This window comes from Elaeis guineensis, chromosome 6 (assembly GCF_000442705.2).
Source record: "Elaeis guineensis isolate ETL-2024a chromosome 6, EG11, whole genome shotgun sequence".
Taxonomy (NCBI): domain Eukaryota; kingdom Viridiplantae; phylum Streptophyta; class Magnoliopsida; order Arecales; family Arecaceae; genus Elaeis; species Elaeis guineensis.
This window is the reverse complement of record NC_025998.2, coordinates 67,837,003-67,909,091: the sequence shown is the minus strand read 5'-3', so window position 1 is coordinate 67,909,091 and position 72,089 is coordinate 67,837,003.

Below are 72,089 nucleotides of genomic sequence, written 5' to 3'. Positions count from 1 at the left end.
ACTCTTCCAGCAGATTGCTCCACCATTCAGAGTAAAGATATAACCCGATATGCTTCTGCTGTCATCATGGTTAGATTGAAAGCTAGAGTTTGTGAACCCTACAAGTTTCAGATCTGATTCGCCATAAACCAACCATTGGTCCTTAGTATTTTTAAATACTTAAGGATGGCTTTAACCACTTTCTAGTGATTTTCTCCGGGATCAGATTGGTATCTACTCACTACTCCTAGTGAGTATGCCACATCTAGCCTTATACATGTCATGGCGTATATGATAAATCCCACAGTCGAAGCATATGGGACTCACTCATATGCTCTCTCTCTTCAAGAGTTATCGAATAGTCCTTTTTAGAGAGAGAAATTCAATGGCCTATCAGTAGATAGCCCTTCTTGAAATTCTCCATGCTGAACCTCTTCAGCACAATATCTATGTACGTGGACTAGGATAACCCAAGCATCCTTTTAGATCTATCTCTATAGATCTTCATCCCTAGGATGTAGGATGCTTCACCCAAGTCCTTCATGGAGAACTACGATGACAACAAAACTTTTATTCTCTATAGTGCGGGGATGTCATTCCTGATTAAGAGAATGTCATCCACGTATAAGACAAGGAATACCACAACTATCATTTGCCCATTTATAGATGCAGGGCTCTTCTCCATTCTTAACGAAGCCATACATTTTGATTACCTTATCAAAACACATGTTCCAACTCTGAGAAGCTTGTTTCAATTTATAAATGAACCTCTGAAGCTTGCATATCTTGGACTCATCTGTGGATGTAAACCCCTCAGGATATATCATATACACCTTTTCGGTCAGCTCTCCATTCAGAAAAGCTATCTTTACATCCATCTACCAGATCTCATAATCCAGATGGGCAGCTATTGCAAGCATTATCCGAATAGATTTGAGCATTGCCACAGGGGAGAACGTCTCGTTATAGTCAATACCATAATGTTGACGATACTCCTTGGCAACCAGACAGGCTTTATAGGTCTCAACTTTTTCGTCTGTGCCCCTCTTCCTTTTGAAGACCCATTTACACCCAATGGGTTTAACTCCTTCAGGTGGGTCAACCAATGTCCATACATCATTGACCTTCATGGACTCCATTTCGAATTTCATGGCTTCAAGCCATTTCTCGAAATCAGATTTTTTCATTGCATCCATATAGGTGATCAGATCCTCATTGTTCTCATCGAATTCGATGGGATCACCATCCCGGACCAAGAAATCATAGTATCTGTCCGGCTGACGTGGTGCTCTATCAGATCGTCTTAATGGTGTAGGTACATTGGGCTCCAGATTTGATCTAATCAAATCCGACTCAAGTTTAGCTATTGATGTCGGTTCTTCTACCTGTTGAACTTCATCAAGTTCAATCTTAGAGGCAACGGTTCCTTTACCAAGGAACTTCTTTTCTAAAAAAGTTATCTTAAGACTGACGAACACCTTTTGTTCATCAGCAGGGTAGAAAAAATATCCTTTGATCTCTTTGGGGTACCCTATGAATGTGCATTTGTTAGACCTAGGTCCAAGTTTATCTGTAACTAACCGTTTGACATAGACCGGGTACCCCCGACCCTAAGGTGTGAAAGTGCTGGCTTACGTCCTATCCATATCTCATATGGAGTCTTAATTACAGACTTACTTGAAATCCTATTTAACAAATAACAGGCCGATTCGAGTGCATATCTCCAAAAGGATATCGATAAGCTGGCAAAAATCCATCATGGATCGGACAATGTCTAACAGAGTCTGATTTCTCCTTTTAGACACATCATTATGCTGTGGTGTTCTTGGAGGAGTCCATTGGGAGAGAATCTCATTCTCTCCTACATATGTGAGAAACTCACCAGAAAGGTATTCTCCTCCTTGTTCAGACTGAGGAGTTTTAATACTCTTCCCAGTTTATTTTTCTACTTCACTTTAGAATCATTTGAACATTTTAAATGAATCCGACTTATGTTTCATCAAATAGACATATCCATATCTGGATAGATCATTCATGAAAGTGATGAAGTAAAAATATCTACCTCTAGCACTTGTGCTCATGGGCCCACATACATCAGTATATACTAGGCCCAAGAGCTCAGTAGCTCTCTCACCTTTTCCAGTAAAAGGTGACTTGGTCATTTTACCAAGAAGACAAGACTCGCAGGTTGGAAGTAATTCACAATCACTGACTTCAAGGATTCCCTCTTGAGTCAATATGTTTATCATGTTCTTATTTATATAACCTAGCCTACAGTGCCATAAATAGATATCTGATACACTATCTAATCTAGGGTGCTTACCAGTAGAATAAACTACGTTAACAAGTTATGATAACATATACACGCCATTATTCAAATATCCATAAAAAATAGTAACACCATTCATAATGATATTACAAACTTGTTTCTTTATTAAAATTTCATAATCATTTTTGACCAGAAGGCCTACAGAAATAACATTTAAAAAAAAACTGGGACAGAAATGACAATCATTAAGAATAACGATATGGGACTCAAATATAAGTTTTAAGATTCCTAATGCTAGAACTGGAACTGATCTTCCATCTCCAACGTTCAAAAACCTCTCGCCTTGCTAGAATCTCCTACTAACCCGCAACTCCTGCAACAAATTGCAAATATGGTAGGGCTATCGGTATCCAATACCCAGTCAGTAATATCACAAATAGAGAAATTGCAAGGAGTTATCATATAAATACCTTGTCCAGCAACAGCTAGCTTCTTTCTCTGCCTGTTCGGGTCCAGGAAGGCAATGTACTGAGGACAGTTCCTCTTCCAGTGCCCCCGCTTCTTGCAAAAGAAGCATTCAGCTTGACTCTTATCAGGCTTGATCTTTCTGATCTGGCCCTGCCTTGATGTCTCAATCTGAACTTGCACCTTCTTTACTTTCTTTTTCTTGTTCTTCTTCCCTTTCTTAAAGGATCGAGAACCAGAAGACGAGCCTCCCACTAAGTTCACCGACTCCTTGTGGAGTTGGTGATCTTTCTCAAAGTTCTGAAGCAACCCCAAAAATCCATGGTAGTTTACTTCAGGCTTTGTCATTCTATAATAAGTGAGGAATGGAAGATAAGACTTGGGCAGCGAGTTCAGTATTACATCTTTCCCAAGCTGCTCATGCAAGGAAAAGCCGAGCTTGCTCAAATGCTCCATCAGCTCGATCATGTACAATACATGATCAGTGATAGAGGCACCATCCCGCATTTGGGCATTGAAGATGGTACAACTAGTCTTGTGCCTCTCCACGTCATCAGGTGTGCCAAAGACATTCTCCAACACTTGAAGCACGTCCTTTGGCTGAGCCGTCTCAAATCTACGATTGAACTCGTTACTCATGGCAACCAGCATAATGCAGCGCACCGTGATTTGGTCACTGAGCTACTTTTGGTAAGTTCACGTGCATTAACAGCTGACTCCTCAGGTGCAGGATCTGTTATCACATATAGGATCCGTTCATGCTCCAGAACTATCTTCAACTTTCGATATCAGCTACCAAAGTTGGGTCCTACCAACTTATCATTGTCCAACAATGATCGGAACGATAGAGAAGTGGCCATTTTTGTACAAAGAAAAATCATAACCTAATTAGTAAGTGATTCATTAAACCTAAATATTTGAACTTTAATCAAAAGATTTCTCCTACTATTTTATTCGAATTAATAGCCTCCACCTCCAATTCGAGAAATTATCCTAATTCCTTAGTGGGTATTAGAATCCACTGAGACTGCACACAAGCCCAACTTTGGTTGGCCAACCCATGTACATCTAAGGGTAGGTTCATAACCAATTGTTTCTCTAAATAATTTCTAGTAATTTTAATTTTGCCCCAGTCCCTAATTAGTAGGGTTTGACCTCCACTGAAAAGGTCTGGTTAGGTCCAACCATTAACATGACCATACTTGGCCCATCTAGCCAATGAATGATTACGCCGATCTTTGGTTGGCTAACCTAACCACCATTTAGAAAGATGCAGTCAAGAAATCATATTATGAATGATAATTCCATCAGTCGATAAGCACCAGGCCTTTGGGCCCCCAATGATTATCCAACTGATGGACCTATTATCATCTACTTAATGGGAGGCTATAATCTAGTTATCATCATAACTATTTAATTTGAAGGATCTAATAATTTTAAAAAATTTAATTGATTTAGAGGAGGTCAGATGAACCAGCTTATTATGATCCTCCCACTGGCTTTACCAAGTCAGCTTAAGGAAGACCATTAAAAGGTCTGGTCTAGGAGTACCTAAATCAGTCACATTGATTTACCTAGCTAACATGGGTCAACTCGAATAGTCAAGTGATCCAATCAAAACATAATTTCACCAAGAGGTCAGGTAAGTTCGATCGGTGGGAGGGTCTGTCAAAGCTTGCCTTAGACACCATCAGAAATGGCCAAGTAAGTGGGTTGCCAATTAAAAACCACCGATCTAGTTTACCTTAGACACCAACTGGTTTAATTAGTTTCGATTAGATCAACCTAACAGTTCGTGCTAGACCGCTTAGCCAAGAATCAAGTCCATTTGATTCTCGTTAAAGATATGGACTTGACCAACTACAACTATTGTAATTGATCTAGAGAATCCTTGATCTAATCTAAGACAACAATTGATTAGATTTAGTCAATTCTCTAATTAAGTCCATCTTTAATCTATCCTTAGGTCTAACCCAATTAATGGACCTAATTTCTACTAACCCATTAATTCAATGTGTTATGGTTTGTGTCTTAGGTTCTTCAATTCACAATCCTAAAACCTAATCAAACAACTTCTTAATTCTCAATTAAGTTTTGGGCTGAGGGTTGGGGTTCGACTTTTCGATAATAATTTTCATATTTGTAAAATATTTTTACAACATGATTCTACCAACCAAGTTGTATGTTTGATTTATAATCAAAATGTAAGTGAAATAAGCATGAAACTACTTTAGATCTAATCTAAATAGGTTCATGTAATTGAAACAATTTCAACTTTAAACTACGCAAATTTCTCAGATAAAAATATGATGATTTTTTACATGAGAATTATTAACAAAGAGATTCCATTTTAGATTTAAATACCTTTTAAATCTAATAAATCATAAATTTAATCTAGATCATATCTAATAAATTTATGATTATGGATAGATCTACATGAACTAGGACAACCTTTGCAATGTAAGGGGTAAACCTTACAACTGGACAACCTACAGTTCGTGATTGATCTAAAAATTTTAATTTCATATTTAACAATCAGATTATAAATTAGATCTAATCTAAAAACTAATCTAAGTATGTATAAATAATCATGTAATAAATAATCTAGGCTCTGATATCAATTGAAGGAACCAGATCTAGGATTTCAGGGTTAGATCTTGAAACTTTTTCATGATCAGGCAGTGGAAGACTAAAATAAATCAAAATTTACCTTATAAAACTAGAGAATCCCTAGATCTAAGATCTTATTATATGATTATTATATGGTATTAAATTAAAAATTAAAATATAAAGAGCAAGAACAACATGTTGATCATATCAACATGTTTTTATACTACATCTAATGTATGTAAAATATAATAGATAAGATCTATTACCTTGCAAGTTAGATGTTCTAACTTTGTTGATCCAGGTTTGAGGATGATGTTGCGAGCCGCACACACGTCCGGCCTTTAAGAGTCGTCCACACGAGCCCACGAATCACGATCAGAAGTTTTGGTCCAGGAAATCAGCACAGTATGCTAGTACTATGCTGATACTTCTTCGATGGTCGATCAGATGACTCCTTCTTAATTTGAACTCTTTCAAAGATGAGATGTAGGAGGAGTTTTAGATGTGAGACACTCTCAGAAAATTCATAGATGGAGGAAGGGAAGAGGTGAACTCAGCAATCTTAGAAGAAGACCTTCTTCTTCTCTTTTCTCTCACCTAGACACCTAATATTGTGTCCATTATATCTCCATGTGCTAACACTCTTTTTCTTTAATTTTTATACACCCCAAAGGTCTCTCAATGCTCTATAATCTATAAAAATCTCAAGAAAAAATTCATCTTAAATAATGAGATATGAAGAATCTTTGTCTAGGTAAAATACCTAGTCAAGGAAAATCGAAATAGGACAAGACAAGTGATGCCCAACTCTTGGGCGCCCCCTCCTTTTTTTAGATATAGCACACAATATCTGCTATAAAAGTCTCAAAAATCTCAGAAAAAATTTGGGTAAAATCAGTGCCATAAGGAAAGAGTTTTGGTTTCCTAAAATTCTATCTCATAGAATTTGAAATCCAAACTAATTCCTATTTTGACTTGGTCCTCAACCACATTCCATGTAAGAGAGAAAGAGTGGAAAGCTTTGGGCATGCGTGAAGGCCTGGGAGAGAAGGATTTGTCATACAAAATAAGAGAGAGTGGGCATCAAGACCTAAGGTGGTGCAAGGTGGAATCTTAGTCTTACTAGGATTCAATCTATGACTTGTTCAAATTTGGTTTCTCAAATCAAATCAAATCAAAACCAAATCAACCTAATTAAAATAGGTCTTAACTCAATTAAGAACCTAATTTAATCAGATTAAATTAGATTTAAATCTGATTTAGTTTTCTAATTGAATTAGAAATTAGGTTGACCTAAGTCCTAATTGAACTAGGACTAGTTTTTTCTTGCACTTGGCTTATCCAATAAACCAATTATACTTGATCCAATCAAGTTCAAATTAAATCTAATTAAATTATACTCAATTAGACTTAATCTCAGTCCATTGGTTTAATCAAATTAAGCTAATTAGCAATCAAATTGCTAATCGATCCTCCTGCAACACTTGCACTAAGTTAAATGTCAATCGTATTGATCGTTTAATCCTAGAACGATTTTTAATCATTAATCAACCATCCGATTGGATAATGAACTCCAATGTGTGTGACCTCATAGGTCCAAACCTAAGTCGGTAGTATAAGAATAAATTTCTGTACCAATTGAAGTGACCATCTAGCAATGGTACCCGACGGTCGAATAGATCGAATGTGTAGAATATCATCCTTAGAACCCATGCGGATATAGTTTTCATATAATTCATCCTTTTGATCAAAATACTCATAGGAAACCTCAAAGTTCAACTGTCAACTCTGATCAGGTTGTCCACATTATATATCAAAATATCAAATTCATCTGATGGATTACCCTGACCAAAATTTTGCTAAATTGAAATACAGTGACTCATTCTTCTCCAATTCTTGGAGTGGTCAATCCCATCTTGATCACACTCTGACTTTGCAAGTACTTAACTGTGCCTAGAAGCCTTCCATCATTGAATTAGAAATTTAGTTAGTCCAGTACCAAAGCACAGTGAGTTGCTTGCAAGTCACTAAGACGATCTCAGATCTAAAGGACACTTATGCCTATATCCCATCAAAGACATTCTCGACAGCATAATGCTCTGGAGTTGATTACGTTCAATGACAATGTACCCTTACATCTTACTTGTATACCATACCAGTGTCTTTACACTTCTTGGTTAAGAGGACAATCAATCCATATGGCCGACAGCGACCTATGCTCGATAGAAGCTGTCATCCTTATCAACAGCATATCATTTGGTCGTGAACAGTTTTAAGGACTAATCGATAAATCCTCTTTTTATCGAACCTAAATAGTCCTAAGAATTTCATCACAATAATGGGGTTCATTAGAAAATAAAAACTTATGATTAAAATACCAAAAATATATTTTATTTATTAACAAATCAATTACAATATAAGGTGCTCAACCATCAACAGGTTGATGATTGGCTTTTGGAACATATTTTCCAACAATCCACATGGGTTCTAGAGTGTTGCAGGGCATACATTCGGCCTATTTGGATGTCGGGTCCCATTGCTAGATAGTTACATCGATTAGTATAGGAATTATTCTTATGCTACCGGCTTAGGTTTGAACCTATGGGATTACACACATAGAAGCACCTGTCTGATCAAATGGCTGATCGATGATTATGAATCGTTGAAGGGTTTAATTATCAATTTGATTGATGATTAATCTTATGCAAAGATTGTAATAAATAATTTACTAATGGTTGGTAAATTAAAGAAATAATTAATTAACAATGTGATTGTTAATTGGCTCAATTTAATTGAGCAATAGGGATTGAATTAGATCTAATTGAATTGGATTCAATTAGATTGACTTTGGATTGATTGGATGCATTCCTATTTGATAACAAGGCTTGTTCTAGTTGATCTCAGGGATGCAAATCAAATTTTAAATTAAATATTATTTAATTAATTTTACATAGGCTTGAATTAGATCTAACTCTATTGGATAATATGCTTGATTGGATCAAGTCCTATTATCAAATGACTTTCCTAATATTCATCAAGAAACAATCCCTGGATCAATGAAGTTTTGATTTAACTAATTTCCAATTAGATTGTTTCCTAATTGGTTTCATAATTGAGCTAAGATCCAATTAATTAGTTTGTTATAACTAATTCCAAAATTGGTTAGGATTGGGTCCAAGGGTTAGTTAGAGTTGGAACAAGATCTTGAAACTTATTTGAAATAGGACTTAACCAACTTGGAACATCCCATGTGATATAAATCCTCCATGCCACACCTTTACTGTGACAAACCTCCATGCCCCAAAGGATGTGCATGCTCCCCTCTCTTCCGTGAAGAAAAAAGAATCCCTCCTCTTTGTCTTGTTGCCCAAAAATAAGGGTGGGCATCCAGGAGTTGGACGCCCCAACATCCACATGCCATACTCCTTCTCCATGTCTCTTTGGAAGAGATTTTTTAGAGGCTTTGTTGCTGATTCTTAGGCATCAAAGAAAGACTTCTCTGCTGATTTTACATTAGAAAATTGGAGAAGAAAAGTTTTTCTCAATAAGAGAGAGAAGGAAGAAGATAGGTCTTTTTCTTGTGTACAGCCTTAAAGAAGGAGTTTTTCTTCCAGATTTTTTTTTTATTTTTCTTCAAAATAAAAATTAGATTGGATCTGATTTTTAATATGAAAATTTAGAGAAAAAAAACTTTAAAAAATCTGATTAGATGTTTGGGGCTTCCTAGAGTTCTAGATCAAGGAAGAAAAAGGGTCTTCTTTCTTATGCACAGCCTTGAAGAAGAAGGAGTTATTCATCTAGATTTTTTTTTTCAAGATGAAAATCAGATTGGATCTAATTTTTAACATAATAATTTAAAGAAAAAATATCAAAAAAATTTAATTGGGTGTTTGAGACTTCCTAGAGTTCTAGATCAAGGAGAAAAAGGGAAAAGAAGAGAGAATAATGGTTCTTCTATTGGATTGCTTTTAGATTCTTCTAGAGCTCAAGATCCCATATGATTTTCATCATGAGAAATTAGATTAGATCTGATTTTTATCATAAAAAATCAGAGAAGAAAAGTTTTTCTCAAAGGTGTGAAAGGAAGAGAGAAAGGTTCTCTCTTGTGCATGAGAAAATTGAGAAAAAATGATTCTTTTCTTAATCTCTATCGTAGAGATCTGATGCATGGATCCAGAAAGAAAAGGAAAGGTCTTCCTATTCTTCATTTTTGTGATTCCTCTTAGATCAGTCAAAGCATGATGTCTTCGCGAGCTAACACTCTCGGAGAGATCGATCAGTACAAGGGCTTTGTGTGGATATCCGTAGAGGCCGAACACATATGCAGCTGCCAAGCATCATGAAGAATCAAGTACCATGAATTTTGGATGCGGTGATCTACTATCCATGCTCTATAAGGTTTTGATCTAAATTAATATTTAAATGTAATCTAAATATAAATTAGATATGATCTAATTACACATAGATATGATCTATACTTGTTGAATTTTAGATTTTAGTTTTAAATACATATATATTAGTTCATTAATAGATCCTGTATAGTGATTTTAGATTTGATCTATGCATGTATTGTAGATTAAATTATTTAATCTATATATATTTCACTGTAAATTTTTAAAAATACATGCATAAAACCCACCATGCTTTCCTATAAAATCCTCTCTTTATCATATACTAATATAGTTTTAAGGACTTCATCATAGTATAAGAGTTCAAGTAAGATATAAGTTTATGATAAAAAATAATAGAATAATTTTTATTTATTAATCAATAATTTATATATAAAGATAAATTCAATCATCACACGATTGATTTTAGGACATAATTCTCCACATCACAATCATTGACTTTGAGGATTATCTTTTAAATCAACCTGTTCATCCTATTCTTGTTTATACGATCGAGCTTTCAATACCAAAGGTAGGTATCTATGACATTATCCTATTCTTGTATCTAATACTAGAAAGCTTTCAATACGATCGTATTGAAGTTCTATGATAACAATACCTACCTTAGTGATACTAGAACTTCAATACTAGAAAGCTTTCAATATGATCATATTGAAAGCTTTCAATACCAAAGGTAGGTATCTATGATAACACTTAGTGATTTCTGTCTGTAGTAATACTATCTGGGTATTAGATATTAACACTTAGTGACATTATCCTATTCTTGTTTATTGTGTACTGTATACTAATAGGTTGTGACTATTCATAAATGCCATTTCTTAGTTATCCACTATGCTTTTAACACCATTCATAATGATATCACAAAATCATTCTATATTGATAATGAAAATCCATCTTTGCCCAAAAGGCCTACGATAGTTACATTCGTCAAAAGATGGATAATAGTGACAATCATTAAAAATAACATTATTAAAATCGAAAACTTGCTTGAGAATTCCTAAAGTCAGAACTGAAATATGACTTTCAGCTCCAATGTTCAGAAACTCATTGCCATTTTCAAACTCTCTACTAACTTGTAGTCTTTGCAATAATTTGTAAATATGAATCGAAGTTCTAGTATCTAATACCCAGATAGTATTACCACAGACAGAAATCACTAAGTGTTATCACATAAGCATCATGTCCAGAAACTATTTGCTGATTTTTTTTCTTTAGCCTATTGGGTTATGGGAAACTAGATACAGAGAATAATTTCTCTTCCAGTGTTTCTGCTTCTTCTAAATGAAGCACTTTTTCAGACTCGAGTTAACCTAAGACTTATTTGTCAGTTCGAGCTCCATAGCCCAAGCACGACATGCTTGCACCTACCCTTTCTATCTTTTCTCAAAGGATTGACGCCTTATAGAAGACACATCCTCAGAGGTGCCAAAGAACTCCAACATTTGAAGGATTTCTTTCGACTATCATTCTCAAATTTACAACTAAATTCATCATTCATAGCTGCCCTCACAATATACTGCTCCATGATTTGATCATTTAGCTACTTTTGATAAGTGTCTCTGATTTCATCACGTGCGTTGGGTGTAGGAATATAAGGTGCAGGATCTGTAATTGTATATAGGATCCATTCATACTCTACAACTATTTGCACCTTCCAATACCAACTATCGAAGTTGGATCCTATAAGTTAGTCACTGTCAAACAGTGAACGGAGTGACAGACATCTAGCCATAACTAAAAGAAAAATACAAGACCTCTATGTTTATAAATTGATTAAGCCTAAAGACTTAGACTTTAATCTAAAGGTTCTCACATTATTTTAGTCAAATTGGTAGCCTCTACTTCTAATTTGAGAAATTATCCTATTTCCTTAGCGGGTACTAGAATCCACATAGTTACACATGAGCTCGACTTTGGCCGGCTCACCCATGTGCATGTATAGATAGGTTCTTATCCAATTATTTTACTAAATAATTTTTAATAATTAATTTTGCCCCAAGATCCTAACCGTAGGCTTTGACCTCCATTGAAAGGTCTAGTTAGGTCCAACCATTAACATGATTATACTCTGGAATCAAATCACAAATGATGAGGTCCAACTTTGGTTGATCATCCTGATCATCCATAAGAGAGACTTGATTGAGTTGTCATATTATGAATGATAATTTTAATAGCAGATGAGTACCAAGCCTTTGGGCCATCCAATGATCATCCAACTATTGGACCCATTATCATCTAATTTAATAGGAGGCTATGATCTAGTCATTATTATAACTATTTTATTTTTAGAGACCTAACAATTTTAGAAGATTTGATTAATTGAAAAGACTTGACCGTTATTCTTAATCCTCCCACTAACTTCTCCAAGTCAGATCAAAGAAGATTAGGCTTAATCTAATCCATCCAATTAGTTATAAATCCTCCCACTGACTTCACCAAGTCATGAAGAGGACTCAAGACAAGTTGGTCAACCCGACAAGTCATAAAATCCTCTTACTAATTTCATCAAGTCATGAAGAGAAATATAGACAAATCTTACTAGGGACATCTAAATCAATCATACTGATTTTCTAGTTAGCATGGGTCAACCTAAATCACTAAGTGATTTGATTAAAATATAATTCACCACATTAACTAGGTAAGTGAGATCAATGGGAGGGATATGCCATTAACTCGTCACAGATTTAATCTATACGAGTAGCTCCCAATTAATGACCACCGATCAAGACTGTCAAACTTACCTTAGACACTAACTAGTTAATTAGTTTCAATTGGATCAGCTTATAGACTTGGATTCGATTACTGAGTTAAAATCAAGGTCCATTTGGTCTAATCAAACATATGGACTTGACCAACTACGACTATTGTATTTGATCTAGAGTGTCCTTGATCTAAATCTTTGGTTAGATTCGATCAACTATTCTTTTGATCCATTAAATCTTTGATTCTAATCTTCGGTCTAACCTAATTAAAAGGACCTAATCTGAGCTAACCCATGCCCTATGTTTTATGCAATGTCATTAGATCTTTAATTCATTAGATCTGAAGATTCATCTCTTGATTCTCAATTAAGTATAGCATTAACATGCATTAAGGTTTCTAATTAGATCAATTTCAATTTGTAAACTTCTTTACGTTGATTTTATGCATAAACATTTAGTTTTGAAAATTGAGTTGGCTCACCCCTGGATTGAGCTGGCTTCACAACAATGGGTTGATTAAGTCCTGAACTTAGTCAGCTTATTGAAATAAGTAATAACATTTATATTCTACCTATGTAAACTGGGTCAGCTTAGCTGGAAGCAAAATTAAGTTGACTCAGCAGACAGAAACAATAATACTTTGTATAAGTTTCAGATCTAAATAATTTTACATAAACTGAAATAAAATTAATTATAAATCAATTTTAGATCTCATCTTAATTTATTTATGATTCTAGATTTTATTTCTCATAATTAAAATAATTTTAACCACTAAGATTAGATGTTACTATTTTTCATATAATTTATATTACATACAACAATCCTAGGGTTTCAATTCTAGGATTTTGTAGAAAAGTAAATTTTCTTTCTTTCATGTTCATCTTCATGAACAAATAGTACCCCTACACGCCATAAGAGATCCCCATAAAATGGGAGGAGAGGGTTTTAAAATCCTATTTTTCTCCTAAGATCGGATGACCAACAATGTCTATTCTGATTACTTGACTATTAAGTATCTAATCAAAACATATCATATATGAAAAAATTCAGATGAAATCTAAGTCATACCATATCTGATTTCAATATTAGATCATATCTAAATTAGATCAGAAATATCATATGCATCATATAAAATCAGATTTTATCAAAGATCGGTACAAACTAGGACAACCTTTTTACTGTACGGGATAAACCCTACAGCAGAACAACTTTATCTCAATTTGTGCGATCTACTATTAATTAAATTTAGATCTAAGATATCACATATCAGATCTAAATAAAATTAAATTTTAGATCTAATATGCACATATAATATGTCATAATGAATCTAGGCTCTTGATGCCACTATTGGAAAATATAGGCGATTTTGTGCATATATTTCAAAACTTTTTGAAATAGATCGCAGTTAGGCAATTAGATTAATTATATTAATCTAACATGCATATGATCTAATCAATAAATCAACTTACTCTAAGAGCTATGACATGATATATGGCATATAAAATTTAAAAGTTAGAAAATAAAATCTACACGCATAAATGTGAGCAGTAGATCACATCTACTTCTAATCTGAGTTCAAAACTCTATACCTAAACACAGGTCGATGATCGTCGTTGCTAATGAACATGGTAAAGAGGGTCCTCATTGGTTACTCACAACTACACATGTATTCGATCTCTATGGATAGATAGTCCACTCGAAGTTCTGATTTGATTGATCTCCTTGGGAGTGCTAGCTCGCACAAAAATCATATTGCTAGCTGATCTAGATTCTTTCTTGAAATCTCTTGAACTTTTTTAGAGGTTGAAGAAGAACATCTGGAGCAGATGAGGATGTGGAAGAAATATGGAGAGGAGACCCTCTTCTCTTTTCTTTTTCTTTTTTTCCAAATCCTTAGGAACAAATCCTAGAATTCTAAGTTTTGCTCACCCAAAAAGGAGAAGGCTCTCCTCTCTTTCTCACGCCATGAAGTCCATGCCCCACCCTTCACCGTGAAGACCACTTTCAGATGTCTCTCTTGGACACACATAGGAAAAGAGACCTTTTATTTTGGCATCAAAATGGTTTGGGGTTTGAAGAGTCCAAGAGAGGTTGGACTCTTGAGTTGTCACCCTTTCTCACAAAAGCCATGCACAAAATAATGTGACTCCCTTCCCATTTTTTCTTCTCATGTTAAATTAGATCTCATCTGATTTCTCATGGTAAACATATCACACAAAATAAGAGGGAACAAAAGACATGGCATGAAGGTGGTTGGGATAAGATCTAATCTCATCTTGATAAAGAGTTTTCTTTGAAATCAAATTTCAAACATTCCTTTATCAAAATCTGTCCATATTTGGTGTTGAGAAAAGAGAGGCGACATCTGATGTTTGCATGAAGAACCTCACACAAAAATATTTTTAGCGTGAGGAATTGTGGCATCCATAATAGGTGGCGCAAGGGAAGAGGAGTCCAATCTTTTATGGACTGTTGGTTTCCTTATTTGTCTCCAAACCAAATCATATTTGGTTAGGCCCAAATAAATAGATGAAATCTAATCTAATTAGGTTTATGAATCCTTTATCAAATCCTAATCCACTTAGAAATTGATTGAACCAAAATTTTAATCAAATCAGAAATAATTTTTTCTTAGCAAATAGTTCATCCCATAATCTAATCAAGTCAAACCTAATTAAATCTAATTCAACTGGATTTAATGTAATCCTCTTTACTCAATCAAATTGAGCTAATCAATAATTTAATTGCTAATTAATCTTCCATTAATTCACTAATACTTGATGAATAAATTCATTGTTACTTTTGTATAAGATTAATCATCAAACGAATTGATGATTATACCCTGGAATAATTTTTAATCATTGATCAGCCACATGACCAGTCAGAAATTTTTTTTGAGTGTGACCCCATAGGTTCGAACCTAAGCAGATAGCACATTTTTGAACTAATCAATATAATTGTCTAGCAATGGGATCCAACATTCGGATTGATCGAATGATGGTGAAGCAATATTCATGGACCTATTGGCATATGGTTACCGTATAATTCATCCCTTTGACCCTAATGCTCAAGGAGACCTAGAGTTTAACTATCAATCCTAGAATAGTCATCCATATTGTATTTCAATCTTTCAAATCCATCATATGATTTACCCGAGTCCAGGTATTACTAATTGAAATACATTGATGTATTAACTTTTACTTATTCAGAAGGATCAATTTCATCTTGACTTACACACCGACTTGATAAGTACTTGACTGCACCCAAAAATCTTCCATCATTGAATTAAAAATATAGGTAGTCCGACATCAAAGTATAGTGAGTTGCTTGTAAGTCACCATGGTAATCTTAGATCGAAGGAACACTTATACCCATACCCTTCATGAGCTACTCTTGAAAGCAAAGTATTCTGCAGTTGGTTACGTTCAATGAGATGTACTCCTATATTTCACTTGCATGCCATACCAATATCTCCACACCACTTAGTTATAAAGACAACCAATGCATATAGCATACAATGACCTACACTTGATAATCGCTATCATCTTAATAATAGTATATCATTGGATTACGAATTAGTTTAAGGACTACGTAATAAATCTTCTTTTATCAATCAAAATAGTTTTAAGAACTTCATCACAACACAGGAGTTCATTAAAAGATGTAACCTTGTGATAAAAAAATTAAATAATTTTTATTATTAATCAATTCATATATATTTATAATTACCACAATCGTCAAATGATTGACTTTAAGACACAATTCCCAACGAGCCTTTCATTAAGCTGGATGATAATTGGTCCATGAGCTTGATAATCATTGGAGGCACAAATGCCTGGTGCTTATCTGCTATTAGAGTTATCATTCATAATATGATGACTCAAATGTGATACTTTGATGGGTGGTCCGATTGGCTGAGCAAACTAGAGCATAATTGTTCATTAGTTAGATGTGCTGAGTATGGTCATATTAATGATTGGACCTAACCAGGACTTTCAGTGGGGGCTAAAGCCTACTGAAAACAAATTTAGGATAAAATTATTAATAAAAATTATTTGAATAAATAATTGGTTAAGAACCTACCCATAGATGTACATAGGTTGGACGAGCAAACTCGGACTTGTATGCAGTTTGTATGGATTCTAGTATCCGCTAAGAAATTGGAGGCAGAGGCTATCAATTTGTATAAAATAGTGAGAAAACCTTTAAACTAAAGTCCTTGAGTCTTTAAACTTAATTAATTCATATACTAATAGGTCTTAATATTTTTTTTTAGTTATGGCAAGTCATTTGTTGCTCCGCTCACTGTTAGATGGTGACAAGCTTATAAGGCCCAATTTCGATAGTTGGTATCAAAAATTAAAAATTATTTTAGAGCATGAGAGTATCCTATATATAATTACGGATCCAGTACCTAAAGTACTAGCTCCCAATACATGTGTAATGATGGTTAGAGATACTTATCAGAAGTGACTCAATGACCGTATGATAGTATGTTGTATAATGAGAGCTACTATAAATGATGAATTTAGTTGTAAATTTGAGGATATTCTGTCGGAGAAAATACTTCAAATATTGAAGGAGTCCTTTGGTGTAGAAAAGTCATGCTGGAACTAAGCAGTCTAAGGCAAACCCGAATAGGCCTAGGAAGAGAAATAAGTAAATGATTGCTAATCAAGGTGCTTATATGATAATACCTTATAATTTCTTTGTTTGTGATACTACTGTTAGGAAATGTGTCCTAAAGCCAAAGATGATTGCGCTCCATATATATATATAAATTATAAAATGATAAATATTATCTGGCAAGATTCATCATAAGAAATACATCTTCCTATATAGAACTCATATGTTATGATGAAGTTCTTAGAGCTATTTTCGAAACGATAAAAGGAGAATTTATCATGTGGTTCTCAAATCCTGCTCGCGATCAAATGATACAACTATTACAAGGACGATAATTGTGTTGCATGTAGGTCATTGTGTACCATATTAGTTGGTTGTCCTCTTAACCACAAGGCATGTGGTGACATGGGTATGGCATATGGGTGATATGTAAAAGTACATTTCACTGAGTGTGACCATCTTCGGAGCACTCTACTGTCAACGGCTCCTCTGATAGGATATGGGTATATGTATCCCTCTGACTTGAGACTGCCTTAATGATTTACAAGCAACTCACTGTGTTTTGATGTTGGACTATCTGAATTTCTAATTTGATGATAGAAGGTTTTTGAGTATAGTCAAGTACTTATGAAGTCTGAGTGCGAGTCAAAATGGGATTGATCACTCTAAGTAAAATTGGAGATGATGCATCACTGTGTTTCAATTCAGCAAAATTTTGACCAAAGTAGTCCCAGTAAGAAGTCATAGAATTTCTGAGGTTGAGACACAATGTGGACCACTCATTCTGGGTTGACAGTTTAACCCAAAATCATCCTTCAGCATCGAGTGTCAAAGGGATGAATTATACGGTAACTATATCCATATGGATTCTAGAGTATTGCTGGGTATACATTCGGCCTATCCGGATGTCGGAAACCATTACTAGATGGTAATATCGATTAGTACAGAAATTATTCACGCACATAGATGTACCGTCTGATCAAATAGCGGATCGATGATTATGAATCATTGAAAGGTTTAATTATCAATGTGATTGATAATTTTCCTATGCAAAAATTACAATAAACTATTTACTAATAATTAGTAAATTAGAAGAATAATTAATTAACAATTTGATTGTTATTAGCTTTATTTGATGGAGCAATGGAGATTGGATCAAATCTAATTGAATTGGATTCAGTTAGATTTGCTATGGATTGATTGGGTGGGTCCTATTAGATAACAGGACTTGTTTCAATTGATGTCAGGAATGCAAATCAAATATTGAGTTGAATAAAATTCAATTAGTTTAATATAGACTTTGATTGGATCAAACTCTATTGAACAATAGGCTTGATTGGATCAAGTCTTATTAAATAAAAAAATGCTTCCCACAGACAGGGTTTTAATCTAACTAATTTTTTAATTGGTTGGAGCCTAATTGATTTCACAATTGGGCTAGGATTTAGTTAGTTAGTTTGTTATATCTAATTTCTAAATTAGTTAAAATTTGATCCAAGAATTGTTAGAGTTTGATCAAGATTCATGAGTCCTATTTGGAAAAGGGCTGAACCAATTCTCTCCACCCATCTATTTAAGATCTCTCCAGGCCTAAACTCCTCTTTACCATGAGTAATTCATGCCCCACACAAGGTCCCACGTCCTCCCCTCTCTTTCGTGTAAAAAAAAGGGGCGTTTCCTCCTCTTTTGGTCACCAAAAAGAAAGGAGGGGCGTCCAAGAGTTGGACGCCCCATATCCCATGTGTCTAGGCTTTCTTCCTAACCCCTTTTGAAAAGATTTTGTGAAGCTTTTGTTGCTGAGTTTTGGGCATCAAAGAGGGCTTCTCTTGTTGATTTTATAGCAGAAAAATTGAGAAGAAATGTTCTTCTCAATGAGAGAAAGAGATGGAAGAAGAACGATCTTCTTTCTTATGCGTAGCCTTGGAGAAGAAGGAGTTCTTTTCACAAAATTTTTTTCTATTTTTTTAGAATAAAAATTAGATTAGATCTAATTTTTAATATAAAAATTTAGAGAAGAAATACTAAAAAAATCTAGTTGGGTGTTTGGGGCTTCCTAGAGTTTTAGATTAAGGAGAAAAGAGGGAGAAGAGGAGAGAGAAATGGTTCTTCTCTTGGGTCCCTCTTTTGTATTCTTCTAGAGCTTAGGATTTCATATAATTTTTAGCATAAGAAATCAGATTAGTTCTAATTTTCATCATAAAAAATAAAAAAAGAAAAGTTCTTTTTAAAGGTGTAAAAAGAAGAGAAAAAAGTTCTCTCTTGTGCGTGAGAGAATTGAGAAGAAATGATTCTTCTCTTAATTTCTATCATAGAGATCTGATGCGTGGATCTAGGAAGAAAAAGAAAGGATCTTCTTGTTTATCATCTTCTTTATGTTCCTCTTAGATCTATCAAAGTATGTTGTCTTCACGAGCAAGCACTCCCGAGGTCATTGATCAACACAAGGGCTTCATTTGGATACTTGTAGAGGCCGGACATGTGTGTGACTATCGAGCATCATAAAGGACCAACTACCATAGATTTTGAATGCAGTGATCTACTATCCATATTCAGATATAGAGTTTTGAACTCAATTCATATTTAGATATGATCTAAATATAATTCAGATATGATCTAATTTAATATAGATGTGATCTATCTTTGCTGAATTTTAGATTTCAGATTTATATACATGCATATTAGTTCATATCATAGATCCTATATGGTAGTTTTAGATTTGATCTATGCATGTATTGCAGATTAAATTATTTAATCTATGTATATTTCACTGTAAAATTTTAAAAATGCATGAACAAAACCACCACACTTTCCTTCAACTACTACTTAGGTATTGGATACTAGAAGTCTGATTCATATCTGCAATTTGTTGCTAGGACTTCAGGTTAATAGAAAATTTGAAAATAACGAATGATTCCTAAATGTTGGAGATGGAAAGAATATTCTAGCTCTAGCTATAGGAAAGATTCAGCTTGTTCTCAATTCAAATGCTATTATGTTAGATGATTGTCATTATTATCCATCTTTCCTTATGAATGTTATTTCCATAGGCCTTTTGGCCAAGGATGGATTTACTTTTTCAATAAAGAAAAATTTATGTGATATCATTGTGAATGATATTATAATTATACATAGATAATTAAAAAATAATATTTATATTTTATTATAGTCTGTTAGTGTAATGTATACATCGAATAAACATCCTAGAGTAGATAATCTCATGGATGCCTACCTTTGGTATTATAGGCTCAGTCATGTAAATAAGAATAGGATGAATAGGTTAAATAAAGAGGACGATGTGGAACAAGTTAGATCTAGAGGAAGCAAGCATCCAAATTTATTCAAAAACCAGCAGATAAACAACAAACAATAGACAAAAGAGGTGATTATACTAAAATTGAAAAGAGACTACTGAAATGCATACATATAGATCAACCCTTAGATCTAGAATTGGACCATAGATGGTTGAAAAGCCATCCATCATTAGGGCATCAGATCATGGTTAAAAATTTCAGATCTAATTAGTAAAGAAGTAAGGGTTTAAACTTTCTACAATAATGATCTACTCAAATATATTTTAGAAGTAAGAATTCTCTTAAACACACTGATTAAGATATCTGAAAGAGGGAGGAATCGGATGACAGATCAGGCCATAGTTGTTAGCAAATCTTTTAGTTGTCCAAGTTCAAGGAGATTTGATCCAAGCATGTGAAGAATTGCCTGCGACAACAAAATGAATTTCAAATTCAGCAATCATGAAAATCTGATGGAATATGGGAGAATAGAAAATTAGGAGCACAGAAAATGGATCTGTAGAAGGCTAATGACTGCATAGGAAAGATGTAGGTGTGGGAAAGAAGGGATTGTTGGGATTTCATGTTTTCATACATGCAAAAATTTTTAAAATAAGTATATAGCAGAAATTAAAATTCAGATTAAATCTAATTTAATTTAAGCATGCATAAGATCAAATCTTATAACCATAAAATAAGATCTACATATGTGAGATCGGATTTAGATAAAGAAATCAAATAGAGAAAAATAAATAGAGAAGATCTAATCTTCATATCTTAGAGCGGGTTGATCTACACTGCAAACTGATGATCATAGATATCTTCCGAAGGTCTCTTGAAACTGCATAAGTATCCAACCTCTACGGATATCCACACGAGGCCTCGATCTGATCAGAAGCTTCTTAATCTCACTGGGATGCTAGCTTCCTTGTAGCGATTGTATCTTGATAGTTGAAAACTCTTCGTTTCTCTCAAAACTCTCTTAGAGAAGAAGAAAAGAATAGGAGGATGAAGATCTTTACACTAAAGATCATGAGAAGAACACTTTCTTCTCTTTCTTTCTAAAACTCATGTGCAAAATCTCTACACTAGAGATCTAAAAGATATACCCAACTCTTGGACAAAAGGGAGAAAAACTCCATGTCCAAACTTGAACAAAAGAGAGAGAGAGAAGGCCTTAACAATCAACCTTTGGTTGTTGGTAAGAAAGAAGAGATAAGATCCAACAAACCTCACGCCTTGGACCTTGACGACGCACCTTCTCCCCTTGAATTTTTTACGCACACCTCCTCTTATTTTGGCATCCAAAATTTGATCCATATCAGCCATCTTGCCGCCCCACTTATCCCATGTTTAAATAGGAATAGATTAGGGTTTTAGTTAAGAGTCCAACTATCCTAGGACTCTAGAATTATGCTGCCCAACCCTTCTCCATTTGTGCCAAGATTTCCAATGGAAAAAGAGGTTAGCGTGAACTCCTTTCATGCTGAAAAAATTCTGGTTTCATGCCTCTTAAAACCATTTAAAAAAGACATCCAATAGAACTTAGGTGAAACTAGATTTTGACTAGGTCCAATCTTATCAATAGGTTTCAATTTGAATCTCATTCAAACTCAAAACCAACCTAAGCACCAAGATGGAAATAAGGCATGGCATGGACTGATTTTAGTTGGAAATATTTCACACTAAAACAGCAAGGAAGGGGTGGCATAATAATTTGGACGTGGGGCTAGGTTGGTGTTAGAAAATGCCACGGTTTCATATGTGTAGTTCAAAACTTTTTCTAGACATCTATGTAGCAAAAATAAATAAATTAAAATAATTTTAGTTTATTCACGTACCAGATCAGATCTGAAAATCATAGTAAGAATCTTGATACAAACATGTACCCGATCTGATATCCGAGACAGGAAAAATAAACTGCTAAAAAAATAAAATAGAGATCGAATCTCTATACCTCGGATCCTACGGATGTCCCAAGTTCTGATCATAGCCATGCACGCACCCGGCCTCTGCTAGTATTCGCACAACATGACCTGATCGGAGCACTGACATCACCGGTATGCTAGCACCTTGCAGATCTCGCTCCTTATCCATAGATCTTGATCTCTTCTTCCAGATTTTGAAGAAGCAGATCACTGTGTAAACTCTTTCGTGCAGATCCGATGGGATCTGAACCAGATCACCATGAAGAGAAAAAGAACCCTTCTTCTTCTCTTCTTCTCTCTCTTTTTCTCACTTAGATTTGATCTCTATCAGATCTAGGCGTTGGATGAAGGGTAGAAGGGAGGAGGAGGTGTTGGGAAGGAAGGGAAGATGTATGAAAGAAGCCCTCTCACCTTCACGTCAAAGACCTCACACCCTCTCTTGTGTTTTGTCACACCATATTTTTTCCTCACACACACCAACCTCATCATGCCCTAAAAGATCAAATCTTATTTGATCTAAGGTGTTGAAAGCAAAACAAAAATTGGAAAAGGTGGAGATAATGTTGCATTTCAAGAAAATTAGCGCACGTCCAGCTTTCCCCAATTTTTTTTTATCACACAAAAAATGATTTCATGCCCCAATCTTAGAGATTTCTATTCTATTTTGAATCAAATTCAAAAAAAAAATTTGAATGAAAAAGATTTCCAGATAAGGCGGGGCACCAATCTCCTTTCACGCGTGTGAAGAAAGAAGGATAATTAAACCTAATTAATATTAAATTAAATTAAATCTCATTAAATTAAATCTAATTTAAAATAATTAGAATTTAATTTATAATTTAATCAATTTTAAAAAAATTATAATATTTATAATTAAATCTCTGTGCTAATAATTAGCACCTGCCAAAACTGTAACGCTTACAAATTAGCAGTTTCTAATATTCAAACTATCAATCCAATTGATAATTCAAATATAATTCAAGTTATTAATCAGGTCATGCTTCTTTTGTGTGTGACCCTTCAGATTCTATTCTGTCCAGTAGTGAGACATACCGTGATCTCCATCACAGTATCATCGAAACTCTTTTTGATGGACTGAAATAATTTCAACTTACCTCAACAAAGATCGTTGATCTAAAAATGATCTTAGTGAGTTTTCACGATCCACCAGTGACGTCTAGCAACATGTAGTGGCAACCCAGCAAAATAAAAAAGTAAATCCCTAGGTGCAGTTATCTATCGAGAGTCCCGACTGGATGGAGTCATGGAGAACTCGTCAAACTCCATCGTCAGTCATATGCTAAATTGGCTCGACTCGAGTTCATTTGTAAATCTCGTAAAAACTCTTTTCCAATATTTACACTTACTCTGGCCAAAGATTTTCTGAACTCAGTCTTACAAATCGTATAGGACTTCTCTTTTTTTATCAAGGTCGATAGATTCTATCTAGTTGTATCCTACTCCAAACAGCGAACCTGAACCTACATAGCCAACCTACACAGCAAGGATCCATATGACTAGGGACCAAGGGAATGTACAGTCAAACTATATAGCCTCACTGCGAATAGCCAACACACCACAGGTCAAAGGACCAGTCACACCACTGCAGCATCGAGAAGATCATTGACGAGTGAGTAGATATCCAAGTGGTTTCTCGTGTTAGTCACGCTCAGTGTAAGTTGTTCTCTAACAACCACCTGCACTCTCACCCCAGTGTCTCTACACTGCAGACCTAAGACTCATATGTCTTAAAGGAAGGTGATCTGTATACCGATCTCGAATGGATTGATCACTGTCCTCCATGATGATCCTTCAATTAGAAGCATTTAGAAATTAACTACTAATGATGTATGTTTTAAATTCTCAATATCTTGAGAATATATAAAATTATCTTTGTTAATTTTTAGAATAAATTATGGATACATAAATATGATTGGTTATTCAGACTGCCCAACAAGTACAAAACATGCCCGAGCGAAAAGTATGTGTCAACCAAGATTGGCTTTTAGGGAACACATCTAACAATTGGCACATGAGAGGAGAAAGATTCTCAATCCTTTTAGACTCTCTCTTGGTGCTTAAGTTAAACTCAATTTAATCCTAATCTAATTAAAATTTAGTGCACCATGAAGAGAATAATTTCTAATCCAAATAGGAACCCAAACAATCTTTAATTAGATCCTAATCTAATTAGAAATTAAGTCAAACCTAAATGCTAATCAAATAAGGAATTATTCTTCCATGCAATTTGGTTATCTCATAACCCAATTAGGCTTGATCAAATCAAATCCATGTCAAGTCAAATTGAATCTAATTCAATTAGACTTGATGCAAGTCCTATTGCTTAATCAAATTGAGCCAATTAGCAATCCAATTACTAATTAATCCTTCTATAACTCAATAACTCTCTAGCGAGTTACTTAATTACAATTTTTACATTGGATTAATCATCAATCAATTTGATAATTAAATCCTATCATGATTCATAATCATAATTCAACCATCTGATCAATCAAAAGCCACTTTATGTATGATCCCATAGGTTTTATTTTGTCTGGTAGTGAGATATATTTTAATCCCTATCATAATATCATTAAAATTCTTTTCAATGAGATAGAACTATTCTAACTCTATCCATTAAAGATTATCGATCATCGAGATGATATCCATGGGTCTCACAATCCACCAGTGACATCTACTAGTATGTAGTGGCAATCTAATAGAATAAAAGGTGATGAATCTCTAGGTGCAGTTAACGTATGATACAGTCTCCTATCGTGAGTTCCGATCCGATGGCAGGTCATAGATAAATCATCAAATCTCATTACCGGTTATATGATAGATTCAATTAGTTCGAGTCCATATGTGATTCTCATGAAAACTTTTTTCCATCAATCACACTACTATGGCTAAAGACCTAAGGATAGAGCTTCTTAAATTTCATAGAACTACTCCTTTCTACTAGGATTGATAGATTCTATCTAAGTACATACCTTACTCCTATAGTAGATCAACTATTACCAACATCCACTACAAGGACTCATTGAGTCAATGTTCATGTGTACTTAAACTCCAACAGTCTCATTACAAGCAGCTGTAGCACTGCAGGTCAAAGGACCAATCACACTACTGCAGCATCGAAAAAGTCACTAATGAGTAAGCAGAAATTCATGTGACTTTTTGTGTTGGTCACGCTCAGTGCTAGTTATTCTCTAACAACCACCTGCACTCTCGCTCCAGTGTCATTACACTGCAAACTCGAGATGCATCGTCCAAAAGAAGCAATCTACGCACCGGCCTATCTAGATCAATCACCATCTCCATGATGATCCTATGATCAGAAGCAATTTAGAAATAAATCATCAATGACACATATCTCAAATTCTCAACTCTTTTAGAATATATGCCATCATCTTGTTAATTTCTTGGATGATTCATGGACACATAAAATATAAATGATAATATAAGTGTCCATTAAGTACAAAATTATGTCCTAGTAATATGATATGCATCAATCAAGATTAGCTTCTGGGGCATACATCCAACAATCTCCCATTTGTACTAAAGCCAATCTGTCATATATCAAGCTCTGTCTTCTCGAGACAGGCTTTAGTCTTCGGCTAGCTAAGTGACTTACCAATAAGTTAACCATATCTCATGTTGAGTTTGCTCTCTGTACCTCTATGTATTTCTACTTAAGGTAGTTGCATACTCTGTTGTTCTATGTGTTAGATATCTAGTGAGACCTAGGCTCCTTAGCAAGGGCTATGGTGCTATTGTCTTTGCAGTATATTGTCATGATATCTGATGGCATGACATCTAGTTCTGCAACTAACATTAGAACTAGAATGTATCCTACATATTTACAGTGTATTCAATTTCCATCGATTGATTACTTAAAATCCTTCCAAGATACCGAATCATGATTACACAGGAACATACCCCATGATGTAGATATTCTATCATTAACATCAGACATAAAATCTGAATTAGTGTATCCTCTCATTTCTAGCTTTGACCCTTCTCCAAAAATTAAGAACAAATCCTTAGTTCTTCTCAAGTATTTAAAGATATTTTCACAGCAATCCAGTCTCCTAACCTGGATACGACTGATATCTACTTATGACATTTACAACATTGACTATATTAGTTCAAGTACATTACATGGCATACATCTACATTCAAGAGGGTAGCAGACCCCTCTCTGAGGTTTCTATGCTGAATCCTTTCAGTATCTACTCTCTGTATTTTATCTGTGAAAATACAAGCATCCAATTGCATCATCTCATAGATCTTTATATTCTCAGAATATAGGATGCTTGCTTTTGATCATTCATGGAGAATTTAATATACAACCATATTTTAACTGATGTCAGTATTGGACACTTCTACTGACTCTTTTGGAAACACATAATTTCTCATTTCTGATCAAACAATTTGATCATATCATCGAAATGAATGTTCCAACTCTAAGATTATTGGAGATTTTATGATCTCTTATCATGAGAAGTGAAATCCATAAGCTACTCCATATAGCAATCTTCAAATGATATCCAATCAGAAATGCTATTTCACATCACTTTTTTGGAGTCAATGTCTTACATCATCTCGTTGTAGGTTTTGAAATCATCTCTATATTTTCTATCTCCCATGAAAAATAATTTTTCTCTACATCCTTTGTTAAGTATACCCAAGTATCTTTCGAGAGGATAGGAGATCCTACTATATTTATGAGGTGGAGGAGGAACATACGTATACTGGCTCATCATGAATAAGTTCTTTAGGTCTTATGACTCACTGCTCTTCAGAGATATTCTGTTCGAGCTTAACTTTTCTCTCACTATTTTATCTTGGATAAACAATTTTCAAAGAAGATAGTATGACGGGCCACAATCACATTATGATCCTTTCAGAAGAAAAGTAGTATCCCAAACTCTTTTAGAATATTCTTTGAAATAAGTTTTATAGACCTATCCTCTAACATATTCACCTGTTGTCCTTGACACAGGCTGGGCATCCTTGGATCTTGAAATAACCAAGATTCAGTTCTCATCGTGCTATATCTCATACAGTGTGGTAGGAATAGATTTAGAGAGAATCCAATTTCATTGGTAAATTTCAAAAATAAAACATGTTCCTAAAGAAACAAAAATAAATCAGTAAAAGTCCATCATAGATCAGACCATATCTCATACAGTCCCATGACTCTTTTTAATTATCTCGTTGAGCTGAGATGTACTAAGAGGGGTCCAATATGAAACTATGCCATTTTATGAGATAATCAAAAATTTTTTATCTTTGGTAATACATCCTCAATTTGATCTAAGTATCTTTAGAAATTTTTCAATTTGCTTCTCTACTTTACATCTGAATTCTTTAAACTTTTTAAAAATTTCACATTTATATCTCATATACTTACACAGACCATTATTGATCATTGGTAAAGATAATGAAGTAGAGACAACTCCCTTTGTTAGCACATCAAATGGGCTACACACATCAAATGTATACTAGAATAAGTATCTCAATGGTCTTTTTTCTTTTGTCACACAAGAGTAGCTTGGTCATTTTTTCGTAAAGAGATGATGCACAAACTAGATATGACTAAAAAGTCAATAAGCCCAAAAGCCCATATTTCTCCAATCTGTTAATCATTTCTTCTCCTATATGATCCAACCTAAGGTTCCACATATACTTAAGATTTATCTCAACTTTGGATCTCTCAGATCTAATGGCATTCATTGCTTGCTCAATAAGTTTACAAATGCATCACCATGCAAATGATAGAGACTATCTCTAAGAACTAAATTCGAATGATAATCACAAAGAATAGATGCCCATGGCCACAGTAGTAACTCTTGTTCTATTGTCAATTTTAAGGGTTACTTCCTCAGCCCTCCACCTTCCCATAGAATCTATACTAAAGTGCATAAAAAGCACTAGAGTTTAAAACTCAACTGAGAGAAGAAGAAATTGTAAGGATAGTATTAAGCAATTTCAACACGTCTACTCAAGGTGTATCCTTGTTTCTTTAAACTCTCCAGATATGTACATCTAAACTTTTCAAGGTTCCTTAGTTAGCAACATTTTGATCAATTCAGATAAGATGCCAAGAAGGTTACTCATATGGTAGTTTACCATAAACTATCTATATAGACTAAAAAAAGATCACAGGATCAAATCTACAAGTAATTCCTTATTCATGGTCATATCGAGCCTTTTAAGCTTCTTAATGTCTTTGATCATTATCAAATAATGATCATAGATGGATTGCCCATTGCACATTTCATGCATTGTTCGACTCTGATCACCTCACAACACTTGTAGATAAATCAATATATCATTGGCAATATATATATACTCATGCATACGTTGGAGTTCATCTTAACATGGACTTCAACATATAGCACCTACCTTTATTGTCATTGTCTATCCACTTATCAAGTATTGCTCATTGACTTTGGGTTGGATAGACTATTAATATTAGAATAATCTGGTAGAGAATATTACTTAATTTTTTAAAATTAAAAATGATTCTTAGGTTTGTGAGCCAGTTTATGTAATTGGTTTCGGTTAAACGGTTGATATTTAGGATTCGAGCTAGAGGGTTGGAGATTGACACAATAAACAACAGAGAGTAAAGATTCTAGTTAGATATTTGTACTTATTTTATAATTTGCTCTAAGAACTTTAGATGCAAAATGGCTCCCATTATTTTATCAGATCTCTCACACTCCTTGGGTGGAGAAACAAAAATCTTAACACGACAACTGGATTTTTACTGGGTGTTATGGTCTCATCGATGCCATGCACCTATCTAATAGTTATTGGTAACACGCACATCGATATGTGGATAACTCTTTGCCCAGATACATCTCTAAGCATGTTATAGCAATTTGGTCTCTAAGTCATATGGACTCACTTAATAGTTATTGTTCATACTCTTTAGTTAAGTCAGACCCACCATTCACAAGCAGGTGCAAAGTCGTCATTGGGTCCCTCACCTAACAGTTATTAGGCCCAACCCCATCTTTACCCTGGAGCAACTCTTAGCTAACAGAGTGGTTGCATGTTTCCAATGCAACTGAACCACTGTGACCAGCCGTGAACAATCAACATCAGTAGCACACCCGCACATCTACAATGGTGAAAACCATTGAACATAATATTTATGGGGAGGTTTGGGATTAGGTCTTATCTAATCAACCATCACATGACTGATCTAATTGGCATGAGCTAAACCAAACAATCAAGCAACTATATTTAAGACTCAATCTTCCAAATTGGCCAGATAAGTAGAGATTGGTGGGGGTCCCTCCACTGCTTTCCTTAGACATCAATAAATTGATCAGATCAGTGAATGGAATCAATTAAATAACCACCTATCAATTACTTACTTTAGACATCAATTGGTTAATTGGTCTGAATAGATTAGCTTAGGGGAATCAGATTCAAGCCAAAGAGCCAAATTAGGTCCATAGGTTAATTGATTCTATATATGGGTGTCAATCGATTCGATTAACAATAATTGTATGATCTTAAACTCTATTGACCTAACCTTAATCAATACTTGACTCGATTTGATCAACTGCTAAATCGATTTTGACCTATTATGATCAAATCAGAAATTCTAGATGTAATTCAATTATATGACCTAATTTCATCTACCTATGACCAATCTCTCATGCACAAACACTAATTTCAGGTCTTAAATCTAAATTTTCAAATCTAAATTCTTTGCATGAAAAATAAGTTTTGATCTCGAAATAACTTTTTAGATCATATATACAAACATATATCATATAAATGATTAAAATTTAGGTCATAGAAACTGATTTTAATCCTAAATATACTTTCATACATCATATATACGAATCAAAATAGATCTCAAAACTCTTTTCAGATCTAAATAGTGAAATATATATCATATATATGATGAAAAATCAAATCTAAAATATTATTTTAATTAAAAATTTAATATCATTCTAGGACAACCACACAGCATAACAAGTTATGCCAGAATAACCTTATGTCATCAAAAACTTTTAAATCTGATATTTTTCTCTACAGATTTTAGATCTAAATCTTAATCTCATGTATATGACATGGCTCTGATACCCACTATTGAGATTTCATGGTTTCATGCACGTAAAAATTTTTAAAACAAGTGCGTAGTGAAAATTAAAAGTTAGACTAAATCTAATTTAATCTATATGCATAAGATCAAATCTTATGACTATAAAATAAGATCTATATATGTGAGATAGGATTCAGATACAAAAATCAAATAAAAAAAATAAATAGAAAAGATTTAACTTTTATACCTTAGAGCGGGTCAATCTACACCACGAACTGATGATTGTGGATGTCTTCCGAAGGTTCCTTGAAACCGTACAAGTATCCGATCTCTATGGATATCCACACGAGATCTCGATCTGATCAGAAGCTTTTGATCTCATCGGAGTGCTGCTCCCTTGCAGTGATCACATCTTGGTAGTTGAAAACTCTTCATTTCTCTCAACACTCTCTTAGAGAAGAAGAAAAGAATAGAAGGATGAAGATCTCTATGCTAGAGATCATGAGAAGAATACTTTCTTCTCTTTCTTCCTAAAATTCATGTGCAAAATCTCTACGCTAGAGATCTAAGAAAATATGTCCAACTCTTGTAGACAAAGGAGAGAAAAATTTCATATCCAAACATGGATAAGAGAGAGAGAGAGAGAGAGAAGGCCTTAACAACTAACCTTTGGTTGTTGGTAAGAAAGAAGAGATAAGATCCAATAAACCTCACGCCTTGGACCTTGATGCCGCACCTTCTCCCCTTGAATTTTTCATGCACGCCTCCTCTTATTTTGGCATCCAAAATCTGATCCATATCAGCCATCTTGCCAGCCCACTTTTTCCCATGTTTAAATAGGAATAGATTAGGGTTTTAGTTAAGAGTCCAACTATCCTAGGACTTTTGAATCATATCACCCAACCCTTCTCCTTTTGCGCAAGATTTCCAATGAAAAAAGAAGTTATCATGAACTCCTTTCACGCTGAAAAAATTTTGGTTTCTTGCCTCTTAAAACCATTTTAAAAAGGTGTCCAATAGAATTTAGGTGAAACTAGATTTTAACTAGGTCAAACCTTATCAATACGTTTCAATTTGAATCTCATTCAAACTCAAAACCAACCTAATCACCAAGATGGAAATAAGGCATGGTGTGGATTGATTTTAGCATGAAATATTTCATGCTAAAACAGCAAGGAAGGGGAGGCATAATAATTTGGACGTGGGGCTAGGTTGGCGCATGAGAGGAGAGAGAGTCCCAATCTTTTTGGACTCTCTCTTGGTGCTTGAGTCAAACTCAATTTAATTCTAATCTAATTAGAATTTAGTGCACCCATAAAGAGGAGAATGTTTAGTCCAAATAGGAACCTAAAAAATCTTTAATTAAATCCTAATCTAATTAAAAATTAAGTCAAATCCAAATCTTAATCGAACAAGAAATTATTCTCTCATGCAATTTAGTTATCTCATAATCCAATTAGGCGTGATCAAATTAAACTCATGTCAAATCAAATTGAATGTAATTCAATTAGACTTGATGCAAGCCCCATTGCTCAATCAATATAAGCAAACTTAACTACACTAGTATATCGAACCTAGTCAATATGTTGGTCACTGCTGAGGGAACATTGAAGAGTTCAAGGGGCACTGTTCTCATTGTGGAGCAGACTTCTTCATCCAAAAAAAAAATTGGTTGGAAGAAGAAGAGTAAACCCAGGAAGAAGCAGAAGAAGGAGAGCAAGCCAAAGAATAACATTCCAAAGAAGGATGCAGATAAGGAAAAGTGTTTCCACCATGATGTTGACGGCCATTGGAGGAAAAATTATCCACTTTATCTGGAGAGGCTAAAGACTAAAAAGGGAGACAAACCTTCAAAAGATATACTCGTAATTAAATCTAACCAAATGGTTTCTTCTACTTCTAATTTAATATTGGACTCTGGTTCGAGTGCTCATATATGTACTCCGATGCAAGGTCTAATAGAAAGTAGGAGGTTGAGGGAAGGTGATATGATCCTTTAGATCGACAATGGAGCAAAAATTGCTGTAGAAGTTGTTGGTACTTATCCTCTTCGATTACCATCATAATTTAGATTAGTTTTAAAAAACTATTATTTTGTTTCTATAGCTAGTTGGAATTTGATTTTTATGTCTATGCTAGCACAGGTTGGTTTTGATTTTAATTTCAATAAAAATTTTTGTTCTATTTATTAATGAAATAAATTGATTACACGTGATCTTTTAATTGACAGTCTTTATCACTTGCATGTTGATATGAATGTGAATTTAAACGAGTAAGTAGTGATTGTCGTAGGTGAAAGAAAAGTACCCTAAAAGCCAATTGCAAGTATGTTGCAATGGGATTTTTCTTTGTAATTTTCCAACTCATGTAATGATATTTATTATTTGATAATAAAATGAGGTATTGATTCATCATTTTACCTGCATTTTATTATGTCTAAGATTTTGATGAACTCCAAAGATTAGGGTAATAGTTTTAGGAGACATGAATGGGTCATGCTAGTGACACCTAAAACCCTAATCTTAAATACTGTTGGTCATGGGAGCATTGAGTAGAGGATCAATGTTTCAAAAAGAATAGAATATCCTATGTATGCTCGATGAAAAGGGTGGTAGATCTCACTAGCCACTTGTGTGGGACACTAATACAAGGACATCGGTACTCATTTGGAAATGAGTCCACTAAATTGACTCGATGAAAAAGAATATCTTATGGAAGCCTTACCTGCATGTCAAAGATGGTTCTCTTAGTGAGAGTTGTGCAAGTGATCTTTAGACCTGAGATCACCATGGAATCTTGTGCACATGAACCCATATTTTGGTTCATATCCAGGCATGGTATTAAGACATGTATAGGACATTCTGGATATGGTGGATGTATATGAAGGTTATGAGTAGGCCAACATGGAATCGATCACTCTTAATAAGAGGAAATCGCATCCTATATATTTTAACCCCTAGATGACTCAGAAAAGTCTTTTGGCCAAAAGCAGAAAAGAGATTAGAAAGAGTTTCTAATGCTTCATTGTCGAAGTCATCATTGGTTAATTGAGAATCGATATGAACATGTGTTTGAGTTTGACATAATTCCATACTCATGAATATATTTAGGATACAGGGATAATCGAAGGATTAAATTGCACGGTAACTTGCCACTGAACGGTATATTTGGTATTTTTATCAAATTTCATATCTTTTAAGTAGTCATGATATATTGCTTGATGTCAATCTTAACTTGTAGGTTTGATCGAATTAAAGAGTTTAATTTGATCGCCAACTAGAAAGGATTCTAATTGTTGAACTCAGGTTTGCTCGATTGGACCTAAATCGATTAGTTTGGAATCTAACCAAATTTGATCAACTTATATCTAAACCTACTACTGGCTAGATGTGGAAGCTAATAGGTCACACACATATAGAAATTGGCAAAGGAGCCTTTTCATAAGATTGATTGAAATTTTAGATCCAATGAGGGTTGCCGGTAAGCATGCTAGCACATGTGGAAATCCTAGCTCCTTAGGAGATCAATTTGATCTCATATCTTGCTAATTTGCTAACCCAATTTGGTGAGCAAATGTATTAGGTCGTGCCACCTGGAAGCAGCCCAAAATAGGGCACCACATCTCGAGTTAATGCCAAAAATGAAGAGTCCTCTTGGATGAAGACTTTTGGCGCAAAAAAAGGAAGTCTCGTGCGTGTGTTGGCTTGAGCAGAAGGAAGAGTCCTTCTGGCTTGAGATTCAAATGTGTGTGGCAGCCCACATCACCCTTCATCTTCTAGTGCACATCTCAAAGCATGAGATAGATTTTTTCTAGAAAATATGGGGTGGAAAAAAAAATTGAAAAGGAGGTCTCGCACACGTGCGGTGAAGCCTCATGTTTCCTCACATTTTTGAAGAGTCTTTCTATAGATCAAACATGATTAAAATGGATCACCACCTATCAGATAATGTTTCACTTTTAATCAGCTCTTTTATGGAGATTTATTTGAAATTTTTTTTAGATTTATCAGAAGGCCAAACGGATGCCAGAAGCTTCCCTTGCATGTGTGCATGTGGTTATAAGGTATTCATGTGAAGGGATGCAAGGAACACATCCTTCCATGGAATTTTTGATTCCTTATCAAGTGATTGAAATTAGAATTGAATCCTCTTTCCACATGAAAAATTGTGGATTTTTTGATTTGAGAAGGGATGCAAAAATATCCCTTCTCTGGTCACGGACGCAGGAAGAATGCTGAACCAGCGTATCATTGATAAGAGTCCTTCTGCTTGAAGGATCTCTTATCTTTGATATTAAGATTAGATAGGCCTTTTGGGTGGGGTGTGTTCTTACCTTTGGGTGTCCCTCTGACACCAGCAAATAGGTGTACATGCCGAGTGTTCAAGGCAATCCATTCCACTTTCCAATTTCTTCTCCATTGCTCTCCTTTCTTTCTTACAATCTATCCTAGTTTTAGGATAAGGCTTTGGGATCTAAGATAAAGCCTAATCTAATCTAGATAAGGGTTGGAAAGGTCCTAAAGAAGGAGATTCAGAAGTCTAAAGGAGATTCTAAGAGGGTCGAGTCAGGTTCTTGAAGAAATCTGACTGATACGAGGCTAGTCGAGTTCTAGGGGCTAGAACTCTTGAAGCAAGGTGGAGGAGTACTGTCTTTGGTCCGATTTTCATGTAGATCACCGTTGAAGGGTAGACACTTGGATACCTCATAAAAATTGAGATTAGCACTACAGGTATTCTTCTTATCCAAGGTTAATTTAATTGTACTTTGATTGTTATAGTCAAAGATTTCTGAGTATTAGGATTTCTGATGCATCGGGTATTTTGAATGAAAATTTTAAACATCTAGTCCTTCCACTATGCCATCGAAACCCAATAGTGGTATCAGAGCCTATCTTGATTTATATAATCAAAAGTTTGAATATTGTCTTGATTATGATCAAGCTTGGATTTTTGGTTTGGTTCAAGTCGGGTCAATGGTTGAACCCGATTGAACATCCAAACCCTAGCAAGTCTTAGAGATATGTTTTAAATATATAATATTAAATACATGATGTATGTATAGAATTTTTTTTAGCCTAGTACTCAAATTGGGATTCATTACCAGGCCATCCGGTCATAAGAGCAAGTAGGGTTCAAAGACCCTCTCTTCCCTTCCATGGGGCACTTTTATAGCATGAAGGGGTGCCACAGTGATATCCCAAGAAGAAGAACCACGAAAAGAGTATTTTATATTCATGCATATGATATATTTAAGATGGTATGATCATGTTGAATGATTATGATTTCATATCTTAGAGATATGATCAGATGCCATAATTGGTTCTTATACTTATAAAGATACAGCTATAATAGTGCATCGTTATGATTGGTTGAATTAGGATGTGCATGAGACCATTAAAGTCCTCATTAAAATTATGTTAAGTCATAATGTTGTGAATCAGAAGTTGACCTATTTCTTGAATCGATTAATCAATTGGTGTCTAAGGAGTGCTTCAAGTGCGGTAGTTATTTAATTGGTTTCGTTTGTTGGCTTGACCAATTTATTGGTATCTAAGAAAAACAACGGGAGGACCCTGTCAATCCTAATATTTTTTTAGCCAATTAGATTATGATGTATGATCTCAGAGCTAATCCCAATAAACTTGTGGCTTAGTCTACTCTTTTACAAGGCTGAAGAGAACCGATCAGCCCACCTAACGTGGGAATCTAGTCTCTATGGCTTAGACCATGCCCAACAAGATTATGCAGTAGAACATGACACCAGAAACACCATGATGAAAAAGAAATATGGGGAAGAGAACTTTTATTAAATAATCACTCACTTGATTACAATAGAAGCTTTCCCAGTCTCTCGAACTCTCACAGATACAAGAAGATCCCTCAATGATCTCTCTCTGATCTCTAACCCCACCCTTGAGGGACCTTTTAAAGAGGAACAACCCCGAGTTATAAGTCCCTCATGAACTCAACTATCCATGTACAAGATAAGAATAAACTCCAGGTAGTTGCAAAATCCTCGCTCTCGCAGGATTCTGCATAATCAGTTAGAACTGCCAAGTTCATGCCCCAAACGAACTTGGATAACAACAAAAATTGATCCATTGGATTTAAAACAAAAAATCCTTCAAGATAGCACTATCCCCACTTTGAACTACCTTCTGTGCAGTTCCCAAAATACTCATCAAAGCATGCTTTCGAAACTGTCAGAAACCATATTATGTTATGGAGATGCATGGGAGATGCGTTTCTATTATGAAGACATGTGTACAGCTTGTTTCTTGTCTTTTTGGGACTCATGCCATATTCCTCCATCAGTGGCATGTATCTCTATGTAGCCCAATCATAGGAATTAGGCCCATGCTTCGAGATAATCCTATAACACTGAATCAGCCTCATTGCAGCAGCTTCTCACCTGATAATGAACCAGCATGTATTCTCACCAATACATATCTTGGAGCATGTGTCCACGACCCCAAGCTCTTGGGTACTCCTTCTAGATCTTGTACATAGTGACACGTATGAAAGGATCTCAGAGCCAATCCCAACAAACATGCGGCTCGGTCTGCTCTTCACAGGGTTGAAGAGAACCGATCAGTCTAGCTAGCATGGGAATCTAGTCTTTATGGCTTAGACCACGCTCAACAAGATTATGTAGTGGAACATGACACTAGGAACACCATGAAGAAGAAGAAATATGGGGAAGAGAACTTTTATTAAATAATCGCTCACTTGATTACAATAGAAGCTCTCCCGATCTCTCGATCTCTCACAGATACAAGAAGATCCCTCAATGATCTCTCTCTGATCTCTAACCCCACCCTTAAGGGTCCTTTTAAAGAGAAACAATCCCAAGTTACAGGTCCCTCACGAACTCAACTATCCATGTATAAGATAAGGATAAACTCCAGGTAGTTGCGAAATCCTCGCTCCCGTAGGATTCTGCGCAATCAGTTAGAACTGTCAAATTCATGCCCCAAATGAACTCTGATTACAACAAAACTTGATCCGTTGGATTTGGAATGAAAAATCTTTCAAGATAGCACTATCTCCACTTTGAACAGCCTTTTGTGTAGTTTCTAGAATACTCATCAAAGCTGCACCCCTGAAACTGCCTAAAACCACATTCTGTTATGAAGACGCATGGGAGACACGTTTCTGTTATGGAGACATGTGTACAGCTTATTCTTGTCTTCTTACGACTCATGCCACATTCCTCCATCAATGGCATGCATCTTCATGCAGCCCAATCATCGAAATTCAGCCCATGCTTCGAGATAAGCCCATAACACTGAATCAGCATCATTGCAGCAGCTTCTCACCTGATAATGTACCAGCATGTATTCTCACCAATACATGTCTTGGAGCATGTATCCACAACACCATGCTTTTGGGTACTCCTTCTAGATCTTGTACATATTTCCCTAGATGTTCAAATTTGGTCTCCAAATTGCCCAAATCTCAAGAGAACATGGTCAGACCTCGAACCTGTCCAGTGACCCAATTTGGTTTGCACCTTGATCCATGCTCGGTCCATCCCCGATTTGAGGAGCCGTGACACCCTCCCCCACCTAAGCCGAAGTCGTCCTTGACAAGGCTCGGTGGTATTTGTTGATGATGTCCTCGAACTACCACAGTTCATCACCATACTTCCAGCTTACTTTTGAGTTCGAAAGTCCTCTCCATCAAACTAAGTATTGCACTCGGCTACCCTTCTTCCTATCTGCCTTGATTTCAGAAACCTTCTTGGTGTAATGAACTCGTATGGCCACTGGAGCTCGCCCACTTTGAGCCCGAGAAGGGTTGGTTGTGTCCTCCTTGAATGGCTTTAACAGGGACACATGGAACACCGGGTGCACTTTCAACTTGGAAGGCAGCGAACTCCAATTCGATGTGTGATGATGAAAGGACCTTCAAACCTCCTCACGAGTGCTTTGAGGTAGCCTGACTTCAATTTCATGTGATGGTAAAGCTTCACCAATACCCGATCACCAACCTGAAATTCAGCTGCACGCCGCTTTATGTCAGCCCACTTCTTCATCCGTTTGGTCACCTTTGACAAGAAGACCTGAACCAAATCTGTATCCTCCTTCAGATCCCTCACAAACCTATAGGTGGTTGGACTACATCCCATGTAGGCTGTTGTAATACTTCCTGGAGTGTCTGGTTGCTGTCCTATTATCATCTCAAATGTTGACTCCGATTGCTGCAAGTTGTAGCTGAATTGGGCTTGGTCCAAGAGTCGCACCCAATCCCGCTGGTTGGCACTCACATAATGCCTCAATTACATCTCCACTAATGCATTTGTTCGCTCCATTTGGCCATCAGTCTCAGAGGGTGGAAGGTGGTGGACATCTTTAGCTCTATTCCGAGTATCCGAAATAACTCGATCCAGAATCTTCCCGTGAAGCAATTATCACGATCAGAAATGATACTCCACGGTATCCCCCAATATTTCACCACATATGTGAAGAACAACTGTACCACATCCTCCGCAAGACAAATCGTAGGTGCTGGAATGAAGACTCCATCCTTTGTAAAACGATCCACCACATCATGATAAAACTGTACCCATCCACTGGAGGTAATCCGATGATGAAATCCATGGAGACGCTCTCCCATGGACGCTTCGGTGTAGGCAATGGCTCCAACAATCCCGCAGGTCGCTGATATTCAACCTTATCTTGTTGGCATACTAGACAAGTGCAAACATACTCCTCGATGTCATCCCGCATCTTCGGCCAATAATAGCTGTGTTCTATGAGAGCTTGGGTCTGATGCACCCCCTGGTGTCCCACCCACATAGAATCATGGTGCTCTCGCAACACCTCGCGCCTCAGCCCTCTACCTAAAGGCACATAGACACATCGCCCCCGTGTCAAAATCAGCCCACCTTCGGTCCTGGCACGCCTTGCTACCCTTGATGAGTTCACCCATTGATGTGAACCATAGATCCTTCTCCATCTCGATCTTGACCCTCTCCATTAGGTCACTTGCTGGTCCGGAAGTGGGAAGAAACCACAGCCAACTGTGCCTTCCTACTTAAGGCATCAGGGACCGAATTGGTTTGGCCTGACTTATACTCAATGTCGAAATCAAATTCAGCGAGGAACTGCTGCCATCTCACATGCTTGGGGGTGAGCTTTGGCAAGGTTTGGAAGTAGCTAGTGGCCACATTGTCCATGCGCACCACAAACTTGGATCCGAGGAGGTAATGGCGCCAGGTTCGAAGGTAGTGCACAACCGCTGTCATCTCCTTCTCATGAACCATATACCTATGCTCGGTGTCGTTCAATTTTCAATTCTCGTAGGCCATTGGATGCCCTTCCTGCATGAGCACCCCTCCAATAGCAAAATCCGATGCATCGGTGTGAACTTCAAAAGGAATAGAGAAGTCTGGCAGCACAAGGACCAGCTCCTCTGTGACCACCTGCTTGAGATGATCGAACACCTCCTGACATTGATCCGGCCACCGCCATGGTCGATCCTTCTTCAACAAATATATCAACGGGCACATAACATCAAATATCCAGTGATGAATCTCCTGTAGTAATTTGCCAATCCAAGAAAAGAGCGCAAGTGTGTAACACATGTAGGTACCTCCCACTCGGCTATGGTTGAAATTTTTGAAGGATCCATCATGAACTTTCCATTTCAAATGATGTGCCCAAGGAACAGCACCTTCTGCTATGCAAACACGCACTTCTCCCTCTTCACGAAGAGTTAGTGTTGCCATAAGGTGGAAAAGACTTGCCTCAAGTGCGCCACATGCTCGTGCAATGTCCGGCTGTATACAACAATATCATTCAAGTATACTACCACAAATTTGTTGATGAAGTCATGGAGTACACGTTGCATCAAAGCACAAAAGGTTGCTGGTGCATTAGTGAGGCCAAAAGGTATGATAAGGTACTCGAAGCTCCCATACCTTGTCACACATGCAGTCTTCTCGATGTCCCCCTCCACCATGCGAACCTGATAGTACCCGTTGCGAAGGTCCAACTTGGAAAACCACCGTGCCTTACCAAGTTTATTGAACAAATCATCAATCTGAGGAATGGGGTACTTGTTCTTTACTGTGAGTTTGTTGAGGGCCCTGTAGTCAATGCAGATTCTCAACGAACCATCGTGCTTCTTCTGAAAGAGTATTGGTGTTCTATACGGGCTCTTCAAAGGTCGGATGAACCCGCTATCCACCAACTCTATTAGTGCCCTCCTCAGCTCTTGGAGTTTAGGTGGGGCCATCCTATATGGTGCTTGAGCTGGTGGACATGTTCCATGCACCAAATCAATCCGATGATCAATTCCCCTCTTTGGTGGCAATTGCTTGGGTGGAAATGGGGGATTCATCATCCTCGACCTTGGATCCCAATCCTGCCTCAGGAGGAGGCACAGCAATGGGTGGAGCATACCTAGTTGATGATTCCCTGCAAGGGCTGCAGATTGCATCTCCGATTTTCTCCGCCGACCATCGATTACAGAGATGTGAGGCCCAGATAGCTGAGATTGAAGGGTGAGTGGAGGACCTTGAGATTAGGATGCAATCTTTTGAGGTGAGATCACTGCTCAGCTGAACTAGATTTCCTTTGGTATGGAGCAGCGCTACAAGGAAGTGCTGCAGCATAATGAGGAGTTGGAGGCCATGATGAAGGCTCTCCAAATTCAGGTAGTTGACCTTCTAAAGGAAAAAGCCACTATGGGCATGTCCTCTTCTACATCGACAATGGAGGTCACAAGTGAAGCTACATATCCCCTGCACAAGCTTGATTTTCCCAAGCTACAGGAGTTCTGTGGACGACGGTCCACGAAGGAGGTGGATAACTTCCTTTTTGCCGTGGAACAATACCTATAGGTTACCGGCGTAAGGGAGGAAGCCATGAAGGTGGGCACGATGGCCATGTTCTTGAGAGATGTGGCGATGCTTTGGTGGCGATGTCGGGCTAATGATGTGAAGCGAGGGGCTGTTCCAATCACCACTTGGGCACAGTTCCAAATTGAACTTCGGAAGCAATTCTTCCCTGAGTTTGCTAAGGATGATGCTCGAGGACAACTATGGTGACTCACGCAAAGGGGTGATGTGCGTGAGTATGTGCGAGAGTTCAGCAAACTATGTTGGAGGTACCAGGCCTCAGCAATGAGGACTCTCTCTTCACCTTCCTTGATGGGCTCAAACCATGGCCAAGATGGAGTTGCAGCGAAGGGGAGTCAAGAGTTTGAATGAGGCGATAGCTCAAGCAAAGACTCTTATTGAGTTCAAGACTCAACCTACAGCTCCCAAAGCCCAAGCATTGAAAAAGGGCAAAGGTGGGGGAGCGAAATCAGGTTACAAAGGAGGTAAAAGAAGCTCGAATCTGCCTTGATTTCAGAAACCTTCTTGGTGTAATGAACTCGTACGGCCACTGGAGCTCACCCGCTTTGAGCCCAAGAGGGGTCGGTTGTGTCCTCCTTGAATGGCTTCAACAGGGACACATGGAACACTAGGTGCACTTTCAACTTGAAAGGCAGTGACAACTAGTATACTGTCTCTCCAATTCGATGTATGATGATGAAAGGACCTTCATACCTCCTCACGAGTGCTTTGTGGTAGCCCGACTTCAATTTCATGTGATGGTAAAGCTTCACCAATACCTGATTACCAACCTGAAATGCAGCTGCATGCCGCTTTATATCAGCCCACTTCTTCATCCATTTGGTCGCCTTCGACAAGGTGACCTGAGCCGAATCTGTATCCTCCTTTAGATCCCTCACGAACCTGTAGGCAGTTGGACTACATCCCATGTAGTCTACTGCGATACTTCCTGGAGTGTCTGGTTGCTACCCTATTATCACCTCAAATGGTGACTTTTCGGTTGACTCCGATCGCTGCAAGTTGTAGCTGAATTGGGCTTGGTCCAAGAGTTGCACCCAATCTCACTGGTTGGCACTCACATAATGCCTCAAATACATCTCCAATAATGCATTTGTTTGCTCCATTTGGCCATCAGTTTGAGGGTGGAAGGTGGTGGACATCTTTAGCTCCGTTCTGAGTATTCGAAATAACTCAGTCCAGAATCTTCCCGTGAAGCGAGCATCGTGATCATAAACGATACTTTACGGTATCCACCAATATTTCATCATATATGTGAAGAACAACCACGCCACATCCTCCACATGGCAAGTAGTAAGTGCTGGAATGAAGACTCCGTACTTTGAAAAGCAATCCACCACTACCATGATGAAACTGTACCCATCCATTGGAGGTAATCCAATGATAAAATCCATGGAGATGCTCTCCCATGGATGCTCTGGTGTAGGCAATGGCTCCAACAATCCCGCAGGTCGCTAATGTTCAATCTTGTCTTGTTGGCATACTAGACAAGTCCGAACATACTCCTTGATGTCATCTTGCATCTTCAGCCAATAGTAGCTGTGTTCTATAAGAGCTTGGGTCCGATGCACCCCCTGATGTCCCGCCCATATAGAATCATGGTGCTCTAGTAGCACCTCGCGCCTCAACCCTCCACCTAAAGGCACATAGACACACAGCCCTTGTGTCTAAATCAGCCACCTTCGGTCTAGAAGTAGCGTGCCTTGCCGTCCTTGATGAGTTCACCCATGAATGTGGCCCATGGATCCTTCTCCATCTCGATCTTAACCCTCTCCATTAGGTCACTTGCTAGTCCGGAAGTGGAAGAAACCACAGCCAACTGTGCCTTCCTACTTAAGGCATCAGGGATCGAATTGGTTCGGCCTGACTTATACTCAATGTCGAAATTAAATTCAGTGAGAAACTGCTGCTATCTCACCTACTGGGGGTGAGCTTTGGCTGGGTTTGGAAGTAGCTTGTGGCCACGTTGTCCGTGCGCACTACAAACTTGGATCCGAGGAGGTAATGGATCTAGGTTCGAAGGCAGTGCACAACCGCTGTCATCTCCTTCTTATGAACCGTATACCTACGCTCGGTGTCGTTCAATTTCCGATTCTCGTAGGCCATTGGATATGCCCTTCCTGTATGAGCACCCCTCCAATGGCAAAATCTGATGCATCAGTGTGAACTTTAAAAGGAATAGAGAAGTCCAACAGCACAAGGACTGGCTCTTTTGTGACCGCCTAGTTGAGATGATCGAACGCCTCCTAACATTGATCCGGCCACCACCATGGTAATCTTCTTCAACAAATCTATCAACGGGATGCATAACTTCGAATATCCGGTGATGAATCTCCTGTAGCAATTTGCCAATCCAAGAAAAGAGCGCAAGTGTGTAACACGTGTAGGTACCTCCCACTCGGCTATTGCTGAAATTTTTGAGGGATCCATCATGAGCTTTCCATCCCCAATGATGTACCCAAGGAACGGCACCTTCTGTTGTGCAAACACGCACTTCTCCCTCTTCACGAAGAGTTTGTGTTGCCATAAGGTGGAGAAGACTTGCCTCAAGTGCACCACATGCTCGTGCAATGTCCGACTGTGTACAACAATATCATCCAAGTATACTATCTCAAATTTGTCGATGAAGTCGTGGAGTACACATTGTATCAAAGCACAGAAGGTTGCTGGTGCATTGGTGAGGCCAAAAGGCATGACAAGGTACTCGAAGCTCCCATACCTCGTCACACATGCAGTCTTCTCGATGTCCTCCTCTGCCATGCGAACCTGATAGTACCCGCTGCAAAGGTCCAACTTGGAAAACCACCATGTCTTACCAAGTTGATCAAACAAATCATCAATCCAAAGAATGGGGTACTTGTTCTTCACTGTGAGTTTTTTGAGGGCCCTGTAAATGCAGAATCTGAATGAACCATCGTGCTTTTTCTGAAAGAGTACTGGTGCTCCATATGGGCTCTTCGAAGGTCGGATGAACCCGCTATCCACCAACTCTGTTAGCTGCCTCCTTAGCTCTTGGTGTTCAAGTGGGGCCATCCTATATGGTGCTTGAGCTGGTGGACGTGCTCCATGCACCAAATCAATCCAATGATCAATTACCCTCTTTGGCAGTAATTGCTTGGGTAATTCGGGGGGCATTACATCTCCGAACTCAGTGAGAACACCCTCGATGGGTGCTGGAATCTCCTCTCCTTCCAATAGGTCTTCCCTCCTGAAGGGACGCAATGTATGTTAGAAGTCCCCTTCTTAGCCCCTTAGCAAGTTGCATCGCCAATGGGACTCAGTGCGGAGTCCCTCTAACTCACTTCCCTTGAACCATGCAAGGAGTTCGGGACCACCACCACATCTGAATCCGCCTTCACCATGGCTTGTAGTTGGGTAAGCAAGGACATATCAATGACCACCTCATAGTCATCGATAGGGCCAACTACCATTGTCACCCATCCAATCCATACACTAAATTTGATCTTAACATCCTTCGCTGTTCCGCTCGTAGCTACCTCTACGGAGTTGACTGTCTTGAACATGTGCTCATCACGTTCAATCTTCAGGTTGAGCTTCTTTGCCTTTGCTGAGTCCACAAAGAAGTTGGTGGCACCCATATCAATGAGTGCCTGGAAGGTGTGACAACCAATACTAACAGGTGCATAAAGTAAGCCTTGTGGCCCCTTGGCTTTCAGGGCATTGAGACTAAGTGAACCCATCCTTTGATCGGTCTCTTGCTGCTCCTCCACCATCATAGATGCCATCTTGCCCCTCAATGGACAATCCTTCACCTTATGAGGTCTATTGCAGATGTAGCATGAGATAGTGCGGTACCTTGCGGCACCCCTTTGCCCTTTGCTTGGGAAGCCCCTCCACTTGAGGAGCTCAGATTCGATCCTTTTCCACCTCCTTTGTGACCTGATTTCGCTCCCCCACCTTGCCCTTTTTTGATGTGTGAGCTTTGGGAGCTGTATGTTGAGTCTTGAACTCGATGAGAGCCTCCATTTGAGCTATCGCCTCATTCAAACTCTTGACTCTCCTTCGCTGCAACTCCATCTTGGCCCATGGTTTGAGCCTATCAAGGATGGTGAAGAGAGAGTCCTCATTGCTGAGGTCTGGTACCTCCAACAATAGTTCGCTGAACTCTCGCACATACTCATGCATATCACTCTTTTGCATGAGTCACCGTAGTTGTGCTCGAGCATCATCTTTAGTGAACTTGGGGAAGAATTGCTTTCGAAGTTCAGTTTGGAACTGTGCCCAAGTGGTGATTGGAACTGCCCCTCGCTTCACATCGTCAGCCCGACGTCGCCACCAAAGCATCGCCATATCCCTCAAGAACATGGCCACCGTGGTCACCTTCATGGATTCCCCCCTTACGCCAATAACCTGCAGGTATTGTTCCACGGCAAAAAGAAAGTTATCCACCTCTTTCGCAGACCACCATCCACAGAACTCCTGTGACTTGGGAATATCAAGCTTGTGCAGGGGACGTGTAGCTTCACTTGTGACCTCCATTGTCAATGTAGAAGAGGACACGCCCATGGTGGCTTTTTCCTTTAGAAGGTCAACCACCTAAATTTGGAGAGCCTTCATCATGGCCTCCAACTCCTCATTACGTTGCAGCACTTCCTTGTAGCGCTGCTCCATATCAAAAGAAATCTGGTTCAACTGAGTAGCAATCTCACCTCGAAGGATTGCGTCCTTCCCCTCAAGGTCCTCCAGTCGCCCTTCAATCTCAGCTATCTAGCCTCACATCTCCGTAATCGATGGTCGGCGGAGAAAATCGGAGATGCAATCCACAGCCCTTGCGGGGAATCATCAACTAGGTGTGCTCCACCCATTGCTGTGCCTCCTCCTGAGGATTGGGATCCAAGGTCGAGGATGATGAATCCCCTGTTCGCACCAAGGATGCAGATGTAGAGGTCATCTTCTTTGTTTTCGATATCGCTTTGATACCAAGTGACACGTATGAAAGGATCTCAGAGCTAATCCCAACAAACATGCGGCTCGATCTGCTTTTCACAGGGCTGAAGAGAACCGATCAGCCTACCTAGCATGAGAATCTAGTCTCTATGGCTTAAACCATGCCGAACAAGATTATGTAGTGGAACACGACACCAGGAACACCACGAAGAAGAAGAAATATGGGGAAGTAAACTTTTATTAAATAATCACTCACTTGATTACAATAGAAGTTCTCCCAGTCTCTCGATCTCTCATAGATATAAGAAGATCCCTCAATGATCTCTCTCTCATCTCAAACCCCATCCTTGAGGGTCCTTTTAAAGAGAAACAACCTCAAGTTATAAGTCCCTCACAAACTCAACTATCCATGTGCAAGATAAGGATAAACTCCAGGTAGTTGCGAAATCCTCGCTCCCGTAGGATTTTGCGCAATCAGTTAGAACTGTCAAGTTCATGCCCCAAACGAACACGGATTACAACAAAACTTGATCCGTTGGATTGAGAATGAAAAATTCTTTAAGATAGAAGTATCCCAACTTTGAACTACCTTCTATGTAGTTTCCAAAATACTCATCAAAGCTGTACCTCTGAAACTGCCTGAAACCACATCCTGTTATAGAGATACGTGGGAGACACGTTTCTGTTATGGAGACATGTGTACAGCTTGTTTCTTATCTTCTTGGGACTCATGCCACATTCCTCCATCAGTGGCATGCATCTCCATGTAGCCCAATCATCGAAATTAGGCCCATGCTTCGAGATAATCCCGTAACACTGAATCAGTCTCATTGTAGCAGCTTCTCACCTGATAATGAACCAGCATGTATTCTCACCAATACATATCTTGGAGCACATGTCCACGACCCCATGCTCTTGGGTACTCCTTCTAGATCTTGTACATATTTTTCTAGATGATTCTAGGGCTTAGATTTGGTCTCCAAGTTGTCCAAATCTCAAGAGAACACTGTCAGACCTCAAACCTGTCCAGTGACTTGATCTGGTTTGCACCTTGATCCGTTCTCGGTCCATCCCTGATTCGAGGAGCCATGAAAATTTGTTCAAATCTTGAATAAAGGTTGCTCAGTGTTTTGAATACTACATATGCCTTTCTTCATGCCTAGTCAATACCTTGTGAAAGATCATAGTAGGTTTATTGTGATATCCACAAGGCTTGCTATGGGAATTGATGTCGAGTTGTCTTAGTGCATATTAGATACTTTACGGCATATTTTAGATATGTTGCTTTATTGTGATATTTACAAGAGCAGTATTTTTCAGATATGACTCTATGAAAATAAAGGGTCTGACTTAACTAAAAAATACTATAGTTTGTTGTGATATCCATAAGGCTATGTGTATTTTTAGAGGTAAAGATTATGTTGAGAATTACATGAGATGTAGTTGGATAGATTTTCCTATCTTTGAACTCATTGAGATTTATTGTGATATCTACAAGGCTTCATTTAGTGATTAGGATCTCAATCCCATTAAAAAATTAGATTAGGATTTCTCGTTTATCATAGGAGAGGGTTATGGTATCTGATAAAATAGTGAGAGATATAAATAGTTAAAAAACCTCATCTTATTATGTATATGAAACATGAGTGGTCTACTTATACTATTGTTATTTATTTATGTAGATTTAAATCTGTATTATGGCTTCTTTATTTTTATTGCATGAAACCATGTTGACCGATCCAAACTATATGGATTGGTTGAGGAACTTGCAAATTAGGTTCATACCGGAGAAGAACTCCAATGATCTAGATATTCCTAATCCTGGATCGATCAGTAATAATAAGAAGACAAAAGATGTCTCCATGGATATTATCTGTTTATTTTGTGGTAAATTTGGACATTGGGAGAATAATTGCAAGAATTATCTTATAAGATTGAAGCATGATGCAAGTATAGCACTAAAAGGTGTGTATATGATACAGACCTATTTTTCATTGAGTGGCTCAGACTTTGATATTTGGATATTAGATACCGCCTGTGGATTGCATATTTACAATTTATTGCAGTGACTAAGAATATCAAAGGTTTGAAAAAAGATGACCTTGAGCTTTATGGTGCAAGTGGAGAGTCCATTAGCACAGAGGCCGTGGGAACCTGTATGCTTGATTTATCTTCGAATAAAATTTTAAAATTAAAAGACTATTATTATATGCTAAAGGTCATTAGAAATATTATTTCTATACCTCTTTATTAAAACATGATTATGAAATAAGATTAATAGGAAATAGATGCTCCATTTTCTTTTCTAATGAATTTTATGGTAGTGATTATATTGATAACAATTTTTTAATTCTTGCACTCAATAAAAATATTTTTTATATTGAAAGAAATATAAAAAAAAAGAGAGAAGATGTGAATATCATATATCTCTGGTATTACCGTCTTAGTCATATATTAGTGAGTCAAGGATAAATAAATTATACAAAGAAGAATTCTTTGATCCATATGATTATGAATCATTAGAAACTTATGAATCTTGTCTCATGGGTAAGATGACCAAGACTCTATTTTTTGGACATGGAGAGAAGGCAAATGAGTTATTAGCCCTAGTACATACAGACATATGTGGGCATTAACAACTCAGGTCAGAGGAGGATACTCCAATTTTTTCACCTTTATAGATGATCTATCAAGGTTTGGATATGTATATCTTATGAAATATAAATCTGAAGCCTTTGATAAATTCAAGGAGTATCAATGTATGGACGAGAAACAAACTAAAAAAAGTATCAAGATTTTTTTATCTGATCGAGGAGAAGAATACTTATCCGATGAATTTCTTGATCATCTTAAAAGAAAAGGTATTCTCTTTGAATGGATCCCTCCTTATACACCCCAGTTAAATGGTGTAGCAGAAAAGAGGAATCGTACTTTGATGGATATGGTACAGTCTATGATATACTTCACTAATCTCCTAATATCTTTCTGAAGATATGTCCTAGATACTGTCGTATATATTTTAAATAGGGTGCCTTCAAAGTCTATTGCAAGCACACCATATGAGATATGAAAGGGAAGGAAGCCTAATCTTAAACATCTTAAGATTTGGGGCTATCTTGCTTATGTTAAAAATATTTTTGGATACAAGTTTAGTGCTAGATTCGACAAGTGTAAGTTTGTAGGAGATCCTAAGAAAACTACTGGATACTACTTTTATCATCCTATTGAACAAAAGGTATTTGTTAGTAGGCATGCCACTTTCTTGAAAAATGAATTCATCCAAGAAGGAAGTAGTGGGAGGAATATTGAACTTATCGAAGTTCAGAATCTACAAACCAATCCAGAAATACCTATCATTGAACCACAAGAAGATTCTCAATCAAAAGTACCTAATGATGAGGTACATCCACAATACACACCTCTTCTTCGAAGGTCAGATAGAATGCGTCAAGCACCTTGGAGATATGATTTTGTCATTGAGAATGACAATTCGATCAACATCATTCAAGATGATGATCTACTGACCTATTCGGAAGTTGTCATGAGTAGAGACTCAGACATATAGCTAAAAACCATGAAATCTGAGATGGACTCGATGTACACCAACCAAGTATGGACCTTGATTGATGCGTCTGAGGATATGACCCCAATAGGGTGTAAGTGGGTCTTCAAGAAGAAGATCGAAGTAGATAGCCAAGTAGAAACCTACAAAGCTAGATTGGTGGCGAAGGGTTTCAAACAAAGGCAAAAAATTGACTATGATGGAACCTTCTCACCAGTGGCTATTTATCTGGATTTTGCTTGCTATAGCGACATACTATGACTATAAGATCTGACAGATGAATGTCAAGATCACTTTTCTCAATGGTAATCTTGAGGAAGAGGTCTATATAACTCAGCCAGAGGGATTTGTCTCAAGTGAGAGGGCAAATCAAGTATACAAGCTAAAAAAATACATCTATAGATTGAAGTAGGCTTCGAGGAGCTAGAACATCCAATTTGATATGACAGTCAAAGAGTTTGGCTTTATCAAAAATAAGAATTAACCATATGTATATAAGAAGATAAGTGAAAGTGCTGTTGTCTTCTTGGTTCTGTATGTCGATGACATACTGCTCATTGAAAATATGTGGAGTTTCATGGTTTCATGCATGCAAAATTTTTCAAAACAAGTATGTAGCAAAATTTAATTTTTTTTTTAGATTAAATCTAATTTAATCTAAGCATATATAAGATCAAATCTTCAAACCATAAATAGGATCATCATATGTTAGATAAGATTCAAATATAGAAATCAAATAGAAAACGATAAATTAAGAACATACCTTAGCATGGATTAATCTTCACCACGAACTAATGATCATGGGATGTCTTCCGATGGTCCCTCATAGCCACACAAGCATCTGACCTCTACGGGTATCCATACGAGACTTTGATCTAATCAGAAGTCTTTTGATCTCATCAGAGTGCTAGCTCTCTTATAGAGATCGCATCTTGACGATTAAAAATCTTCTTTTCTCTCAAAACACTCTTAGAGAAGAAGACATAGGAGGATTTTGATCTTTACGCTAGAGATCATGAGAAGAATTCTTTCTTCTCTTTTTTTCTTAAATCCATGTACCAAATCTCTATAATAAAGATGTAGAAATTTTGTCCAACTTTTGGACAAAGGGAAGAGGAGACGTCCATGTTCAAACATGGACAAGAGAGAGAAGAATAGATGTCCTAACAACCAACTCTTGTTTGTGTAAGAAAGAGGAGATATGAAGAGCAAAATACCTCATGCCTTCCACCCATCACACCGTGCCCTCTCCCTTGATCTTTCTCCATGCAATTCTCTGGTCTTTTGGCATCCATAAACTGATCTCTATCAGGTCATACACATCCCATATGGTGGTGTTTAAATGGGCCAATAGGGAGTTCTAATTTGAATAGGAGATAAGCGTCCAATGAGCCTTAGACTCTGTCCTTTTTGTGCCGCCCACCCAAAATAGATTTGCACCCAGATTTTGCACAAAAATAAGAGAGAATTTTCTTTCTTTCTTACATACTAAAAGGAGGAGAAAAAGTGGCATTAAAACTAGTTGGGCATGGGTTATTTTGGGCGTTCAGATCTGCTTGGTGTGGAACCCTTTTTGTGGCGCATGGAAGGAAGAAGTTTTATGATCATGGGACTCTATTTTAGGTGGCTGTTTTAAATCCAATAAAACTTCAATCAATCCTAATCATATTAGGATCAGATTAGACCCAAATAGATAAGAAACCAAATCTGATTTGGAGCCCAAACTATTTAAATTAGATATCACCGAATTAGAGGAGTTCGAGTCCTTTTGGACTCTCCCTTGGTGCTTGAGTCAAACTCAATTTAATCCTAATCCAATTAGGATTTGATGCACCCATAAAAATGAGAATTTTTAATCTAAGTAAAAACTCACACATTCTAGTCTGATTAGAAATTGTGTCAAATCCAAATCATAATTCAAATAGGAATCATTCACCCATGCAATTTAGATTATCTTATAACCAAATCAGGTTTGATCAAATCAAACCCATGTCAAGTCAAATTAAATTTAATTTAATTAGACTTAATGCAATTCCCATAGCTCAATTAAATTGAACCAATTAGCAATCCAATTGCCCATTAATCCCCTTTTAACTCACTAACTCTTTAGCAAGTTACTTGATGCAATTTTTGCATTGGATTAATTATCATTCAAATTGATAATCAAATCTTATTATGATTCATAATCATAATTCAACCATCTGATCAATCAAAAGTTTCTTTTGTGTGTGACCACATAGGTTCTATTCTGTCTGGTAGTGAGATATGTTGTGATCTCTATTATAATATCATTGAAATTCTTTTCAATAGGTTGAACAGTTCCAACTCTACCCACCAAGGATCATCGATCACTAAAATGATACTTATGAGTCTCACAATCCATCAGTGATACCTAGCAGTATGTAGTAGCAACCCAGTAGAATAAAAGATGATGAATCTATAGGTGCAGTTAACGCATGATACAATCCCTCTATCGTGAGTCTCAACCGGATGGCAAGTCATGGATGAATCATCAAACCTCATCATCGGTTACATGATAAATTCAATGAACATGAGTCCATATGTGATTCTATAAAAAAAATTTTCCATCAATCACACTGCTATGGCCATAGACTTAAAGACTCAGCTTCTTAGATCCTATAGGACTACTCCCTTCTGCTAGAATTGATAGATCCCATCTTGATGCACACCCCACTCCTATAGTGGACCAACTGTCGCCAACATCCACTACAAAGACTTATTGAGACCCATGTTGATGTGTCAGTCAAACTCCAGCAACTTTACTATGAACAGTAGTGCCATCTTAGGTCAAAGGACCAGTCATACAACTGCAGCATCGAGAAAGTCACTAACGAGTGAGCAGACATCCATGTGACTTCTCATGTTGGTCACGCTCGGTGCTAGTCATTCTCTAACAACCACCTGCACTCTTGCTCTAGTGTCACTACACTGCAGACTCGAGATCCATCTATCCGAAGGAAGCGATCTATGCACTGATCTATCTGGATTAATCACCATCCCCATGATGATCCTATGACCAGAAGCAATTTGGAAATTAACCATCAGTGATACATGTCTCAAATTCTCAACTCTTTGATAATATGTATCATCATCTTGTAATCCCTTGGATAATTAATAAACACATAAACATGAATGGTAATATAAATGTCAAATAAGTATAAAACTATATCCTAGAAATATAATGTGTCAGTCAAGATTGGCTTCTAGAGCATACATCCAACAGAATGATATCCCAATGATACAATCGGTCAAGACTTGGCTGTCGAATAAGTTTTTCATCAAAGACTTAGATGAAGCATCCTATATACTGGGTATAAAGATCTATAAAGATAGATCTAACAGATGTTAGGTTTATCTTAGTCACGGTACATAGATCTCATATTAAAAAGATTTAATATAAAGGCAAGTAAGAGAGGTTATCTGTTTGCAAGTCATGGTATATAACTCTCTAAGAAAATGTATCTTATGATACTAGAAGAGAGGAAGAGGATGAATGAAATCTCTTATGCTTCAATTATGGAATCAATTATATATTCCATACTATGTACCAGGCCTGATGTAGCTTATACTTTAGGTGTAGCTAGCAGATTTCAGGTTGATCCAAGATAAGATTATTGGAAAGCTATGAAAAACATTCTAAAGTATCTAAGGACTAAAGATGTTTTTCTCATATATGGAGGAGGATCAGAGTTGAAACTAGAGGGATATACAGATTTTAGTTTTCAATCTGATCCGGATGATAGCAAGTCAATATCAAGGTATGTGTTTATCCTAAATGGTAGAGTTCCAAGCAGTAAGTTAGAAGAGTTCCAAGCAGCAGACAATAGCTGACTCAACCATTAAGGTAGAATATATTGCTGCTAGTGAAGCCACTAAGAAAGTTGTCTGGATGAAGAAGTTCATCATGGAATTAAGAGTCATTCTTGAGATTGAAAGACCGATGCCACTCTATTATGATAACATTGGGGCCATTATTCAAGCTAAGGAACCTAGGTCTCATCAAAAATCCAAGCACATCCTCAGATACTTTCACCTCTTTCAAAAAATTATAGAGAGACAAGATGTTATCCTTGAATGCTTTGACACAAAAAATAATATAGTAGACCCATTCATTAAGGCCATACCACAATAGCTATTTGATCACAATCTTGATTGTATGAGATTGAAATACAAAGATGATTGGCTTTAGTGCAAGTGGAAGATTGAAAGAAGAGTATCCTAAAAGCCAATCGCAACTATATTGCGATGAGATTTTTTTTTATAATTTTTTAACTTACGTAATGATATTTATTATTTGATAATAAAATAAAATATTGATTCATCATTTTAGCTGCATCTTATTATGTCTAAGATTATGATGAATCCCAAAGATTAGGGCAATAGTTTTAGGAGACATGAATGGGTCATGCTAGTGAGACCTAAAACCTTAATCTTAAATACTCTTGATCGTAGGAGCATTGAGTCGAGGATCAATGTTCCAAAAAAACTAGCATATCCTATGTTTGCTCAATGGAGAGGGTGGTAGATCTCACTAGCCACTTATGTGGGACACTAATATAAGGATGTGGGTGCTCATTTGAAAATGAGTCCACTGAATTGACTTGATGAAAGAGAACATCTTATAGAAGCCTTACCTGCATGTCAAAGATGGTTCTCTTAGTAGGAGTTATGCAAGTGATCCTTAGACCTGAGATCATCATGGAATCTTATGCATATGAACCCATATTTTGGTTCATATCCAGGTATAGTATTAAGACATGTACGGGATGTTCTGGATATAACAGAGTGTGTATGAAGGTTATGAATAGGTCAACATGGAATTGATCACTTCTAGTAAGAGGAGATCACATCCTGTGTATTCTCATCTCTAGATGATTGAAAAAAGTCTTTTGGCCAAAAGCAGGAAGGAGATTAAAAAGAGTTTCTAAAACTTCATCATCGGAATCATTATTGGTTAATTAAAAATTGATATGAATATATGTTTGAGTTTAGCACAATTTATCATTGGTTAATTGAAAATTAATTGAATTGCATGGTAACTTACCATTGAAAGATATATTTAGTATTTCTATCAAATTTCACATCTTCTGGGTAGTCGTGATATATTACTAGATATCAATCTGGACTTGTAGGTTTGATCAAATTAAAGAGTTTAATTCGATCGTCAATTAAAAAGGATTATAATTGTTGAACTCAGGTTAGCTCGATTGGACCTAAATCGATTAGATTGGAATCTAATCAAATTTGATCAACTTACATTCGAACCTACTGTTGGCTAGATGTGGAACCTAATGGGTCACACACATATAAAAATTGGCCAAGGATCCTTTTGATAAGGTTGATTAGAATTTTGGATCCAATTAGGATTTCAAGTAAGCATGCTAGCACGCGTGGAAACCCTAGTTCCTTGGGAGATCAATTTGGTCTTATATCTTGCTAATTTGCTAACCCAATTTGGTGAGCAAATAGGTCAGGTCGTGCTACCTAAAAGCAGCCTAAAATGGAGTGCCACATCTCAAGTTAACACCAAAAATAAAGAGTCCTCTTAGATGAGGACTCTTGGTGTAAAAAAAAGAAGTCTCATGCACGTGTTGGTGTGAGCAGAAGGAAGAGTCCTTCTGGCTTGGAATTGAGAAGTGTGTGATAACCCACATCCCCCTTCATCCTCTGGTGCTTATCTTAAAGCATGAGATAGATTTTTTCTAAAAAATATGGGGTGGAAAAAAAATTGGAATGGAGAAGGTCTTGCGCACGCGGTGAAGCCTCACATTTCCTCGCATTTTTGAAGAGTCCTTCTATAGATCAAATATGATTAAAATGGAATGCCACCTATCAAATAATGTTCCATGTTTAATCAGCTCTTTTATGAAGATTTATCAAAAGGCCAAACAGAGGCCAAAAGCTTCCCTTGCGTGCATGCACACAGTGATAAGGTATTCGCATGAAGAGATACGAGGATCACATTCTTGTTGGGAATTGTATCCTAAAGTCAATCATTTGACGATGGTGCTAATTATAAATGTATATGAATTGATAAATAATAAAAGTTATTTGGTATTTTTTATCACAAGGATACATCTTCTAATAAACTTTGATATTGTGATGAAGTCCTTACGATGACTTTGATCGATAAAGAAGGATTTATCACATAGTCCATAAATTAGTTCACAACCAAATGATGCACTATATTACTAGGATGATAACGATATCAAGTATGATCGTTGTGTACCATATGCGTTGGTTGTTCTTATAACCAAATAGTATGGAGATATTGGTATAGCATGCAGGTGAGATGTAAGAGTACATCATCACTGAATGTGACCAATTGTGAAGCACTCTGCTGTCAAGGATAGCTCGCGAAGGGTATGGGTATAAATGTCCCTCGATCTGAGATCACCATGGTGACTTGCAAGCAACTCACTATACTTTGGTGCTGGACTAACTAAGTTTTTAATTTAGTGATGGAAGATTTCTAAGTATAGTCAAGTACTTGTCAAGTCGGTGCATGAGTCAAGATGGAATTGACCCCTTCGAATTAGTAGGAGATATGCATCAGTGTATGTCAATTTAGCAGAACCCGGGCTCCGATAATCCATGTGATGGATTTGAAAAAGATTGAAACACAATATGGATGACTTATTGAGGATTGACAGTTAAATTCTAGGTTATTCTCGAGTATTAGAGTCGAAGGGATGAATTATACGATAATCATATACCAATAGGTTCTTGAATATTGCTTCACCATCATTCGACCTATCCGGACATCAGGTCATCATTGCTAGATGGCTACATCGATTGGTTCAGAAAGGTATTTCTATGCTACCGGCTTAGGTTTGAACCTATGGGGTCACACTCAAAAAAAGTTTCTGACTGATCATATGGTTGATCAACGATTGAGAATCGTTCAAGGGCTTAATCGTCAGTTCGATTGATAGTTAATCTTATGCAAAAGTTATAATAAATTAATTCATCAAGTATTAGTAAATTAATGAAAGATTAATTAACAATTAGATTACTGATTATCTTAATTTGATTAAGCAAAAAGGATTAAATAAAATTTAATTGAATTGGATTCAATTAGGTTTGATCCGATTAGGTTATGAGATGACCTAATTGCTAAGGGAGAATTATCTCTGATTTGATCAGAACTTTGGTTCCATCAATTTCTAATTTAACTAAGATTTGATTAAAAATTTATGAACATAATTAGATTAGATTTTATATATTTTATTTTGACTAAACCAGATGTGATTTCATTTGGATTCAAATAAGGAAACTTAGAGTCCTTATTGGAATAGGACTCTTTTCCCTACGCCAACCTAGTTTGCACATCATATATCTCTGCATAAAAAATTATTTTGTATAACATTATTTTACACCAAAGAGTCCTTTCCCTTGTCTATCTCATGTCCAAATCTAATTTGGTTTTGATAAAAGAAAGGTTCTGAAATTGGATTTCAAAATATTCCTTATCAGAAGAATCTATTCTTATCCAGATCAATCTCTCCATGCCAATAAATTTTTTTTTCCTTATATGTGCAACATTTTTAGGAGAGTTTTCATAAAAGATTAGTTGGAGAATTAACTTACTATAAAAAAATATGGAAAGGGGCGTTCCATATTTTTTTGGCATATTTTTGGATGTAGAATTGTGAAGGGAGGTAGAATTCTGTAAGAGTCTAGGATCATTAAGACTCTTCACCATACCTCCTTACATGCCTATAAAAGGGGCTTTTGTGGTTTCTTTTGTTTGTGTAAAATACTAGAAGAGAGCTCTTCACATGGTAGAAATTCGGGCATAGTTCATAATGTGAAAAATAGAGAGGAAGATCCTCTCTCTTGGGGTGAATAAACTAGAAAAAAAAATTATTTTTTTCTTCATCTTTTTCCACCTCTTTATCTCCTCCAAAAGTTTATCTTCAACCTCTCGAAAGGTTTTAGAGATTTGAAGAAAGGATCCAAATCAGCCAAGAAGAAGATCTTCGCATGAGCTAGCATTCTCGAGAAGATCGATCAGATCGGGGCTTTGAGTGGATTTCTCATAGAGGCTGGACGCGTATGCGGCTGTGAGCAACAAGCAAGGATCCTTTCCATCATGTCTCTCAACAGCAGAGATTGTCGACCCATAATCAGACCCTTGATAATCACGTAATCATCCTAGAGATCATCGACCCGTGATGATTAGATCATATGCATGTTAAATTAATTTAATTAATCTAGTTGTTTTCTACTGTAATTTTTTTGAAAAAATTTCAAAATATATGCATGAAATCACCTACGCATCCCAACAGTGGTATCAGAGCCAAGTTCTATATGATATGATTTATGTGTATATTAAATTTAAATTTAAATTTTATTTAGATCTGATATGTGATATTTTGATCTAAATTTAATTAATGGTTGATCGCACAAACTAATATAAGATTGTCCTACTATAGGGTTTATCCCTTATAGTGAAATGATTGTCTTAGTTTGTGCTGATCCTTGATAAAATTTAATTTTATATCATGCATATGATGTTTATGATCTAAGATTGTAATCAGATCTGATGTAATTTAGATTAGATCTAAATTTATGAATATATGATATGTGATTAGATTAGATGATCTGATTAGCAAGTACTTAGATTGGATTGATTACTAGGCCGTCCGATCATAAGAGCAAGAAGGGTTTAAAGGCCCTCTCTTTTTATTCGATGGGCTGCTCTTATGACATGTAGGGGTGCCATGTGATTTGATCCCATGAAGAAGAATGCGAAAGGAAGAACTTACTTTTCTGCAAAATCTTAGATTTTGAAATCCTAAGTGTTGTTGTTGTATATGATGCAAGTTGCGAAGAAGTTAGTTACATCTAATCTTATTTAATCAAAATTATTTTGATTTAAAATCATAAAAAGTTTAGATTTGATCTAAAAGATTTTATGATTTACATATGAAAATTGCTTTCAAAATCTTAACCATGTTGATGCGAAACTTAATTGAGAATTAAGTATAGAATCGATTAAATCTAGAATTATGATTTAAGATTTAATGACATTCGCATAAAATATGGGGGCATGGTTAGCTTAGATCGGGTCCTCTTAATTGAGTTAGATCTAAGGTTAGAATCAAAGAGTTAATGGACTAACTAGAGAAATTGATTAAATCTAACCAAATATTGAATTAGATTAAAATCAGGATTTCTCTAGAACCAATACAATAGTTGTAGATGGTCATGTTCATGTCTTTGATTAGATCAAATAGACTTGATTATGGCTTAGTGGTTGAATCTGAATAATTAGGTTGGTCAAATCAAAACTAATTAACCAATTGGTGTCTAAGGTAAGTTCGACATTTCGATCAGTGGTTTTTAATTGGGATTGACTTATCTGGCTGTTTCAATTGATGTCTAAGGCAAGCTTAGCAGACCCTCCCATCAATCTCACTTGGCCAATTTGGTGGATTATGTCTTGATTTGACCTCTAAGTGATTTGAGTTAACCCATATCATTAAGGTTGATCAGTGTGACTGATCTAGGTACCATTTCAACTAGTATGACCTTGATCCAATTCAATGACTTAGTAAAGTTAGTGCGAAAATTGTGGTTTATTGGTTGATTTCTTTTTATCTCTTTTCTAAATTGATTAAATTTTTTAAATTATTAGGTTCATAAAATGAGCTAGTTATGGGGATAACTAGATCATAGCCTCCCATTAAGGTGAATGATAATGGATCCATTATTTTTGATTGACATTACAGGCACCATCTATCTGGTGTTCTCTCTGAATGATGAAATTATCATTTGTCATGTGATGACTCTATTGTACTATCTGATGATGGTTGGATTGACCAAGCTATCCTCGGGTCTGATCATTCTTTAGTTAAAAATACTGGTAGGTTCATGTTAATAGTTTGACCTAATCGAAACTTTCAGTGGAGGCCCATCGCCTACTGAAATAAAATCTGAGATAAAATTAACTACTAAAAATTATTTGAAAAAATAATTGGTTGAGAACCTACACATAGATGCATATGGGTTGACCGAGCCATCCTAGAGCATGTATGCAGTCTGTATGGATCCTAGTATCCACTAAGAAATTAAGGTAATTCCTCAGATTGGAGGTAGAGTCTACCAATTCGACTAAAATAGTGGAAGAATCTTTAAACTAAAGTCCAAATCTCTAGACTTAATCAATTCATAAATATAGAGGTCTTGTATTTTTCTTTCAGTTATGGCTAGATGTGCATTACTCCATTCACTGTTTAACAGTGACTAATTTATAGGACCCAACTTCGATAATTGGTATCGCAAGTTGTAAATGATTTTAGAGCACAAATGGATCCTACATATGATTATAGATCCAGCACCTGAAGTTTCCACATCCAATACATGTGATGCGATCAAAGATACTTATCAAAAGTGGCCAAATGATCATATCACCGTGTGATGTTATTGAGAGTAGTAAAGAACATGAATTTAGTTATAAATTCAATGATGCTTGGTGGAAGAAAATTTTTCAAATATTGATAGAGTTCTTTCGCACTTCTGAAGATGTATCTTCAGTGGGAAATAATCTTTTGAGAAAGGAAAAGAAGGTGCAAGAAAGTCATGCTTGGGCTGAGGAGCCCGAATTGACCAAAGAGTCTAAGGTTAACCTAGTCTGGCAAAGTCTCTTGATCTGAATAGACGAAGAAAGAGAAATCAGCAAAGTGTTACTGAACAAGATGCTTATATGATAACACTTTGTGATTTCTCTATCTGTGACACTACTACCTAGATATTCGATATCGAAAGTTAATGCAAATTGTTGCAATGACTTCAGATTAGTAGAAAGTTTGAAAACAGTAAGAGATTTCTGAACGTTGGAGTTGGAAGTCATATTCCAATCCTAGTTTTAGAAATCATCAAGTTTATTTTCAATTTCACTAATGTTATTTTAGTGGTTGCCACTATTGTCTGATGATTTTATGATTTTATTATGAATGATGATAAAATCATATAGATAACTAAGAAATGACATTTATGAATAGTCATAGTTTGTTAGTATAATATACACAATAAACAAACCCTAAAGTAGATAGTGTCACCAATGTTTCCTTGGACAATTTAGGCTCGATCATATAAATAAGAATAAGATCAACAGGTGATAATTCTTGAGGTCAATGATTGTGAATTATTGTCAACCTGTCAATCCTAGCTCCTTAGTAAGATGACCAACTTTACTTTTTATTGGAAAAAGTGAAATAGCCAATGATGTTTTGAATCTGATACATAATGATATATTAGATCTACGAATATATTTGCTATAAATTTTGATTATTTGATATGTTTAAATAAGTCCATAATAAGGTAGAAAAATAAATTTGAAAGAGCATTGAAATTCTTCGATCAAATCGAAGAGGAGAATGCATTTTAAGTAAGTTTTGACATATTTAGAAGAGAATAGGATTCTCTCATGTTAGAATCAACTTTATTGGACATAGTTCGATCCATGATGGGGTTTAAAAGTCTGTCAGTCTTCTTTTAAGGTTATGCTCTTAAGACTGCTTATTATGTTCTAAACTGAATTCTGAATTAATCAGTCGCAATAATTTCATATGAGATATGGACTATGCGTAAGCTGATATTCTCTTACCTTAAGGTTTGAAAGTATTTAGTTTATGTTGAGCATTTATAGACCGATTAGCTTGGATCCTGATCCTATATATATTATTTTATAGGATAACTCCAAAGAATCTAGGGGATATAACTTTTATCTAGCTAAAGAACAAAAGTTGTTCGATATTCCTTTTGGAAAGGGAGTACCTTGGTGAAAGTATTGAAGCCTTTAATGTAGAACTTATAAAGTTCGACAGATAGAAGAACTGACACAATCTAATAAACCCAAAGAACTGAATTTGATTAGATCAAACCTGAAATCTATTATAGAGGTATCATTAAGGAGATCCGATAGAGTACCACATCTGTTGGATAGATATTTTAATTTCTAATTTTGGGATGTGATCCTGTTAAACTCGATGAGAACAACAAAGATTTGATCACCTACATAGATGCCATACAAAGGTTCGACTCTAATTAATGGCTTGAAGCCATAGGTCCGAAATGGAGTCCATGAAGGTCAACGATGTATGGACACTCGTTGATTCACTCGAAGGGTAAAGCCCATAGAGTATAAGTGGATCTTCAATAGGACTAGAGTAATGCAGACGAGAAGGTGGAGATCTAAAAAACTTTTTTGGTTGCCTAAGGATATTGTCAATATTATGGTATTAACCATAATAAGATTTTTTCTCTTGTGGCAATGCTAAATATTTTCGAGTTGAAATATGCATTTTGATAAGTGATCAAAATGCATGGCTTCATTGAGAACGAAAAAGAATTCTGCAAATACAAATAAGTTAATAGTTTTATGATTATATTTTTTGTATATGAATAAAATTCTCTTAATCGGAAATGATATTCTTTACATTACAGGAAATAAAGGTTTTGCTGTTATTATTGTTCTCCATAAAGGACTTTGAGAAAAACAGCTCTCATCCTGGTGATAAAGATCTATAGAGATAGATCTAAGAGGCTGCTTGGATTTTTTCAGTCCAACATACATAGGGTATTTATGAGTAGAATTTGTTCTATCATGTACACCATATATGAGAACTGAATATGGTATATTTACTAGGGTAGTGAGTGGATACCTGCAAGATCTGGATGAAAATCACTAGAACATCATTCTTAAGTATTTGAGAAATACTAAGGATCGATGAGTCGGTTATAGAGAATTTGACTGAAAACATATGGAGTATGACTCTAATTTTTAGTTGGACATAATAATAGCAAGAACGTATCGGAATACATCTTTATTCTAAATAATAAAATAATCTACTGGAAAGGTTCTAAGTAGAAAAATATAATCAAATTCAAATTGTGAGGCAGAATGTATTATAGCATTCGATGCTTACAAGAAAGCTATATGATTGTACAGGTTCACTGGCAAGGTAGGAGTGGCACCATCCAATAATGGTCCCATTGTAACGTACAGCATCAGAGCCATAGCTCATGCCAAAGAGCTGAAGTCCCATTAGCTTACCAGGCATTCTGCATTGCTACAACCTTATTCAGAAAAATCTGTTAAGGTGACGTCAATCTTTAGAAGATCGATAGAAAAAAGAATGTGACCAACCCATTTACTAAAGCTTTGATATCTAGGAGTTCTAAGATGATAAATCGAAGATAGGTATGTGATACTATACTAATGGCTTTAGTCCAAGTGGGTGTTGTTGGGAATTGTGTTCTAAAGCCAATCATTTGATGATTGTGTTAATTATAAATGTATATGAATTGATAAATAATAAAAATTATTTGATATTTTTTATCATAAAGATACTTCTTCTAATGAACTTCGATATTGTGATGAAGTCCTTAGGACTATTTTGATCGATAAAGGAGGATTTATCGCATAGTCCTTAAATTAGTTTGCGACCAAATAATACGCTATTAGTAAAACGATAGCGATATCAAGTATAGGTCATTATGTGCCATATACGTTCGTTGTCCTTATAACTAAATGGTATGGAGATACTAGTATAGCATGCAGGTGAGATATAGGAGTACATTGAAAATGACCAACTGCGAAGCACTCTGCTGTCAAGGGTAGTTCACGAAGGGTATGGGTATAAGTGTCCCTCCAACCTGGGATCACTATAATGACTTGCAAGCAACGCACTATAATTTGGTACCGAACTAACTGAAATTTTAATTCAATGATGGAAGATTTCTGGATATAGTCAAATACTTATCAAGTCGGTATGTGAGTCAAAATAGGATTGATCTCTCTGAATTAGTAGGAGCTATGCATCAATATATTTCAATTTAGCAGAACCTGAGCCCAGATAATCCAAGTGATGGATTTGAAAAAGATTGAAATATAATGTGGATGACTTATCTAGGATTGATAATTAAATTCTAGGGAATCCTCGAGCATTAAGGTCAAAGGGATGAATTATACGGTAACCATACACCAATAAGTTCTTGAATGTTGCTTCGCCATCATTCGACCTATCCGGACGTTCGGTCATCATTACTAGATGGTTACATCGATTGGTTCAGGAAGGTGTTCTTGTACTACCAGCTTAGATGCAAACTTATGGGGTTACACTCAAAAGAAGTTTCTGACTGATCATGTGACTGATCAACGGTTGAGAATTGTTCAATAACTTAATCATCAATTCGATTGATGGTTAACCTTATGCAAAAATTATAATAAATTAATTCATTAAGTATTAGTGAATTAATGAAGGATTAATAAGTAATTAGATTACTGATTAGCTTAATTTTATTGAGTAAAGAGGATTAAATAAAATCTAATTAAATTAGATTCAATCAAGTTTAACCTGATTAGGTTATGAGATGACCTAATTGCTAAGGGAGAATTATCTCTGATTTGATCAGAACTTTGGTTCAATCAATTCCTAATTTGATTAAAAATTTATGAACCTAATTAGATTGAATTTTGTATATTTTATTTGGGCTAAACTAGAGATTTGATTTAGATTCAAATAAGAAAATTTAGAGTCCTTATTGGAATAGAACTCTTCTCCCTGCACCAACCTAGTTTGCATGTCATATATCTCTATATATAAAATTATTTTGTTTGATATTTTTTCATACCAAAGAGTCCTTTGGTTTATCTATCTCACATCCAAATCTGATTTGGTTTTGATAAAAGAAAGGTTCTAAAATTAGATTTCAAAATATTCCTTATCAGGAGAATTTATTCTCATCTAGATCAACCTCTCCACACTAATAAATTTTTTTCTCCTTATATGTGTAATATTTTGAGGAGATTTTTTGTAAGAGATTAGTTAGAGAACTGATTTACTATGGAAAAATATGGGAAAGGCATCTCATATTTTTTCTTTTGGTATATTTTTGGATGTAAAATTGTGAAGGGAGGCAGAATCCTATAAGAGTCCATGATCATTAGGACTCTTCACCCCACCTCTTACACACCTATAAAAGGGGCTTTTATAGTTTCTTTTGTGTGGGTAAGATACGAGAAGAGAGCTCTTCACATAGTAGAAGTTTGGGCAAAGTTCATGGTTTTAAAAATAGAGAGGAGGGTCCTCTCTCTTGGGGTGTGCACAAAAACGTGAATTTCAGATTTTTGATTCTAAAAGTTTGGGAAGAGAGATAAATTAAAAAAAATTATTTTTTTCTTCATCTTTTTTCACCTCTTTATTTTCTCTAGAAGTTTATCTTCAACCTCTGAAAAGGTTCCAAAGATTTGAAGAAAGGATCTAGATCAACCAAGAAGAAGGTCTTCGCATGAGCTAGTATTCTCAAGAAGACCAATCAGATCAAGGCTTTGAGTGGATTTTCCATAGAGGCCAGATGCATATGCAGCTGCATGTAATAAGCAAGGATCCTCTCCATCATGTCTCTCAATAGTGGAGATCATCGACCCGTGATCAAATTTTATATGCAACATACCATATCATAGATCCTAGAGTAGATTGATTTGATGATTAGATCATATGCATGTTAGATTAATTTGATTAATCTAGTTATCTTCTGCTGTAATTTTTTTGAAAAAATTTTGAAATACATGCATGAAATCGCCTACGCATCCCAACAATCCTTCCATGGGATTTTTGATTTCCTATTAGGTGATCTGAAATCAGAATTGAATCCTCTTTCCATGTAAAAAATTGTGGATTTTTTTCATTTGAGAAGGGATGCAAAAACATCCCTTCTTTGGTCGTGCATGTAAGAAGAATGCTGAACCGATGTATCATTGATAAAAGTCCTTCTTCTTGAAGGATCTCTTATCTCTGATATTCAGATCAGATGGACCTTTTGGGTGGGGCGTGTCCTTACCTTTGGGCATTCCTCTGATACCTATAAATAGCTGTGCACATCGAGTGTTCAAAGCAATCCATTCTGCTTTCTAATTTCTTCTCCGTTGCTTTCCTTTCTTTCTTACAATCTATCTTAGTTTTAGGACAAGGCTTTGGGATTTAAGACAAAGCTTAATCTGGTCCAAATAAGGGTTGGAAAGGTCCTAAAGATGATGATTCAAAAGTCTAGAGGAGGTTTTAAGAGCATCAAGTCAGGTTGTTGGAGAAACCTAATCGATATGAGGCTAGTCGAGTTCTAGGGGCTAGAACTCTTGAAGCAAGGTGAAGGAGAAGTGCTGTCTTTGGTCCGATTTTTATGTGGATCACCGTTGGAGGGTGGACACTTGGATGCCTCATAGAAATTGAGATTAGTGCTACAGGTATTCTTCTTATCCAAGTTGAATTTAATTATACTTTGATTGTTATAGTCCAGAGTTTCTGAGCATTAGGATTTTTGGTACGTCAGGTGTTTTGAATAAAAATTTTAGACACCTAGTCCTTCCGCTGTGCCACCGAAACCCAATAGTAGGTCAAAAGAGATCTAGAGATTAAATTAACTAAAAATACTTATGGCATTATATAGACTAGGCCATATTAGAGAGAACAAAATAAACAAACTAAAAAAGGATGGGATGGAGCTCTTTTGATTTAGAGTCGTACCCAACTTTTGAATCTTGCCTTCGAAAAAAATGGTCAAGTTACCCTTTGTGGGATATAGGGAAAGGGCCGCTGAGTTATTTACCCTAGCACACACCGATGTGTATGGGATATTTGATGTGCAGGCCAGGGGTGGTTATAGCTATTTCATCACCTTTATTGATGACCTATCATGGTACGGATATGTGTATTTGATGAAATATAAGTCTGAAGTCTTTAAAAAGTTTAAGAAATTTGGAATGAAGTATAGAAATAAACAGGCAAATTCACTAAGATTCTTCGATCTGATCGAGGAGGTGAATACCTTAGTTCAAAATTTTTGAGATATCTTAAGGACAATGGTAGGTCTCTTAATGGACTCCTCTTAGAATACCTCAACTCAACAGGATATCTGAAAGGAGAAATATAACTCTATTAGATATGGTCAAATCTATGATGAGCTTCACTGATTTATCCTTATATCTTTGGAGACATACCTAATTAACTATAATTCATCTATTGAATAGGGTTCCATCAAAATCTATTCCTACCACACCATATGAGATAATAACACAATAAGAAGCTGAGTCTAGGTTATCTAAAGACTTGGAGATGTCCAGCCTATGTGAGAAAATAGATTGCTGATAAATTAGGGGATCACTATAATTGCTCATTTTATGGGTATCCAAAAGAATCAATGGGATATTACTTCTACTTTCCACAAGATCACAATGTGATTGTGAGTCGAAATGTTATATTCTTAGAAAAATAGTTTATGCAGGATGGTGGTAGTGGGAGGTTAGTTGAGTTTGAAGAGGTCTCTGCTGAGCAAAGAGTTATGGATTTTCAAGAACCCATTATTCATGAGCCAGTTGTTGATGTTCCTCCACCATCTCATAAATCTAGCATGGTCTTCCATCCTCCTGAAAGGTACATGGGTATGCTTACAGAGAAGGTCGAGAAAATTTTTCTTATGAAAGATAAGGATCATGGTGATGATCCTAATATCTTTGATGAGACGATGTCTGGCATCGATTTTGAGAAATGGTTAGATGCAATAAAGTCAGAAATTGACTCAATACACTTGAACTAAGTGTGGACCTTAGTAGATCCATCCGAAAGTATAGTACCCATTGGGTATAAATGGATCTACAATAGGAAAATAGATACAGATAGTAAGGTAGAGACCTATAAAGTTAGGCTCATGGTAAAAGGTTATAGTCAGCACGAAGGCATTGACTATCAAAAAATCTTCTCACCCATAGCTATGTTGAAATCAATCTGCACTCTGCTTGTTGTTGCCACTTATTATGGTTATAAAATCTAACAGATGGATGTAAAAACTACTTTTCTAAATGGATATCTTGAGGAAGATATCTATATAGAGCAGCCTTTGAGTTTCACATCAGGTGATGGTGATCATCGAGTCTATAAGCTGCAAAAATCTATATACAGATTAAAGCAAGCTTCTCGGAGTTGGAATCTTCATTTTGATGAAGCAATCAAATTATTTGATTTTGTCAAAAATAAAGAGGAACCTTATGTATACGAGAGGGTTAAAGAGAGTGCAATAACTTTCTCATATTGTACGTGGATGATATTTTGCTCATTGAAAATGATATTTTCATGCTGATCTCGGTCAAAAGATAGTCATCCAAAAAATTCTCTATGAAAGATCTAAGAGAAGCATCCTATATTCTTAGAATAAAGATCTATAATGATAGATCTAACAGGATGCTAGGTCTGTCACAAAAGCTGTATAGAGAAAGTACTGAAGAGGTTCAGTATGAAAAACTTTAAAAAAGGACTTTTACTTCTTAGGCATGGTATTTATCTTTTCAAGATGATGTATCTAACAACATCTGAGAAAGTTTAGTGCATGAGTAGGATTCTTTATACCTCGACCATACGGAGCTTCATGTATGTCATACTATATTCTCGACCTGATATTGCCCTTACTGTGAGTGTCACGAATAGATATCAGTCGAATCCAGATGATGAGTACTAGATAGCTGTGAAGAACATCTTTAAGTATTTGAGAAGAACTAAAGATTTGTTCTTGGTCTTTAGAGGAGGTTCTGAGTTTCAAGTTGAGGGGTATACTAATTCAACTTCGTATTTGATTCTGATGATAGAAAGTCTACATCAGGATATGTGTTCGTATGTAGTAGTGGCGCGGTCCGCTGGATGAGTTCAAGCAACCCATCATAGTAGATTCGATCATAAAAACTGAATGTATCGCTGCTTCAGATGCTACAAAGGAAAGTTTTTGTTTTCAGAAGTTCGTCATGGAGCTTGGGGTAATGACATCGGATGTCATACCACTCTACTGCGACAACAATGAAGCCATAGCACTTGCTAACGAGCCGATGCCTCATCAAAAATCAAAGCACATCGAGCAGCAATTCTATATCATATGTGATTATCTCGAAAAAGAATATATCAAGGTGTAAAAAGTAGATTCCATAAATAATGTGGCAGATCCACTGATAAAGCAATTGAGCTAGCCAAAGATGGAAGTCCATCTTAAGAAGATGAGACTTAGATTAGTAGCCAATTGGCTTTAGATTAAGTAGAAGATTATTGGATGTATATCCTAGAAGCCAATATGACTGACACATTATAATAACTCTAGGACACAATTTTGTACTTAAAAAAAAATTTGATTTGATCAATAAAAGGGCAAGTTTTATTTTTATTCAAGTGTAATGTATCTTTGAATCCTCCATAGAATTAATACTTCAATACATATTCTCAAAGAGTTGAAAATTAGATGCATGTATAAAATTTCTAAATTACTTTCGATCATAGTATCATCATGAGGATGGTGATCGATCTGACCGGCGCACAGATTACTTCTTTCGAGGTAGATGAGTCACTGATCTACAGTGAAGAGATATTGAGCGATAAGTGCTGATAGTTATTAGAGAACAACTAATACTGAGCGTAACCATACGAGAGATCACTTGGATTTCTACTCAATCATCAGTGAGCATCTCGATGCTGTAGTTGTGTGAATGGTCTTTTGACTTATGATAGTATGGTTGCTCATAGTGAGGCTACTAGAATTTGATTGACACATAAACATGGCCTCACTGAGTTCTTGTAGTGGATGTTGGTGACAGTTGGTCTACTATAAGAGTAGGGTGCGTATCTAGATGGAATCTATTGATCTTAATAGAAAGAAATAATTCTATGACATTTGAAAGGCTATGTCCATGAGTCTGTGGTCATAGCAGTGTGATTGATGAAAAAGAGTTTTCATGAGGATCATAATTGGACTTGAGCTAATTCAATCTATCATATGACTGATGATAAGATTTGATGATTTATCCATGATCTACCATCTAGTCAGGGCTCATGATAGAGGGACTGAATCACATGTAAACTACATCTTGAGATTCTTTTCTGGTTCTACTGGATTATTACTATATACTGCTAGGCATCATTGGTGGATTGTGAGAGCTTATTAGGGTTGTTCAGGATTGACAATCTTTGTTGAGTTAGAGTGAAATCGTTCCGACCCATTAAAAAGAGTTTCAATGATACTATGATAGAGATCATGATATATCTCATTACCAGATAGAATTAAACCTATGAGGTCACACAATAAAGGGACTATATCTGGAATAAGTAATTGGGTTTACGAAGTCTCAATTAGATTTAGAGAAATTTTATTAGGTTTAGGATAACCTTGCTAGCATAAGATTGAACCCAATTTTCTCTTTATACTTGAATCACTTATTTGATAAGATTAATTTGAGTTAATTATTTACTAATTATCTAAATAAATTAGATTCATTGGGCTAGCTAAAGGGGCATCCCATATGCTTGGGTGTGCCCACTTGATGATGGTGTGATGGACTAGCTAAAGGGGCATCCCATATCCCCTATTTGGCATGTCAGAGAGAGGGCTAGAGGGCACCAAGTGTTGGTGCCTCATGTATCTCTTAAGGGTGGTCAAAGATTGAGAGCTACAAGAACTCCTAATGCGAATAGGACTTATATTAAGGAGCAGTTTGGTTTTTGAATAGGATTCAAACCTTTTGCCTATTTAAAAGGCTCTTTTCTAAGGATCTTAGCATCAAATTTCTCACAGTCCCCATGCCTCCCATAAGCTCCCCATGCCTCCCTCTTGAAGAAAAAAAATTAACACTATAGAAGGCTGTTCCAGGTTGATCCCAAGTGGATACCCATAGAGGCTGGATAATTATGTGGCTAAGGAAGAACTTACTTTCTTTCAGATCTAAATTCGAAGAAAGAAATTATGAAATAGGTATGTGATTCGATCACATATTTAATTTCAGCATAAAATTCAGCATGTGTTCAATTTCAGCATATGAAGTAGATCCATGTGTTCTATATTTTATGCAAGCATGTATTAGATTAAAAAATATTTTAATCTTAATTCTACTAATTATTTAGAAAAAAAAATTTTAAAACACACATGCATGCACCCTACATGAAATTCCAATAGGGTCTAGGACCAAGAATACCAGGTTTATGTGACTCAAGTTATCAGGTCACCAGCAATTTTTTGGAATCTCTCATAACACTGGGCTAATTGATAAGCTTGTTCTAAGCTATAGACCTTGCACGTGAACAATTCTCTCTATATGTCATCCTTTAAACCAGCTCTAAATCATGATAATGTGACAAACAGATCTTCATTGACACCACTCGCATAAGGTATTCATCGAATTTGGTGATGTACTCAACAACAAACTTGCTACCCTGGGTCAACCTTTGCTATTGGTAAAGGAGATGCTATTGATAGGAGGTAGGAAGATATTTTTTATAAAGTTTATCTTTCATCTCATCCCAGGTACTTATGGGCTCCTGTCTCCTATGTATGGCTAATCGTTCTTCATTATGCTAATAAAATTTAACCTGACCTTGAAGTCTCATTTTAGAAAATCTGATTTTCTTCTCCTCAGACAATCGTACCAATCAAAATAATGACTCATGTCCACCTCCTAGTCAAGGTACTCGTTGGGGTCCAGACAGCCCACAAAGCTTAGAGATTCGACCTTAACACTCTGAAGTATTCTCTCATCTGGATCATTGTGATCATGATGGTGTAGGACCACTTGATTACAACCTCTATCAAAATTAGGATGGTCACATCACTCTTTAGAGTAGTCATTGTTAGATTTATGTCCTAGAAGTCAATTATTGGTTGATATATTTTTTTATTCTATGACACAAAATTATACTTAAACTATTGATTTAATCAATAAAGGACATTTTTTTTTCTATTCAAGTGTTGTGTATCTTTGAATCATCTTTAGAATTGATGTTATAATACATATTCTTAACTGTTAAGAATTAGAGGCACTATGATCGATTTCTAAATTACTCTTGATCATAAGATAGTCATGGAGATGATGATCGATCCAGATAGACCAACGTACAGTGTGATTTCTTCAGGATAGATGAGTCTCTAATCTATGATATAGACACTGAGCGGTAATTATGGGTCACTTGTGACCTCCATTGTCGATGTAGAAGAGGACACGCCCATGGTGGCTTTTTCCTTAGAAGGTCAACTATCTAAATTTGGAGAGCCTTCAGCATGGCCTCCAACTCCTCATTACGCTGCAGCACTTGTAACGCTCCTCCATATCAAAGAAAATCTGGTTCAGCTGAGCAACAATCTCACCTTGAAGGATTGCATCCTTCCCCTTAAGGTCCTCCACTCGCCCTTCAATCTTAGCTATCTGAGCCTCACATCTCCATAATCAATGGTTGGTAGAGAAAATCAGAGATGCAATCCGCAGCCATTGCAAAAAATCATCAACTAGGTGTGCTCCACCCATTGTTGTGCCTCCTCCTGAGGCAGGATTGGGATCCAAGGTCGAGGATGATGAA